Here is a 72,089-nt window from a genome sequence, read left to right as displayed (position 1 = left end):
GTATCTTGTGACTTTACCAAATTCATTGATTAGCTCTAGTAGTTTTCTGGTAGCATCTTTAGGTTTCTCTATGTATAGTATCATGTCATCTGCAAACAGTGACAGCTTTACTTCTTCTTTTCTGATTTGGATTCCTTATATTTCTTTTTCTTCTCTGATTGCTGTGGCTAACACTTCCAAAACTATGTTGAATAATAGTGGTGAGAGTGGGCAACCTTGTCTTGTTCCTGATCTTAGTGGAAATGGTTTCAGTTTTTCACCATTGAGGACAATGTTGGCTGTGGGTTTGTCATATATGGCCTTTATTATGTTGAAGAAAGTTCCCTCTTTGCCTACTTTCTGCAGGGCTTTTATCATAAATGGGTGTTGAATTTTGTCGAAAGCTTTCTCTGCATCTATTGAGGTGATCATATGGTTTTTCTCCTTCAATTTGTTAATATGATGTATCACGTTGATGGATTTGTGTATATTGAAGAATCCTTGCATTCCTGGGATAAACCCCACTTGATCATGGTGTATGATCCTTTTAGTGTGCTGTTGGATTCTGTTTGCTAGTATTTTGTTGAGGATTTTTGCATCTATGTTCCTCAGTGATATTGGCCTGTAGTTTTCTTTCTTTGTGACATCTTTGTCTGGTTTTGGTATCAGGGTGATGGTGGCCTCGTAGAATGAGTTGGGGAGTGTTCCTCCCTCTGCAATATTTTGTAAGAGTTTGAGAAGAATGGGTGTTAGCTCTCCTCTAAATGTTTGATAGAATTCGCCTGTGAAGCCATCTGGTCCTGGGCTTTTGTTTGTTGGAAGATTTTTAATCACAGTTTCAATTTCAGTGCTTGTGATTGGTCTGTTCATATTTTCTTTTCTTTTTTCTTTTTTTTTTTAAAGAAATTCACGTTCTTTTATTTATTTATTTATGACTGTGTTGAGTCGTCGTTTCTGTGCGAGGGCTTTCTCTAGTTGCGGCAAGTGGGGACCACTCTTCATCGCGGTGCGCGGGCCTCTCACCATCGCGGCCTCTCCTGTTGCAGAGCACAGGCTCCAGACGCACAGGTTCAGTAATTGTGGCTCACAGGCCCAGTTGCTCCGTGGCATGTGGGATTTTCCCAGACCAGGGCTCGAACCCGTGTCCCCTGCATTGGCAGGCAGATTCTCAACCACTGCGCCACCAGGGAAGCCCTGTTCATATTTTCTATTTCTTCCTGGTTCAGTGTCGGCAGGTTGTGCATTTCTAAGAATTTGTCCATTTCTTCCAGGTTGTCCATTTCATTGGCATAGAGTTGCTTGTAGTAATCTCTCATGATCGTTTGTATTTCTGCAGTGTCAGTGGTTACTTCTCCTTTTTCATTTCTAATTCTATTGATTTGAGTCTTCTCCCTTTTTCTCTTGATGAGTCTGGCTAATGGTTTATCAATTTTGTTTATCTTCTCAAAGAACCAGCTTTTAGTTGTATTGATCTTTGCTATTGTCTCCTTCATTTCTTTTTCATTTATTTCTGATCTGATCTTTATGATTTCTTTCCTTCTGATAGCTTTGGGATTTTTTTGTTCTTCTTTCTCTAATTGCTTTAGGTGCAAGGTTAGGTTGTTTATTCGAGATGTTTCCTGTTTCTTGAGGTAGGCTTGTATTGCTATAAACTTCCCTCTTAGAACTGCTTTTGCTGCATCCCATAGGTTTTGGGTCGTCGTGTCTCCATTGTCATTTGATTCTAGGTATTTTTTGATTTCCCCTTTGATTTCTTCAGTGATCACTTCGTTATTAAGTAGTGTATTGTGTAGCCTCCATGTGTTTGTATTTTTTACAGATCTTTTCCTGTAATTGATATCTAGTCTCATAGCGTTGTGGTCGGAAAAGATACTTGATACGATATCAATTTTCTTAAATTTACCAAGGCTTGATTTGTGACCCAAGATATGATCTATCCTGGAGAATGTTCCATGAACACTTGAGAAAAATGTGTATTCTGTTGTTTTTGGGTGAAATGTCCGATAAATATCAATTAAGTCCATCTTGTTTAATGTATCATTTAAAGCTTGTGTTTCCTTATTTATTTTCATTTTGGATGATCTGTCCATTGGTGAAAGTGGGGTATTAAAGTCCCCTACTATGATTGTGTTACTGTCAATTTCCCCTTTTATGGCTGTTAGTATTTGCCTTATGTACTGAGGTGCTCCTATGTTGGGTGCATAAATATTTACAATTGTTATACCTTCTTCTTGGATCGATCCCTTGATCATTATATAGTGTCCTTCTTTGTCTCTTGTAATAGTCTTTATTTTAAAGTCTATTTTGTCTGATACGAGAATTGCTACTCCAGCTTTCTTTTGATTTCCATTTGCATGGAATATCTTTTTCCATCTCCTCACTTTCAGTCTGTATGTGTCCCTAGGTCTGAAGTGGGTCTCTTGTGGACAGCATATATATGGGTCTTGCTTTTGTATCCATTCTGCCAGTCTATGTCTTTTGGTTGGAGCATTTAATCCATTTACATTTAAGGTAATTATCGATATGTATGTTCCTATTCCCATTTTCTTAAATGTTTTGGGTTTGCTATTGTAGGTGTCTTCCTTCTCTTGTGTTTCTTGCCTAGAGAAGTTCCTTTAGCATTTGTTGTAAAGCTGGTTTGGTGGTGCTGAACTCTCAGCTTTTGCTTGTCTGTAAAGGTTTTAATTCCTCCATCAAATCTGAATGAGATCCTTGCTGGGTAGAGTAATCTTGGTTGTAGGTTTTTCTCCTTCATCATTTTAAGTATATCCTGCCACTCCCTTCTGGCTTGCAGAGTTTCTGCTGAAAGATCAGCTGTTAACCTTATGGGGATTCCCTTGTGTGTTACTTGTTGTTTTTCCCTTGCTGCTTTTCATATGTTTTCTTTATATTTAATTTTTGATAGTTTGATTAATATGTGTCTTGGCATGTTTCTCCTTGGATTTATCCTGTATGGGACTCTCTGTGCTTCCAGGACTTGATTAACTATTTCCTTTCCCATATTAGGGAAGTTTTCAACTATAATCTCTTCAAATATTTTCTCAGTCCCTTTCTTTTTCTCTTCTTCTTCTGGGACCCCTATAATTCGAATGTTGGTGCATTTAATGTTGTCCCAGAGGTCTCTGAGACTGTCCTCAGTTCTTTTCATTCTTTTTTCTTTATTCTGCTCTGCAGTAATTTCCACTATTTTATCTTCCAGGTCAGTTGCCCGTCTTCTGCCTCAGTTATTCTGCTATTGATCCCTTCTAGAGTATTTTTAATTTCATTTATTGTGTTTTTCATCGTTGCTTGGTTCCTCTTTAGTTCTTCTACATCCTTGTTAAATGTTTCTTGCATTTTGTCTATTCTATTTCCAAGATTTTGGGTCATCTTTACTATCATTATTCTGAATTCTTTTTCAGGTAGACTGCCTATTTCCTCTTCATTTGTTAGGTCTGGTGTGTTTTGACCCTGTTCCTTCATCTGCTGTGTGTTTTTCTGTCTTCTCATTTTGCTTATCTTACTGTGTTTGGGGTCTCCTTTTCACAGGCTGCAGGTTCGTAGTTCCTGTTGTTTTTGGTATCTGTCCCCAGTGGCTAAGGTTGGTTCAGTGGGTTGTGTAGGCTTCCTGGTGGAGGGGACTGGTGCCTGTGTTCTGGTGGATGAGGCTGGATCTTGTCTTTCTGGTGGGCACGTCCACGTCTGGTGGTGTGTTTGGGGGTGTCTGTGGCCTTATTATGATTTTAGGCAGCCTCTATGCTAATGGATGGGGCTGTGCTCCTGTCTTGCTAGTTGTTTGGCATAGGGTGTCCAGCATTGTAGCTTGCTGGTCGTTGAGTGAAGCTGGGTCTTGATGCTGAGATGGAGATCTCTGAGAGATTTTTGCCATTTGGTATTACGTGGAGCTGGGAGGTCTCTTGTGGACCAGTGTCCTGAAGTTGGCTCTCCCACCTCAGAGGCACAGCCCTGATGCCTAGCTGGAGCACCAAGAGCCTTTCATCCACACGGCTCAGAGTAAAAGGGAGAAAAAATAGAAAGAAAGAAAGAGGATAAAATAAAATAAAATAAAATAAAGCTATTATAATAAAAAATAAGAAAAAAATTACTAAGAAAAAATTTATTAAGGAAATTTTTTTTAATTAAAAAAAATAAATTTATTAATTTTTTATAATAAAAAATAAGAAAAAAATTATTAAGAAAAAATTTATTAAGATAAAAATTTTTAAAAATTTTTAAAATAAAAATAAGAAAAAAATTATTAAGGAAAAATTTATTAAGAAAAAAAATTTTTTTTTAATTTTTTAAAATAAAAAATAAAAAAATTAAGAAAAAAAAATTTTTAATTCTTTAAAATAAAAAATAAAGAAAAAATTTATTAAGAAAAAAAAATTTTAAGTAAACAAAACAAAACAAAACAAAAACAGATGGACCGAACCCTAGGACTTATGGTAAAAGCAAAGCTATACAGACAAAATCTCACCCAGAAGCATACGCATATACACTCATAAAAAGGAAAAGGGGAAAAATTAATATAGCCTGCTCCCAAAGTCCACCTCCTGAATTTTGGATGATTCGTTGTCTATTCAGGTATTCAACAGATGCAGGTACATCAAGTTGTTTGTGGAGCTTTAATCCGCGGCTTCTGAGGCTGCTGGGAGAAATTTCCCTTTCTCTTCTTTGTTCGCACAGCTCCCGGGGTTCAGCTTTGAATTCGGCCCCTCCTCTGCGTGTAGGTCGCCTGAGGGCATCTGTTCTTTCGCTCAGACAGGACGGGGTTAAAGGAGCAGCTGATTCGGGGGCTCTGGCTCACTCAGGCCGGGGGAGGGAGGGGTATGGAGGAGGCGGGGCAAGCCTGCGGCGTCAGAGGCGTCGTGACGTTGCAGCAGCCCGAGGTACGCTGTGCGTTCTCCCGGGGAAGTTGTCCCCGGATCACGGGACCCTGGCAGTGGCGGGATGCACCGGCTCCTGGGAGGGGCGGTGTGGAGAGTGACCTGTGCTCGCACACAGGCTTCTTGGTGGCGGCAGCAGCAGCCTTAGCATCTCCTGCCCTTCTCTGGGGTCCGCGCTGATCGCCGCGGCTCGTGCCCGTCTCTGGAGCTCGTTTAGGCGGTGCTCTGAATCCCCTCTCCTCGCGCACCAGGAAACAAAGAGGGAAGAAAAAGTCTCTTTCTTCTTTGGCAGCTGCAGACTTTTCCCCGGACTCCCTCCCGGCTAGCTGTGGTGCACTAACCCCTTCAGGCTGTGTTTACGCCGCCAGCCCCAGTCCTCTCCCTGGGATCCGACCGAAGCCCGAGCCTCAGCTCCCAGCCCCGTCCGCCCCAGCGGGGGAGCAGACAAGCCTCTCGGGCTGGTGAGTGCTGCTCGGCGCCGAGCCTCCGTGCGGGAATCTCTCCGCTTTGCCCTCCGCACCCCTGTGGCTGCGCTCTCCTCCGTGGCTCCAAAGCTTCCCCCCTCTGCCACCCGCAGTCTCTGTCCGCGAAGGGGCTCCTAGTGCGTGGAAACCTTTCCTCCTTCACAGCTCCCTCCCACTGATGCAGGTGCCGTCCCTATTCTTTTGTCTCTGTTATTTCTTTTTTGTTTTGCCCTACCCAAGTACGGGGGGAGTTTCTTGCCTTTTTGGAGGTCGGACATTTTCTGCCAGCGTTCAGTGGGTGTTCTGTAGGAGCAGTTCCACGTGTAGATGTATTTCTAATGTATCTGTGGGAAGGAAGGTGATCTCCGCGTCTTACTCTTCTGCCATCTTGCCCAGACCCCTCCATTATACTTTTGATGGATGCTGGAGCTGTTTCTCCTTTGGGTCTATTATGAATGATGTTCCCATGATATTCTGATATCTTCTACTGCATATGCTCATGCCTTTCTTTAGGGCAGGGGTTGGTAAGTTTTATTCTGTAAGGGGCCAGATAGTAAGTATTTTAGGTTTCTCAGGTAATATGGTCTCTGTCACAACTACTGAAATCTGTGAGAAAGCACCCATAGACAGATAATACAGAAGTGAATGTGCATGACTGTGTTCCAATAAACTTGTATTTGCAAAAACAGGCTGCAGGCTGGATTTGACCTGAGGTCCTTGTTTCCTGACCCTTAATCTAGGGTATATACTAGGAATGGAATTGCTGGTTGTAAGGTAAGCATATCTTTAACTTAAATAATATCAAACTGGTTTTCAAAGTAGTTGCACCCGTTTATAGTCCCACAAGCAAAGTATGAAACTAATCATTGCTCAACACCTTCTATGTCAGTTCTTGGTATTGTCAGATGTGTTAATTTTAACCATCCTGGTGAACTTGTGCTGGCGTCTCATTGTGGCTTTCAGTCTCAATTCCCTGATCCGTTGTGAAGATTTCATGTCACTTGAATGGTTGTTTTTTTTCTTTTGAGAAGTGCCTGACCAAGTGCTATGGTCTGAATGTTACCGTCCCCCCCAAATTCATATGTTAGAATGCTAACCCCCAAAGGTGATGGTATCAAGAGGTGAGGCCTCTGGAAGGTGATTAGGTCGTAAGGGTGGGGCACTCATGAATGGGGTTAGTGTTCTTATAAAGGAAAGCCCACAGAGCTCCCTAGCTCTGGGCACAGAAAGAAGGTGTCAGCTATGAACCTGAAAGTCAGCTCTCACCAGAATAGGACCCTGCTGGCACCTTGATCTTGGACTTTCAGCCTCCAGAACTGTAATAAATTTTTGTTCTTTGTAAGCTACCCAGTCTCTGGTGTTTTGTTATAGCAGCCCAACTGGATTAAGACACCAGGGATTCCCCTTGCCCCCACTTTTCTGTTAGGTTTTCTGTTATTTTCTTATTGATTTGTAAAATTTATTTAAATATTCTGGATATGAGCCTTTTAAAGAGTTATTTGTGTATAAATACCTTCTCCAATTTCATGGTATGTTTTTATACTCTATTAATAGAATTTGAAAATGAATGTATATTCTTTATTTCCCAATTGGTGTCATGTATCAAATTTTCTTTAACACTGGTATTTTTGATATATTCTTTTTTAAATTGAAGTATAGTTGATTTACAGTATTGGGTTAGTTTCAGGTATATTGCAAAGTGACTCAGTTATATATATGTAACTTTCCTTCAGGTTATTTTCCATTATAGTTTATTGCGAGATATTGAATATAGTTCCCTGTGCTATACAGTAAAGGCTTGTTGCTTATCTATTTTATATTTAGTACTGTGTATCTGTTAATCCCAAATTCCTAATTTATCCCTCCCTTCACTTCCCCTTTGGTAACCGTAAGTTCGTTTTCTATGTCCATGAGTCTGTTTCTGTTATATGGAATCATTTGCATTATTTTTTAGATTCCACATGTAAGTGATATCATATAATATTTGTCTTTGTCTGACTTACTTCACTTAGTAGGATAATCTCTAGGTCCATCCGTGTTACTGCAAATGGCAATATTTCATTCTTTGTTATGGCTGAGTAATATTCCATTGTATATATGTACCACATCTTCTTTATCCATTCATCTGTTGATGGACACATAGGTTGCTTCCATGTCTTGGCTGTCATAAATAGTGGTGCAGTGAACATTGGGGTGCCTGTATCTTTTCAAATTAGAGTTTTTGCCTTTTCCGGATATATGCCCAGGAGTGGGATTGCTGGATCATATGGTAGCTCTGTTTTTACATTTTTGAGGAACCTCCATACTGTTTTCCATGGTGGCTGCACAAATTTACATTCCCACCAACATTAACGCTGGTATTTTTGTGTTCCATTAAAAAAAAATACTTTCCCCACCCTGAAATCTTGAAAATATTCTACATTTTGTTTTAAACACTTGTTTAGCCCTTGAAATTTATGTCTACAATCCATTTGAAATTTTGTTTAAAATATGTATTCTTAGCTATTAAGTCAGCTGTCTAGTTTTAATTGTTTTCCATAAGAATATCTAATTCAGGGCTCCCCAACGCCCTTCCCTGCCCCCCCCCCGGGCCATACAGCAGGAGGTGAGCAGCAGGCGAGTGAGGAAAGCTTCATGCCACTCCCCATCGCTCACATTACTGCCTGAACCCACCGCCTCCCCCATCCATGGAAAAAAAACTGTCTTCCATGAAACCAGTCCCTGGTGCCAAAAATGTTGGAGACTGCTGATCTAATTGACCCAGCACCATTAGTTGAAGACACCACTGTCCTTAAATGAAGACATTTCTCGGCAATTGAAGTTTATAATGAATCAACTCTTCAGTCTGTGTCTGGTTTCTGTTGTCTGTTTTATTGGTCTGTTTGATACTTCTTGTCCCAATACCACAGTGCCTCTCATGCTACTACTTTGTAAGTCTTGATATCTGGTAGAACAAGCTAACTCCCCTTGTGTTCATTCCTGCAACCCGGATAAGCTGAGGGTACTCATTTCACTGTTTGTCCCATTGTGATCTGCCCTTCTGAGAACCAAAGACCACAGCACGCTGAGAAGGGACAGGATCTTTCTCCCATCCATGTTCTTGCTGGATGTCCTGTACCAGGACCACACGTCGTCCTTGACAAATCCCCTAATTGTGATGAGTCCCTTTTTCCAGGACTTACTCACAGCCTTGCCCACAGATCTTCCCAGGAAGGTTCTTGTAAACTCTCAGATGATATAAAGACCAGCCATGACCTGGAGCTTTTTTGCGTGCCCTCTTTTGGGAATCTTGGGCTTGTGCTCGCCAGTTGATTTTTATATTCATCACCTTTCACTTAATTTTTTAATTTTTAAAATTTTTATTGAGACATAATTGACATATAACATTATATAAGTTTCAGGTGTACAACATAATGATTCAATATTTGTATATGTTGCAAAATACTCACCACAATAAGTCTAGCTGACACCTGTCACCATACATAGTTACACAATTTTTTCTTTCTTACAATGAGAACTTTTAAGACTCTTAGCAGCTTTCAAATATGCAATACAGTATTATGAACTATAGTCACCATGCTGTACACTACTTCCCCAGGATTTATTTATTTTAAAACCGGAAGTTTGTACTTTTTGACCACCTTCACCCATTTTTCCCACCTCCCATGCCCCACCTCTGGCAACAACCCATCTGGTTCTCTGTATCTATGAGCTCATTTTTTCTTTTTTTTCAAGATTTCACATATAAGTCAGATCATATAGTATTTGTCTTTTTCTGTCTGACTTATTTCACTTAGCATAATGCCCTCCAAGTCCACCCATGTTGTACAAAAGGCAGGATTTCCTTCTTTTTTATGACCAAATACTATTCCATTGTGTGTGTGTGTGTGTGTGTGTGTGTGTGTGTGTGTGTGTATATATATATATATATATATATATATATATATATATATTATATATATATATACACACACACACCACATTTTCTTTATCCATTTAACCATCAGTGGACACTTAGGTTGTTTCCATATCTTGGCTATTGTAAATGGTACTGCAATGAACATAAGGTGCAGATATCTTTCGAGTTAGTGTTTTCTGTTTCTTCAGTTAAATAAATACCCAGAAGTGGAATTACTGGATCAGATGTTAGTTCTATTTTTAATTTTTGAGGAAACTCCATACTGTTTCCTATAGTGACTACACCAATTTACATTCCCACCAACCTTTCACTTTAATTATGATATAAATATTAATCAGTACAATAATAAAATATTACATTAATAATTAATATTAATCCTCTGGCACTTTCGGCCTGCCTTGTGCATGGGCAGAGAAGCCCTTCACGGTTGGAGGAATGCCCTCAGGCATGGAGACATTGGTACCGATGGCTAGAGGTCAGTGAGCACACACAGAGGACCAAGGAATATGACAATATCTGTGACACTGTGCATGCTTTAAAGGTCATTTAATACCCTTCTTTTTAATTTATAAAATGATGCTGTTCTCCAACAATATTTTTTCCTAAGTATAGTAATGTCTTCTTGAATTATGTATTTTTTTGTATTTTTTTTCTATTTGTCTTATTCTCTATTGGTGGCACCAATTATGCATAATTCATCTTTTCTGTCTATCTTTTGTATTTACTAATTTCTCTCCATTCCTTTACAGCTATTTGTTCATTTCCATTTATTTTGCCCACTTTTTACAAAGCTCCTGTGCTTCTTGTCCTGTACCATGCTGTATGCAGTGCATATTTGTCTATTTTTGTTTCCATCATGGTTTTTATTTACATAATGGGTTTTCTCCTTCCAACTTTTCCTGAACTCTAGTTGCTCATCTTTTATTATCTTTCTGTGTCTTGTCTGAACGTGTTTTAGCTCGTGTTTTAAAGAATTATTATTATTATTATTATTATTAATTTATAGAAGTACATTCAGTCCTAATTTTTATCAGCTACATGGCAGCATTTTTCTGGTGAACTTTCTTTTTCCACCATTTGTTTGTTTGTTTTTCTGTTCCTTTCCTTCTTTTTTTTCCCCCCTTATATTATCTGTATACAGATCCTGTGCTTGTTCTATTACTACTACTACTACTACTACTACTACTACTACTACTACTACTACTACTACTACTAATCTTTTTTTTTTCATTTTTTAACAGCTTTATTGTGGTATATTTGTCATATACAAATCAAATATACAATTTGATCTTTTTACATATGTATATACTTGTGACACAATTACCACAATCAAGATAGTGAATATATTCATGTCTCTTTCTCACCTCTCCCACCACTCCTTATACCCATGCAACCATTGATCTGATTTCTATTATTTTTTATTAGTTTATATTTCCTAGTTTTATATAAATGGAATGACGCTTATGTAATTTCTTTCTGGGTTCTTTCACTCAGGTAATTATTTTGAGATTCATCCATGTTGAATTATTTTGAGTTATTTCTTTGTGGTTGCTTTGAGGATTACAATATGCATTTTTTTAAAGGAATTCCTTTCTTTTTATTTATTTATTTATTTATTTATATTTATTTATTTTTGGCTGTGTTGGGTCTTCGTTTCTGTACGAGGGCTTTCTCTAGTTGCGGCAAGCGGGGGCCACTCTTCATCGCGGTGCGCGGGCCTCTCACTATCGCGGCCACTACTACTAATCTTGAACTGAGATGAGTTCTTTCTGGACCAGCTCTTCGTAGGTTTATGGGGAACGGTCCAGGGTGGCTTCCTATGCGAACAGTACTCTCTCTGGGTCTTAGGAAGTTTCCTCATGGCACCAGTTTATGTGGTCGAGTGAGTTCTTTTAAAGTTATTTTTCCCCCTGGAAGGGGACCAGCAGTTACATGATTGCTGTCTACCCAGAGCCCCTCTCCTCATGCCTTGCCTCCTGGCAGATGACTTTCAGCAAAGACCAAGCATCTGTGTGTTCCCATGCAGCCCACGCTCTGCTCCTCCGCTTTGCCAGACGTGATCCTAGGGAGGTCCCCATCCAATTCCCCCAAATTCTCACTCAGGGAGAGGACTTGGAATCACTCCACAGCCTTGTTCACCACCTTGAGAGCCACTCTCTGTAGGCTTTCTCCAGCCACAGATGTCTTGTTCTGGTGTATCCCATGGACCTGTTAGATCCTTGCAGTCTTTTCCTCCAGTGGAAATTACATCTCACTTGCTTATTTTTGTTTTTGTTTTAGAGTGATTAGTGAGGAAAGAAGGGAGCATAAATGTCTTTTTCCAGCTCTCTTAAAGACAGAAGTTGGTAGTTTATCGGAGGATAAACTACCTGTCTTGCACCTCTGCTTCTCACAGATATTTTGTCTCTGCTCCAGGGCAGCACTGACCAGTGCAGCTGGTGTGGGGATGCTCTACATCTGTGCTGTCCAATATCACAGCCACATGTGGCCACTGGACACTTGAAATGTGGCTGGTGTGGCTTAGGAATTGAATTTTTAATTTCATTTAGGTTAATCTATTTAATATCACATTGAATCAGCCAAACTCTAGTTCTTTAGGCTTCCCTAGAAGAATGTGCTTTTAGGAGGTGTATATCTTTGCAGGTTTTATTTCTGTCTTCTGCCTGGTACCTCCCTGCCCCGAGACAAAGAACACATTTGGGAACTGCTTGAAGGTAAAAGGGAAAATGCCAGAAAAAAAAGAACAGGGGCTAATACCTCAGAAATCTTATCCTTCATCCACTGGAGTCCAATTTTCCTCCTTAGATGGAGCCAGAGACCAAGGATTCTTTGGAAACCCCTAGCAGCTGGATAGATGCCCAGCCCCTTTTAGCCTCAGCTGTCACTTCTGGTACCTAAGGCAATTGCTAGTGCAGCATTTTTCTGTGGAATGTATAATCAGCTAGGAAGAAAACCGCTCCTGGCTGGGTGCTAGGTCTAACGGGGCACGACGACAGGGGAGACAAGACGTGAGGTCGAGTGTGGTCTTACTCCCAGGGGGTGAATGACCACAAAACCTCCATGCACTGGTCTCTACTCACATCACCAGGGGCTTCTTGCAACTCCCCTTTGTCCTCTGCGGTCTGGCCTCCTCTCCGACCCCGAGGATGTGCCACGCCCCTGCTCTGCTGGCCACAGGACTTTTGCACATTTTGTTCCCCCAGGTCTAAAATCCTCACCACCCTTGGCCATCTTTCACTTTTCACATCTACCCATTCTTCAGACTGTGAATATTTTCTCCAGAAAGTCCTCTTGACTCCTTAGTCCAGGGCAGTCATATCTTGATGAGTAAAGTGGTTTAGATATCTGCCCAGGAAGCTTACCATATTTTAGAACAGGAGCCACAGATGGGAACACACCTGCATCTCCTCCAGGAACTCGTGATCCTGTTACCGAGTCCAAGCTCCTAGCACTCGCTGCATATTAGGCCAATAAATCGAGAGATGAGTTGCTGGGTCAAGGAACAGTGACTTTATTCAGAAAGCCAGCAGGCAGAGAAGACGGTAGACTAGTGTCCCAAAGAACCATCTCCTGGAGTTAGACTTCAGGCTTCTTTTATTCTAAAAGGGGGTGGGGTGGGGCTAAAGTCCTGGTTCTGGCCAGACTCAGAGGGGACGTGTTAATTTCTTTCTTCCTGCAGCCATTCACAGGTGGGCCTGGTCAGGAGGTTTCCTGTGAGCTCAACAAAGTTATTTTAGCTGAACACTCATTACCTGGGAGGTAGGGTTCCCAGAAATGGGCCATTATGCATAATTTAAGCTTATAGGAAATATCCCTTTAGTGATTGACTTGTAATGGAATACAAAGTTTCTTCCCTATTAGAATACTCTCGGGTTGTGGTGTTCCCACCCTCTGTCTCTAAGATAGATGGATGTTTGGTGTTTATCATTTTGGGGATGCTTGAAGAACAGATTCTGATTTCAGAAGGGCCTAGGATGAAACTTAAACTATTACGCTGCTGTAAACATTATACAAATCCTCCTCTCATGCCTCAGTAGAATATTCGCCAGGTGATTTGCAACTGCACTTGTAGACTCTTTAGTCATAATTTAAAAAAATAAATAAGTATTCCATTCTTGGAACTCACAAGGCAGGGACACTTTTTTAGACTTAAGTATTTTCTAGAAATGCAGGGTGGAATAATAAAGAATCCTGGTGCAATTTTATTGAAGCGGTGGGAAAGGCAGTGCTTTTACCTAATGAATAAATTTACTTCCCAGTTTGCTACAAAGTATGTTCATTGTTCTCTACCAGTGTAGTCCTTTGCTGTTCCGGAGACAGGGCTGGATTGTGGGCGAACAGAAAGAAGAGCAGAAAAATAAGAAGAAAAAAGAAAATAAGAGAGTCTGATTGGGTTATGGTAGAATGAAGTCCCTGGGACTATTTTTCTGAAAGCAAGAAAGCTTATAAAACCAATTTCTCCCTTTCAAAAATGACACTGATTATGCTGAGTCAGGCGGATGCTAGGTTAATATCTAAGCCACTTTGTTCTGTTGTCTGGGAGGCTCATAGAATGATTCACCAACAAAGGTAGCTTCCCGACCAAATAACCTGACTTCTTTGAGTTTCCCAATATATCTGGAGTGAGTTTCTCATTAGCAATTACTAGTGTGAAAGGCCACTAACAGTTACTTCCTAATTGGAGTTAACTCAGGCCAGGTCAGGAAGGGGTAGCTGGCATAGTAGACTATTTCCAAATGATGCGAGTCGAAGTAACTGTAATTTCATTTTTTAAGACTCAGTTTAACTTTAGCTTTATAAATGCACTAACATTTCTTTCTCTTTTAAACTCTCTATGTTGGAATACAGTTGATTAACAATGTTGTGTAATGCACTAAAATTTCTTAAACTTTGGTTATACGATAATTTATATTAGTTTACCAGGAACAGAACCGTAAAAAGATCCAGAAGGCCAATAACATCAACTCATAATGCTATAATTTTCAACTTCTTCATGTCGGTGGTGACACAGAAGGAAGCAGGATGAGCAAGGGGTACGTGTGGGAACTTGATCTGAGATTTCTCTGAGATGACCAATATAAGTTGGTCATGTAATTGTTCCAAAATAGCTCCAAAACAGTGAAATTCAGATGAAGTCATTATGCAGGCTTTACAGCCTTCCGAGAGTCTAGGCCTGAGGCTAAGACAATAAAAATGGACCTTATTTGTATGGAACCAACAAATGAATTAATTAGCTCCTTAAAAAGCTCTAAAAGTGTCATGTTTAAGTAGCCTTGCTCAGTTTGAGTTGGAGAGGGTGTTTTGTGAGTCAATCACAATCAGCGTCCAGTGAAGGTGGAGAGCTTGTATCATATACATGGAATTTCTTTGTATTTTTTCCCCTTCATCTGACATACATTCTTAAGTAAAGGACACATATTCCTGTAGCTAAATGTGTGTGTATTTTAAAAATAAATTTATTTATTTTTGGCTGTGTTGGGTCTTTGTTGCTGCACGCAGGCTTTCTCTAGTTGTGGCGAGCAGGGGCTACTCTTCATTGCGGTGCGCGGGCTTCTCATTGCGGTGGCTTCTCTTGTTGCGGAGCACGGGCTCTAGGTGCATGGACTTCAGTAGTTGTGGTACATGGGCTCAGTAGTTGTGGCACATGGGTATAGTTGCTCCGTGGAATGTGGGATCTTCCCAGACCAGGACTCGAACCCATGTGCCCTTTGTTGGCATGCGGATTCTTAACCACTGTGCCACCAGGGAAGTCCAAATGTGTGTGTGTTTTTTTAGTTTTTATTTTTTGGCTAATGGGTGGTCCCTCCTTGTTTGACAGCTTTGGCAGAGAGGAGATAGAAGAGGAAAGAATTTTTAAAAAATTAATTTTATCGAAGTATAGTTGATTTACAATGTTGTGTTAATTTCTCCTGTACAGCAAAGTGATTCAGTTTTACACACATATACATTCTTTTTCATATTCTTTTCTATTATAGTTTATCACAAGATATTGAATATAGTTCCCTGTGCTATACAGTAGGACCTTGTTGTTCATCCATTCTATATATACTAGCTTGCATCTGCTAACCCCAAACTCCCACTCCATCACTCCTTGAATCCCTCCACCTCAGCAACCACAAATCTGTTCTCTATGTCTGTGAGTCTGTTTCTGCTTTTTAGATAAGTTCATTTGTGTCATATTTTAGATTCCACATATAACTGATATCATATGATATTTGTCTTCCTCTTTCTGACTTACTTCACTTTGTATGATAATCTCTATTTGCATCCATGTTGCTGTAAATGGCATTATTTCATTCTTTTTTATGGCTGAGTAATATTCCATTGTATATGTGTACCACATCTTCTTTATCTATTCCTCTGTTGATGGACATTTAGGTTGTTTCCATGTCTTGGCTATTGTGAATAGTGCTGCTATGAACACAGAAGTGCATGTACCTTTTGAATTATGGTTTTGTCTGGATATATGCCCAGGGGTGGGATTGCTGGATCATATAGTAGTTCTGTTTTTAGTTTTTTGAGGAACCTCCATACTGTTCTCCATAGTGGCTGCACCAATGTACATTCCCACCAACAGTAATAGGTGGGTTCCCTTCTCTCCACACCCTCTCCAGCATTTGTTATTTGTAGACTTTTGGATGATGGTCATTCTGACCAGAGTGAGGTGATACCTCATTGTAGTTTTGATTGGCATTTCTCTAATAATTAGTGATGTTGAGCATCTTTTCATGTGCCTGTTGGCCATCTGTATTTAGAGACTTGATGTTGGTTATCTCAAAGTGTTGGGTGAAAACTCAGAAACTCACAGAAGGGGTCTCCTCCAGAAATATGAATTATTTATGGTCAGGAGCTCAACATCGTTAACATGTGTCAATAAGGCAACATTACACACAATACAGGATTCTTTTTGTTTTGATTGTGCATTTTGCTACAACAGCAGATAATGATACTCAAAGTAATGAACCTTAAACTATGAAGATTTTGTTCTTATGCTGAACTAAATGTACATTAAGTCTAATATATATTTAGTAAAATTTATAAACACCATTGTAACACCTTATAAATCAGCATAGATTGAAAGCTATGTGCGTCCTACCATAGAATTTGAGAGGCTGGCTGGATTCAGATGACCCTAGCTTTCTCTCAGGCCCAGGGAAGGTAAGCTTTTGCCTGAGAACACACAGCTAGTAAAGATTCACACCTCTTCACCTCCTCAGTTTGGAAATAAATGTTTTTAATTAGAATATAAAATTTTCCTCCTTTGGATAAGAAATGAAATGAGATAATTTCTATAATTCTTTCAAAAATCTTAATAAGATCATGAACATTTTACCCAGTCCAATTTCATTGTGTAACTTCATCTTCATAATCAAGAAATTTCTCCAAATAACCTGTTCTGTTTCATCCTAACCTCTATCATTACTATCACTCAGGTATACCCAATTTTTTTTTTTTTGGTAAAATTTTTACGCTACTCTTTCACAATGGGGGTTACTTTGACCTCAACCACTTTTTAATAATTTAAGGTATGAGTTCTTTTCTTAATCCAGCCTTAAAAGGTATGGATTCTTTCTGTCATCTTACAAATCTCCTGAGAGCCTCTGCTTTTGAGCAGATCTCATGAGCCCCTTTTCTTCTCTCCCACCTTAATCTGTAGGTTTTTCTAGGTGCTGGAGCATGGGAAGCAGAGGAAATAGCCCAGACAGCGATGGACAGAGAGGAGGGGTGAGCTAACAGGAAAGGGAGCTGGAGAATGAGGGTTGGGGGAGGAGCTAAGGCTTTTCCAGGAAAGGAGTTAGGGAGACTCACTTGTTGATTCAGCATCTCTGGTTCCTTAAAAGAAGCCAAGTGTGTAACCTTTGCTTCTATGGAGTCAGGAAAGAAAGCTTTGCTTCTCAGCAAAACTAGTCCCTGCCTCTCCCCACCCCTGTCCTTTTAAAAGAAAACAAAGCTTCCTAGTCCACAGAATTAAAAGGCTGAACACACTTGGAAAAGCTCACATCTTGGTGTAACGGGATATGGGCAGGGAGGTAAATATGGGTGTCAGAGCTTTTCTGGTTTGATGGGGGCAGGCTCTCTGGGGACAGAAAACTCCAGTTTTCCTGAAGTGCAGGGACTGGGGCAGAAGAGGTAAGACAGAGTCATTCAAGGCAAATTTCCTTGTTTTATGATTTGCTTGTGGCTGTTCCAGTTGTCTTCATCTGTGTACAGACAAAGCTGCGTGCAAAAGTTCCACAGCTTGTGCCCTTACTATATACCCACACCTACATGAGAACCACGGACCATTTTGTAACACTCCTGGCATTCTGCAGCAGTTCAAAATGTACCTTTGCATTTTTTACCTTCCTTTCTCAAAACATAATCTTCCCCAGCTCTACCAAACACATTTAAATCATGAGAGGACAGATGACCTAAAAAGTCATTTACCCTTGCTAAGGTTTCACTTGGAAGACTCCTCTTGATTCTTTATTTTTCTAGATTGACCAAGAGACATCCCACTATCGGGATAGAAATTTGCAGCATTGTTTGGGTCAAAATAGCACAGTTGTGGACCCACAGTTTAAGAGGCTGTATGTCTTCATCTAGTTAACAAACTGTCTCTTGTTCTTTATAAGATGTAACCCTACCCAAGAGTTTCTGGCCAGTGTTAGGATCAGACCATGGGTGTAACTTTTGCACCTGATGAGGGGTCCTCTCCATAGTGCAGGAGGTGTAAAACGATACCTATTTCTTCTAAAACAGTTGGGGTGGGGAGGGAGGCTCAAGTATTCCTCTCATACCACCACTCACTTATTTCCCCTGAGAAGCATGCAAAAAAACACTCAAAAACTTTTTATGCTACAAATGATGTACAAGCATTCTAGCGGTTTGATTGTTGGTTTATAGAACGTAGTTGACAGAATGGTATGAGGTTCAGAGAGTCTGACTGTGTCACCTGAAACCAGGAGACGATGAACATCCTGGTTTGTGGTATGAATCTTCTAGCCAGAAACGGCAGTGTGTACAATGAGATACCACCTCACACCGGTCAGAATGGCCATCATTAAAAAAGTCTACAAATTCTCAGGAGGGAATGAGACTGTAGACATCTAGGAAGGTGATATGATAGGACTGGTAAATGGGAGAAAATGTTGTCATCTTGCAAACAGAATTAGGATTGAAATATGTTCATTTGAACTGAAAATTTAAAAGAAATTTTGACCTCATTTAGGACATTTTGATAGTGTCATGGTGAGTGGAATTAAGATTGTTTGGGATAAAATTTTTAAAAAGTCTACAAACAACAAATGCTGGAGAGGGTGTGGAGAAAAAGAACCCTCCTACACTGTTGGTGGGAATATAAGCTGGTGAAGCCACTATGGAACACAGTAGAGAAGTTCCTCAAAAAACTAAATAGAGTTACCATATGATCCAGCAATCCCACTCCTGGGCATATATCTGGACAAAACCATAATTGAAAAGGTACATGCACTTCTGTGTTCATAGCAGCACTATTCACAATAGCCAAGACATGGAAACAACCTAAATGTCTGTGGACAGATGAATGGACAAAGAAGATGTGGTACACATATACAGTGGAATGCTACTCGGCCATAAGAAAGAATGAAATAGTGCCGTTTGCAGCAACATAGTTGGACTTAGAGATTATCATGGTAAGTGAAGTAAGTCAGACAAAGACAAATATCATATGATATCACTTATATGTGGAATCTAAAATATGATGTAAATGAACCTATCTATGAAGCAGAAACAGACCCACAGACATAGAGAACAGACTTGTGGTTGCCAAGGAGTGGGGGTGAGGGAGGGAAGGATTGGGAGTTTGGGATTAGCAGATGCAAACTAGTACATATAGAATGGATAAGCAACAAGGTGCTACTGTATAGCGCAGGGAACTATATTCGACATCCTGTGATAAACCATAATGGAAAAGAATATAAAAAAGAACGTATGTATACGTATAGCAGAAATTAACACAACATTGTAAATCAACTATACTTCAATTATAAAAAAAAAAAAAAAGAAGAAATGGCAGTGTGGTACCTAAAGAAAGCAGCAGAGAAAGAAACTGCTTCCATGTTTCTGTTATAACTCTCCTTGCTTGGTTTCTGCTGAAGAATGACATTTTGACATTCCTCAGGAAATCCACACCGCTGAGATTTTTGTGTTTTTTGTTCTTTTTTAAATTTGTAATTGCTTAGGCTGTGCACACATTAGAAAGGGCGGGCCCCTGTTTCCCAAATGCAGCGCATCCTTGGCAGCCGGTCAGCACATCGAGGCTGCTGTGGTATCACAATCACGTCCTGCTTTCAACAGCTTCCTCTTCTCCTTCGCGGAATCGGAAATGAACTCGACTGGGCTACTTCCGTCACAGCAAGCGGGAAGTAGTCAATTAAGGAAAACACCATGAGGATAATGAATTTGTTGCAGTGTGGTCAGCCTCGCCGAGGGCAACAGCTCTGGAGAGAGCTAACTTATGGAGCGCCTAATGCCACAACTCTGTGGTTAACTTGGCCTTTGTGATTTAATTGAAAACTTTTACCTTTTTATTTTGAAATAATTTTAGACTTAGAAGAATGTTGCAAAAATGGAACGAGGAGTTCCCATATGCCCTTCCCCCAGCTTCTCTCAATGTTAACGTTACCTGAGCCTGATACAATGATCAAAATCGGGGAATTCACGCGGATTTAATTCCACTCAGTCGCCTTCAGAGCTTAGTTAAATGTGCTAATTGTGATCTTTTTCAGGCCCAGGATCCAGTCCAGGATTACAGCTTACATTTAATGGCTGGAAAATAACTTTTAAAGTTTGCTGTACCACCTACATATTTAATTTTAATTTTAAATTTTAAGCAATTAGGAAGCTTAAGTATAATGATGTCATAATGACAGTAAAAATGTCCAAGCCTGTTGATTGTGAATTCAAATAACTGCCCTGATGTGCTTATTCCAGATAGAATGGAAAACAAAAAGTCATCTCCCCGAGCACATTTACTTCTCACCCATTTTAAATGGGAAGTGCTATTATAGTCTTGGGAGCATTTTGCCAGGCCAGCACTTCCCATGGTCAACTGGGTCAGAAGCCAAATTAGAATTGCCTCCTATTTTTAAATCATTTTGATGAGTTCTAATATTATTACCTGACTCCCATCTTCATCCAAAAGTAGCCTTGGGCTTATCCCTCCAAAAAGCTTTTTAACTCCTTTTGCTTTAACATATCAACTGTTGAAATTCTCAGCCTGTATCAGTGTAGTTGGAGTGTTGGGGTACCAGTTGTGTGAATAACACTGGACTAATTAATATTCTGAGAAGTAGATTGGTTCCAGCCACAAAGAGCTGAACTCTCATAGGAAAGGGAGTATATATTCAGCTAAAAATTAATTACGTTGTATGTATTAGAGTGCTTCCGAGAAACAGAACCAACAGGATGTGTATATATATATACACACACACAGTCACATATATACACATATACTCTCTCTATAAATATGTATACTCTCTCTCTACACACACACACTATATATACTCTTTATATATATGTGTGTATATATATACATATATATATAGAGAGAGAGAGGGCGAGAGAGAGAGATTTATTATAAGGTATTGGCTCACATGACTATGGAGGCTGCAAAGTCCCAAAGACCTGCAGTCAGCAGGCTGGAGACCAGGAAAGTCGATGTTTTACAGGCTAAAGGCCAAAAAAGACCTATGTCGAGCTCAATTGTCAGGCAGGAGGATTTCCCTCTTTCTCAGCCTTTCGTTCTATTCAGGATGAGAGTGTGGACTGTGTACCCGCCCACATGAAGGGGGCCACCTGCTTGGAGCCTCCCTGCTGCCTCCCACCCGGGAGCCTCCATCCTGCCTCCTCACCCGGGAGCCTCCATCCTGCCTCCCACCCGGGAGCCTCCATCCTGCCTCCTCACCCGGGAGCCTCCATCCTGCCTCCCACCCGGGAGCCTCCATCCTGCCTCCTCACCCGGGAGCCTCCATCCTGCCTCCCACCCGGGAGCCTCCATCCTGCCTCCCACCTGGGAGCCTCCCTCCTGCCTCCCACCCGGGAGCCTCCATCCTGCCTCCTCACCCGGGAGCCTCCATCCTGCCTCCCACCTGGGAGCCTCCATCCTGCCTCCTGCTCTGTCGCTGGTCGTCTTCTCTGCCATGGTAGTGGGGGAACACCCACTAGTGACATTCATATAGTGCCTTTCCTGCAGCTCCTGCTGCTGGGGGTCGGGGTAGTGATGTGACCATGGGAAAGTCACTTAGTGGCCCTTGGTTCCTATTTTTTTGAAAAATGAGGGAATTGGAGGAGGTGATATCCCAGATTTCTTCCAGTTTTCTAACTCTGTGATTCTTCCTCTCTCATTCTTCTTGCCTCTTCTGCATTTGATCCATTCTCCTACCTGCTTTGGGTTCCACTGAAAAACTGTCTTCCTAAGAATGGATCCTAGCTATTGGTGAAGCTCATCCTTCTTTCCCCAGAGTAAGTGGGCCAGTCAGGGTGTCAGAGATGGACCCCCACCAGGTCCTCCTTGATGACACCAGCTTTGCCTTTTTGCATTTTTCTAGGTGCTTTTACTTATACTAACTCAGGTAATCCTCACAAATCTTCTTTTTGGGAGGGGTTTCTGAAGTTTTTCTGGAGCTTAGGGGTTTTATGAGATTAATCTCTAGAAAGATATAGTTTTTACTATAATGACACACAAAATACTTTTCAAAGCATTTTTTTCCATGTATTTTATCCCACTTTACAAAATGAGAAGTTACTGTAGAAAAAAGAAAGGAAGGAGGAACATGCTAAATTTTGTACACAAGTGCAAGGGGGCATTCTTCTCAAGCTCCCATGGAGAAATTTTAAAGCAATGAGTGTGACCCTCTTACTCCCTGAAATGGTTAACTTGCACCACAAACTGGATGCAACTGAATTTTTAAAATGTCTGTAAAATTTAAAAAGTGACCATGTATAACATTTTAAGATCTTATTTATGATTTATGACCTGCTTTTTTCATCACGTTAGCACAATTTAAATTTTAAGACTAGCTTGATAAACGCACACAAAGAGAAATAAACTTGACTGATAAAAGTCAGAGAGTCTGTCTTCTGGGGTAAGCACATAAGAGTTGACAAAAGGATCTTGACTGTCCAGGATCATTTAAAACCAATGAATTAAAAATCAGGAGGTCGGGGAGAGCCATACAGAGATGATAAGGCTCTCTGTATTTGTCTTAACAAAGGAAGCATTAAACCAGGGTGATTTCCCCCTTCGTTCTTTCTCCCTCACTGGGGAGGAATGTGAAACTCAATTTTACCCTTGGTTGAGAAGGTGTTAATTTGTCTGACAAGTTGTTGGAATCTGAGGATGCTCAGGGTATCCTTGACGTCTCAAACCTTCATGCTGAGTGAAGCATGCTTTAAATGTGTCAGTGTTTGGGAGGTTTTCTGTATCTCATTAGGTAAGAACAATATAAACCACATGAATGCAAATGGGGCAGGAACCTGTCTCCTCACAGTGGGACAAACTTCAAAGTGTTCTAACCAAGGCAATTTTTGAATCACCCTCATTCAACTAAATATTTTATCCAAAATTAACTCTATTCTTTCATATCCTAGAGGACTTGAGTGAACTTTTTCTCCATTTGCTACCTATTTCTTGCGAGGTGTGATCTTCAAATCCTTCCCTTTATTGATTGCAGTATCAGCAAGTATTTATCAAGAAGGCTCCTAAGAGGGAAAGCCATGTAAACATGAAAACGTTAATTCCTTTTCTTTTTAATTGTGTATTTATTGATTTTTCCCCTATACTTTCTAAAGCCAAGAATTAGCTGTATGAATGACCTTTGCATATTAACTAAATCCTAGCTGGTAAACTGCTGCGTTATTAAGAGACAAGTCCTACTGTAGAAAAAGACTGTTTCCTAGCACACAATTCACCCTAAGTTACATGGTTGATAGTAATAGCTAACACTTAACTCTTACTATGAGCTCGGCATTTTTCTAGTTGCTTTTACTTATACTAACTCAGGTAATCCTCACAATAACCCTGTGAGATGGGAATTATTATTTCAGCTTTACAGAAGCTGAAAAGTGATGACAAAAATAGCGTAGCTGTAAAGCAATGGAGCCAAATTCAGCCTCAGACTTTCTGGTTTCAGAGTCCAGCCCCTAACTCCTATGCTGTGCTGCTTTTTCTCATGCATGGACCCTCATCTAGAAGTGATAAAGGATGCTGGTTAGGACTGCTGTGGTGTGGCCCAGGGAAGAATACCACTGTAGTCGATAAAACCTCCCTTGGGATCTGCTTGTGGCTGAATTTTCTAAAAGACAAAATTGTAATCAACTTTCAATATTTGCAATAACATTTAACATTTACTTGCTCTTTTTTTTGGACCAGCATTATATATTATATAAAGAGTGAACTCTTGAAGCATTCCTTCTAAAATAAGAGCTATTACTTACTGAGTCCTTACTATGTGTGAGATATTTTATATTCATTTCATTTCATCTTCATGATAACTTTGTTATGTGGGTTTTGTTATTCACATTTTGCACAGAGGAATATGAGATTCAGGGAGGTTAAATAATATGCCCAAAGTTACGTGAAATGCAGGTTGTTTCCCAATATTTACTCTTTCCAACTTCATCAGTAATAAACCCTCCTGATTACTAACTGGCTATAAGAATACCTGGAATAATGATTACTTTTCAAGCATTCCTTGCATTTAGGTGTTACCATGGGATTATGTTCTGGCCAATGAGGTGTTAACAAATGTGTGTGACTTCAGAGAAGTGTCTCAGAAGACTGTATCTCTGACACCTCCCCCCGATACTTTCTTCTTTCCTCTGGCAGGAACATAGATATGATGGCTGGTGCTCCAACAGCCTTCTTAGATTGTGAGGAGGCAACCATTACTAAGAACTGAAAAGCCCTGACAGTATAGATTCTACAGTACAGAACATGATATCAGCTCTGGACCACCTACTTCTGGAATTCTTTTGAATGAAAGAGAAATATAAACTTTTATAGTGTTTAAGCCACTATTGCTTGCATATTTCTACCTGCAATTGTACATAACCCTGATCAATATACTCTATATCCAGAATATCCTTGCTTCTCAAATTGTCATGTGCATTCAGATCACCTGGAGGTCTTATTAAAGTGTAGATTCTGACTCAGGAGGTCTGAGGTGAGATCTGAGAATTTGCATTTCTGTTAAGCTCCCAGGTGATGCTGAAACTGCTTGCTGGTCCATGAACCACACTTGGAAGAGCAAGGTAGAAAGAACTGGTATCAGAATTAGTTCCTAGGGCTTTTGGATATCAAAGTCCATGCTTTTTCATTTATGTCTAGCAATCTCCCTTAGCATTTTCACTTTTGTAATTTCTCCTTATACCCCAAATATCATCATAATAGTTTAAACATGTTAATGCTTCAATAACTTGTTTCCTTAGCAACTTTAGGATAAAATGTAGGCTCTCCATGTAAAATATAATTGTTTGATTCAGGTGAGGTTGACACGGAGTGAAACTAAAGGGATGGTGGCAGGGTTCATTTGCTACTTTCAATTTATTTCATGATTGAGTTGAATATACAGTTAACTGTCTTATGATCGATTTTTGAAGAAGACTAAATGTCATATGAGTTAACAGGAATAATACAATTACATTATGAGAATCTGATAAATAATGCAATCATATTATGTAAATCATCATTATAGGCTAAATCAGTGATACTCATCCTTGATTGTAAATTAGACTCTGCTGAGGAATATCTAGAACTTCTTTTGCCTAGGCTGGAACCAGACCCCTAGAACTGAATCTCTGGGGGCGGGTCCCAGGCATCAGTGCTTTTCAGAGCTCTCCAGGGGATTTCAATGTATAATCAAGTTTACAAACCACTGGCCTAAGTGAATGTTTTCATGCAAAACGCCATACCTATTTCAAAAACCCTTCAACCATTAAAATAAATATCAAATGTCAAATGATTTTTCTGGAGTTTCTTTTGTCTGAATCAAGAGTTACAACATAATTACTTGAATATCTTCGTAGCTGGAGTGTATATTTACTTTGGAAGTATTAGAAGTCATTTGTTAAGGGGTAGTCAGTCATTAAGTTCAAGTGATCCTATGTAATCATCTAGAAGAGTCGATATAAATCAGGACCATCTCCTCATATTTTAATGAATATTCAAACCACATATTCCTGAAAAATCGACAGTCATTCCACACACACAGAGCACGTTTTTATGTACATGTACAAGATGTGCTCCTTTTGCCCCTCCAGGCACCCCCATCACATCCTCTCACTGCTGACTTATTTGGACATCACCTGTGGTACCCATGCCCTAGGGTTCCCGGTTGGCTCAGGCCAGTGGGCAGTCCCATCTACCCACCGCCAGATCTAAAGAGTGGGAAGGAAATAAAGCATTTATTCCCTTGGTTTCCCTCAAGGTTTCCTCAGACTGGCTGTTGCCCTCCACTGAAGGTCACTGCTGCCTTCAAGGTCACCTCCTCTATGGGCTGTCTCACATTTTGGGTCCTCAGTTCTCCCTCTCGTGCCTGTAAGCTGAGCCAGGGAAAGATTCTGGGACTGTTGGTCTCAGTTTCCGGCACTGTCCCTACTGCTGACTTGACACTGTGCTCACAGCTTTATAATAGGCTCCATGAAAACAAAGCCCCTAAAACATCATCCCATTTGGACTGTGCCTTTGGTTTCCTGTTGGGACCCTGACTGATACAGTGCCTGATAAGAACAAGGTGAGAAAATCTGCCCTGAGATCACACCAGTGACAGAGATAGCAGCTGGGAGGCACTGAGCTGCCACTCCACCATAACTCACATCAGAATCCAGGTCAAATGTGGAAAACGGGTGTAATCATTTCCTAAAAACATGTTCATCTCTGTTTGTACAGGTGAATTACAAGTTGAATTCTGTAATCTGTTTAACTTTGTGTGATTTAAGAGCACCAATTCAAGGATACCACGAGGATCAAAATCTACCTAGATGGCTTTATTTTTATTTTATTTTTTATTTAAAAAAAATTCTATAGTGCTTTACAATTTTCAAAAGTTTCACACATGTGATTTCATATAAGCATGGCCTTTACTTATTATTGCTTTCTGTATGGTTCACTCTGGAGTATTTACTGTTCGCAGTATTTGCCCTGTTTTTCTACATTTATGTCTTAGCTCATCCTCTTATTTCTTCTTAGAATTCAAGGTCAAGATCAAATGCCATCTCTGCCGTGAGGTTTTCCCTGATTTTGCTCAACTGAAGGAAAACATGTTCTTTTATGGAATCGACCCCATTATCTACATGTTTTGTGGCTTTTTCCACTTTACCTTGTGTCTCACATCCACACCTTGATAGCTGGCTGTCCTTGACAAGTCAGCTATACTCTCCTGTGTTTTGTTTTTCTTACCTGTAAAATGGGGATAACAGTACTGCCTGCCTTGGTGAGTTGTGATGTTTGTGTCAGGTAAGGAAGGTAAAGCATTTCAAGCAGTGTCTGGCATGTAACAAACAATGCATGTTAGCCAGTTTATTATAATTGTACCCTTGTGATAAAACTGCATGGGCACACACTGTTGTTATTCTGGAGAATACTTCAGGGGCAATGACAGATTCACCTTTGTATTCCCAGCACCGAGCAACCAGATCAGGCACAGAGTTGGTGGGAGGGTGGTAGTTGCTTAGTTCATTCATTCATTCATTTAATGAAAAGGAGGCAATCGGGTGCAGAGACTTATTTCCTGGGTTAAAAGTCCATTTTCCGACACTTAATGTTTGTGTGATTGTGAGCAAACACTTAATCCCACTGTACCTCAGCCTTCTTATCTATGAAGTGGAGATAATAGTACAACTCTTCCTTGTAGGATTATTGAGGTGTAAATGACATAATTATGTTAATCACTTAGCACCATGCCTAGAATATTGCAAGCATTCAATAAGTAGTAGTATTATTAAAGGAATCACAAGATTAGAAAGCAAGTGGCCCAGGAAGAAGATCACACATGAAGCAGAAGTGCTGTGCTTAATGATTATTGTATGAAATGTTTAATACATTGAAAAAAGTACAGTGAAAAAGCATACTCCTGACAGATAAGGAAAGCATTTTGAGGTTGAGAGTTATGCCAGGACAGGGTATCCTTGTATAAAGCTGCTCTAGTGATGTGAAAAAGATTCATATAGTCTACCTCTCGCCAAAGGGTATGTCAAATATGAGATTTACGCTTCCTGAGTGTTCTGGAGTGTGATACATGCCATTTATTTGTGTGTCAGTAACTCCGTAATCATCGCTACGGAGGACCCATCCACTTCTCGCTGACCTCCCCTATCGGCTCTGTACATTCCTCATTACATACCAGACGTGTACTCTGATGTATGGCCAAAAATCCAGGTGAAGCAGAGTGGAGGGCTGGAAGAGACAAGGGGCTGCACCCTGCGGTGAGTCAGTCTAATTACACCCAAACCTAACTAATGGAGGGGTCAGTACGGTTGGAGAAGGGAGAGGAATGTGGCTTGTCTTTCTGCCTCTCTTTTTCCAGAGACTGACGCCAGTGAACTGTTGGGACTTGATAGCCACAATCAATAGTTTCTAAAACAATAAGGTCAGCACGGTAAAGATTCAGATTTCTTGCCTCCAAATGGAATGGAAAGAAGACTGGGGTGCTGAGCCATCGAGGTGAGTCTGACCTTCGCTGACTGACTGATGAAAGACTCTAGCAGAGGAAGAGATAAAAGAATAACACGGGGGAGCAGTGGTTGTAAATATGGTATCAGCACAATCCTGGTTTTTACTCTAGGAACATACAGAATTGTTATTTTGCTGTTATATTAAAAGGAGAACATCTCAGCTCTGGTAAAACAGTAGATTCTTTAAGAAAGTTCAGAAATGGAGAACCTGACGCATATGTGTGATTTCTAATTAAGGTGTCTTCAACCGTCTTTATACATTTGAGTTAATTCCATTAATTCACTCATATTTCCTAAGTACTGAGTTCACCCAAACTTATATTTTAAAGACCAGAGATTGGTGTTTTGTATCTCACAATTCTCACTGGAACTGGTAGTTCAGAGGTCAGATTTTTCTACATTTAAAATACTCACTGGAAAAGAATATTTTATATATCTATATATATCTATATATATATATCTGGATCACTTTGCTGGGCACCTGAAACTAACACAACACTGTCAATCAACTATACTTCGATTAAAAAAAAAAAACACACTGAAGGAGTATTGTAGGTCTGCATATGTCTAAATTGGGCTGCTCTGGAAATAGTATTTCCACCGTATCTCTGTGAAACATTTTAAAATTTGATTAGAAAATATGGAGGAAAGAAATTGCCTTGTGGGTTAAATAAATGCTTGTCTGCGAGTTTAGAGGTTGTTTCAATCACGTAGATGCAGATGAGCTGAGATTTGAAGTTTCACATTAGCTACAGTCAAAAGAAACCCAATTTCCTCTATTAAAAATGTCTTTAAAAGTTTTCTGAAAATGTATCAATGGCTTACAAAGCTTTCTTGGTGATCAAATCACTGCCACTATCAATTCTCTTGTTGATTTGAGGGTAAACAGGCATATATAAACTTCTTCAAATAAATGTGGATTTAAAAATTAGAAGGAAAAGGTCTCCTTAGCGTGCGTTATGTATTTGTTGAAGACCAATCATTGGAGAAAGGGTTCAAGGTGCTTGCTGAAGCTAAGGGGATCCGGGGGGGGGGGTGCATTTTGAGATGGTAAGACCACTGAGGTTGCCACACCCCAGGGAACAGAGGCTCTAACTTAGATGAAAAACAAAAATGTGGAAAATGAAACAAAGTTGACTTGTGGGTTGAATACAATTAGAGTTGAATTTATGGGAAAGTCCTGCCCAGTATGACATGATGGGAGTTTATTTTCTGAACATAAGTAAATGCCAATCCTCATCTGCATCTACAAAGCCAGACTTTCTCCCTTTTGCTGGATAGCTTCTGGGTTTGAATTTAGGTAAATATTCCAGGAGACATGACAGCATGGGGTATGACCTACCTTGACAAAGTTAGTGACTACTGTTTCCTCTAAGATTCTCATTGTCTCAAGAATCGTTACACATGTTGGAAACAATGATGTTGTTAGTGAATTGTTCCTCTGAGTTGCTACCTTGTAGACTTGAAGATTTTAAGATGTGATTAGTCCTGATGTGTTTTTCATCTAAACAAGCACAATTATCTCATGTTTGTTCCTCAAAATCTACATTTCTCTATCCCGGTAGGTATTCTGGCATTAAGAATGGCATCCTGATCAAAGGAAATCTGAAGAAAATGGAAAGTATAAATTCTTTAATAAAAATGTAACCAACTATTGAATAAAATCTCTGCTCTGAAACTGTTGATACTCTGTGCTTAAAATGCTTGGGTTGTGTGTGGTTATAGTGATTCTGGTTAATCTTGTTTTCTAGATTAATTTGTAGATCTTCAGATCTTCTCTCCAAAGGAGATAAAACAGTAATCACTGAAAAGAAGTACTTTGTGATACTTACTCATGTGGAACCCTCAAAGCTAGGGCATTAAAATATTTAAGATATAATTGAAATTAAAATTCCATAATTATAATATTTTATAAATTTATAATTATAAATAGTGTCAGCATCACCTCTCATTGCAAATGTCTCATAATCACTACTAAGAGCCTTATGAGAATACTGCTACTTATAAGGCATAGGCATTTCTAATTTTGTAGATTTTTAAAAAAATGCTACTTTGCCTGATCATTAAAATGTGAATGTGAAATTGGTATTTTCCAAGCTCATCTTTTCCCTGAAACAAATACAAAATTTTGAAGAGTCAGAGAGAGATTTGGTTAGGGACCCTCACCAATACCTGGGAGAGTAATTAAGGGAGTAACTTAATAGAAACACGGTCATTTTTTTTTAAAATATTTTTTTAATTTTAATTTACTCATTTTTTGGCTGTGTTGGGTCTTTGTTGCTGCGCGCGGGCTTTCTCTAGTTGCGGCGAGCGGGGGCTCCTCTTTGCTGCGGTGCGCAGGCTTCTCGTTGCGGTGGCTTCTCGTGTAGCGGAGCACAGGCTCTAGGCGTGTGGGCTCAGTAGTTGTGCCTCTCGGGCTCTAGAACACAGGCTTAGTAGTTGTGGCACACGGGCTTAGTTGCTCCGTGGCATGTGGGATCTTCCTGCACCAGGGCTCGAACCCGTGTCCCCTGCACTGACAGGCGGATTCTTATCCACTGTGCCACCAGGGAAGCCCCTGGTCATTTCATACATTACACTGCATGGTGTAACAGGGACAGCTCAATACCAGAAAACCATGCTCCAGAATACCTGCAGACCAGCTCAGAGATGCCAATTCTTGTGCGGGTTTTGTAGAGTTACAATAGCAACTGATTTAAATGTTTACGACAGTGAGCTAAAGGTTCTATAAGAATAAAGACCAAAAGACCACCCAGAGAGACTGTGCTCTGCAAAGTCATTAGCATAATTTTTATTAACTGTCTGTCATAGTGTTTCATTCACATCATCGCTGCTAGATGATCTTGAACATTCATAGGAAATTGAAGCCTGGGAATTACAGAATATGCTGAGGATTTCACTAAAGGTGCCCAGGATGCCAAAATATTTGCAATAGCACTCATACATGCCCATAAGTACAAGATAGACATTGTAATATGTTAATAATTCCATTATATTGTCTTGTAAGGACCTTTATCAAGCATATTGGGACTTCCATGCATTTATCAAAATTATAAAATCTCACCAATGATGTTGTTGAAAGCTATATTGTAAAGGTACAGTGTAACTTCTCAAAAAAAAAAAAAAAAAAAAAAAGCTTGTCCTCAATTCCCTAATGTAATAAACAAAAACCCTTTGAGAAGAAACACAAATAATCCATATCCAAAACATGTATGCCATTCAAAAAGTCTAATTTTAGGAAACTCTTGAAAGATTTCCCAAGGTTTTATCTGCTCTTCTGAGGTGCTGGAGGTTTCTAGGAGAGAATCTGTATCATTCTCTCTGAATCTGGCCATTTTACCAATTCCCTTGAAATGGAAATATTTCCTTTACATTTCAGGAAGAATATATAGAAAAATGCTGTTACCAAATCAAACAAGCTTTCCTCAGAACAACTGTATGTATCACTATGACAATTGTGCTGGTACAGAAATCCAATGAATATTAAGGTAAAACTAAGTGCAGATTCTAAGTGTATTTTTTAACTTTTTAATTTCAAAAACAGTTGATTATATCTGTGTGGATCTATTTCTGGACTTCTGTTCTACTGATTGTTGAGTCTATCTTTTCACTGTTACCATATTGTCTTTATTACTGTCACTTTTGTTAAAAAAATTCAACTGAGTAAATTTGAAGATCTAATTGGCTTTATGCAAAGATTCATGAATCATGCAGCATCCCACCCAGCAAATAGAAAGAAGCCCTGAGGAGCTGTACAAAATGGAAGACTTTTCTAGGCAGTACAAGGTGGGGCAAGGAAGTTATTCTAGCAAAGAGTGTTTCAGGCAAGGTCACCTTCCTTTGGGGTAAGATAGGGTCTATCAGGCAGATTACCTCACTAGTGCTGAACAGCTAATTCCAGACTGATTGGTTAAAGGTCACATCCCCAAGAGAGGCTGAGACTGCAGTTAGGTTAGGTGTTAAGTCTTGGTTTGCTGATGTGGGGCTGAGCACAAGAGACTCCATTTGGGGCCTGTTGTTTCTTTTTTGACACTTTATAAGTCTTGAAATTGAGCAGTGTGAGTCCTCAACTTTGTTCTTTCTCCAAATTGTTTTGACTGGAACTCTTCTGGTTCCTTTCTCTTTCCATAAACATTTTAAAATCAACTTGCCAATCTCTACACCCCACTGCCCCAGAAAAAAAAAAAAAGAAAAAGAAAAAGAAAAACCAAAAACAAACCCATCTTGCATGGATTTTGATTGAGACTGTAATGAATTGATAGATTAATTTTGCATCTCCACAATAGTGTCTTTACAATACAGTCCAACATTATGAAACAATATTGTACAATATTATAATATTTTGTAATTATAATAAAATTACAACTCACTTGCAATATAATGCAATGCATTATAATATAATTACATTACTGCATAATATTACAGCATTATATAATATTTCAATACAATATTATAATACTGAGTATTTCAGTCCATGAACAGATTTTTTGGACTCCATATTTTTAGGTCTACTTTGATTTATTTTATCAGTATTTTATAGTATTCAGCATATAGATTCCGTACATATTTTATTAGATTTATATCTTAGTATTGTTTTTCCTTTTTGCTTTTTGGTGATGTTATATATGACACTTTAAAAAATAAATTTGAATTCTAATTATTCATTGCCATTATATAGAAATGCAAATTCTTTTTGTATAGTGACCTTATGATTTAGATAAACTCTCATTAATTCTAATAGGTTTTGTAGGTTATTTGGAAATTTTTTTTTTTTTTATAGACAGTCATGTCTGCTAATAGAAACAGTCTTATTTTATCCTTTAGCATCTCAATGTTTTATTCCTTTTTTTTTTTTTTTTCCCTTATTGCACTGACTAGCACTTCTAGTACTAGATTCAACAGGAGTTGTGAGGAAGGACACTCTTGTCTTGTTCTCTATCTTGGGGGGATATTCAGTATTTTGTGACTAAGTATAATGTTAACTGTAGATTTTTGTAGATTCCGTTTATCAAGTTTTGAAAATTCTCTTCTATTCCCAGTTTGCTGAGAGTTTTTATAATGAATGTATATTGATTTCAAATGCTTTTTTCCACATCTACTGAGATAATCATATGCCTTTTTTCTTGACTAATATGAATTACATGGATATTAATTTTTAATGTTGAAGCAGCCTTGTATTCCTGGGAAAAACTTGCTTAGTTGATATTTATCATTCTTTTTACATATTGCTTGTTTTGACTGATAACATTCTGTTGACTATTTTGCCTGTATGTTCATGAGGGACATTAATCTATACTTTTTAAAAATAATTCTTTGGTCTGGTTTTGGTATCAGGGTAATGATGGCTTTATAAACTGAGTTGGGAAGTCTTCCTTTTACTGGAAGACGTTATGCAGAGTTGTTACTATTATCTCATTAAATGTTTGGTACAATTCACCAATGAAATTATCTGGACTTAGAAATTTCTTTTTTTGGAAAGCTTTAAACTACAAATTGAAGTTCTTAAATAGATATAAGAATATTCAGATGATCTATTTCTTCTTGAGTGATTTTGGTGGTTTTTGACTTTCAAAGAATTGATCCTTTTCATTTAAGTTGTTGAATTTATGGGCATAAAGTTTTTGGTAGTATTCCCTTATTAACCTTTGAATGTCTCAAGGTCTGTAGTGATGTCCTCTCTTTCATTCCTGGTTTGGTAATTTGGGTCTTCTCTGGTTTTTCTTTGTCAGTCTGTCTAGAGGTTTATCAATTTTATTAATCTTTTCAAATAATCAACTTCTGGTTTCCTTGACCTGTATTGTTTTCCTTTTTTCAATTTTATTGATTTCTATCTGTTTCTTTATTATTTTCTTCCTTCTGATTTCCTTGTTCTTAATTTGCTTTCTCTCTAGCTTCTTAAGGGAGAAGATTAGTTACTGATTTGAGACCTTTTTTTAAAAACATATGTATTCGATGTTATAAAATTCTCTCTAATCTCTGCTTTAGCTGCAAAACTACATATTTTCATGTATTGCATTTTAATTTTCATTCAGTTTAAAATATTTTTATTTCTCTTGAGATATTCTTTTTGACATATGGGTTATTTAGAAGTGTGTTCTTTATTTTGCAAAAATTTGGATATTTTCCAGATATCTTTCTGTTATTGATTTCTAGTTTAATGAATATTATGTATATGAATATAACCATAATACATATATCTTACTCAGACACACATACATGTATTTTTAACACAAGGGCATGGGTCATAATACACTTCCCTTATTGCCTACTTCACTTTATATAGACCATGTTGTCATGTAGATGCGTGTAGATCTATAACAGTCTTTTAAGTAACTACATTGTATTCCATTGTATAGATGAAACCTTATTTAAATAATGACTTCACCACTGATGGAAATTTACATTGCTAATTTTTAACTGTTAAAAACAATTCTGATATGGGAATAGAATCTAAAAAAGAGTGGATATATGTATATGTATATCTAATTCACTTTGCTGTACAGCAGAAACTAACACAACATTGTAAGTCAACTATATTCCAATAAAAATTAATTAAAAATTTTCTTTTACATAAAAAAACCATTCCACAACAATCATGAATTGTAATATATATTTGTATTCTTAAGCAAGTTTTCCATAAGATAAATCTTTAAAGTAAACTTGCTAAGGAATAGGGTATTCATATTTTGAATGTTGATGGATATTTCCAAATTTCTCCCAGAAAGGTCATACCCATCTCCATTACCACCAGAAGCATATGGGAGTGCCTCTCCCTATTTCCAAACACTGCTCTTCCTTGGAGCCTATTCTCAGGGCAATAGGATTCTGCTGAAACCTTTTGTATAGTTATGGATATGACAAATGCGGTGTTTGAGGCATATTAGTTTGGCATTACCATTAAGAGGATGGATGGAGATGAGTGAATTTTGATGCATGGAGACATGTTGAGATCCAGGCTTGAGGATCTGAGAGCCAGCACCAATGTAGTTGCATAGCAGTAGGAGTCTACGGGAGAGATCGGCGTTTCAAAGAGAATGAAATAGCCTTATTAGTGCTTGCACGTGAGACTTGAGTTTGGAGTCAGAAGGCAAGTTTTGAACCTCAGATATGCCATTGTTACTAACTTAGTGATATTGATCAATTTTTCCAATTTTCATTTTCCTTATTTCTAACAGGTTTACTGTAAGTATTAAATGAGGCAATTTATATGCCAGTTAAAAAAACTCTAATGCCTCATGCAAATGCAAGATAAACATGATAGTGTGTGAGACTAGTGTGAAGGAGAAGAGAAAATTAACAGTGATCCCAGTATCTGAGCCAGGTGGTCTAAGAAGTGGAGGTTATTGGTAGAAGGAGATGATTAAATGAGACAATGATGGGCTTGAATTTGGAACAGCTGTGTTTGAAGTAACTACAGAGCTTCCACATGGAAATACCCAATAGTTAGTGGATACAACGGAATTAGAATTAAGGAGATAAAGATTTGAAATGAATTTCCTCTCGGAAAAGCTAGGGGCTCGCTCTCTGACCACACAGAGTCCCTCCTCCAGTCTTTTAAGTGTAAGTAACTGACAAGTTGAACATTCTTTGCTTTACTGCTGTTCTTCCAGAAAGGGCTGAAGAGGCCCAGGGTGACCTCCTGTAGCTGGAATCTGGCTTTTTAGCAGCATATTTCCAGATGTATTGTGCTTGGGATCATTTGGAGGTTAAAGCTCAGTTTGTTGGCTTGAAAAGAAGGCATCGTGTGTTTTAGCTTGAATTCTCTATTGATCAGAGAATTATCTAAAAGATACCAGTTGATTTCATGAGAATTAAGACTGAATATAACTGAATCGCTTGTCTTTTAGTTGATAGATCTTGCTAAGTATGTCATAATGAGAATGACACCATTCCTGCCTTCAGGGAGCTTTCCATCTGGTAGGCAGAGAATTGACATCTGAGTTTAGTAAAATATAACTGGCGTTTTGTTAAGACTGTGTACTGGCACAGCAGAGGGGGTGGTCAGTTCTACATTTCGGGGGAGGGAGGAAAATGATCCAAGAATTCTAGGGGGTTGTTGATTGAGCTGTATCTTGAGAGATAGTGTTTGTGAGTGCACAACAGGGCAGGTCATTTAGGGAAGAAAAAGCAGGAAAACTAACTAAACGAATGTGAGAGACATTTTGAAATCCTCAGGTGCAACAACACCTGCAGTGGGTCATTCTGACTAAAGGCGAGTGGAGAAGCCTGCATCGGCCAGACCATGTTGGTGTCACACTCTTGTGCGATGGTGGTCTCTATTCTTCCCTCCCCCCAATTCTGCCATCTCCAGTCTTGATTTTTCCTTCATTCCAGTAATGTCCTCTCTTTTCATTCTGTGCTGCAACCTTCCCCCATCCCCCAACTCCATCCTAAACCTGAGATTATTTGGAGCAAAACATGACTGGAGGGATTACACCATTGGTTCATATTGACCTCACTGTGATAGAGTGATAGTTATGCCCAAGGTTTATGTTGATATATTGGATAAAGTGAAGTCATCTGAGCTTTGATATTTACATATTTAAAAGAAATGGGGAGAAACCCATATTTTAACTCCTAGAAAAGGAACAAATATGAGCCACTTCTCCCAAGCACAGCATTATATGACTTATGTGATACTGTAACCTAATGAAGCCTGAAATGATTGAAAATACTGCATGCTGCATAATAATTCAGATGCATCACTTGCTTGTGGTGGCTCCTGAGACTGGTAGACACCCAGAGGAAAGGGAACTGTTCCGTCTTTAGCATCTGCAGTCATGACCGGCTGCCTGGCTGCTGGCAGCTGCCCTAGTACCTCAATTTCAGGCTCGCCCCTCCACTCTCATCTAAATGATTCACTCTTTCTCATTATTTGCTTTCCTTTACTGTATTATCTCCCCCTCTTCTCTGCTCTCAGTAATTTGCTTATTAACCCATGAAGACTCAAGTTTGCCATCCGTTATTTTTTCATCCAAAGGAAATGTTACTTGCTGCTTATGCAAATTATTTTGACTTCATAACATCATAAAAACGTATTTTAGGTTGAATTATAGTCTGATCTACAAATAGAGGCAGGCTTTCTTTTAATGCATCTTTATTTAAACAAAGCAGAGCACAAAATATATTTTATCTTTAGATCATTAGCAGCATGAAACATTCTCAGCTACCCATTCATACAAGGTCTTTCAAGATGGTGTCTTCTGCTGACCTTGGTTCTGGACCACTTCTATCTTTTAACTGAACGTTGACATTTCCCCCAGGATATTGCTTCTCTGATGGGCAGGCTTGAGTGGTGGCAGCCCTTTTTCTCATGTCCTGCATAGTTTTGGACTGGGACACGGATTCTGTATGATCTGTAGGGGGTTGTGACCTGGTGCCCAGCACTGAGTACCCAAAGCCCTTCCTTCTGCCATGTGTCTCTCTGCCTCTTCTTGTCCTTGATGTCAGCACTCCAGGTCACTGTGTTACATCCACTCCATCTAGCTGCCTGTTTTGACTTCACACAGTAGACACACAGTGGGTTTTTGCTGAATACTTGCCAAAGGCAAAGGAGATGGCTGTCCTACTGCAAGGTGTTTGCGAATGTACTTTAGACTTTAAATGATGAAGCTGGCCGTCTCAGCTGGTTGAGTTCAGAATACCTCCAAAGTGCCAAATTATCACCCCTTAAGGCATTCACTGCTTCGTTCTCAGGTCTCTTCTGAAACATCTTGTTCTCAGCGAGTGGTCTTCCTGACCACTCTATTCGAAATTTTCCTACACCTTTCTAGAGCTTCTTATTTCTGTTTGATTTTTCTTTTTCTTTTTAGCATTTATCTGACATATCATATTCTTTCCTTCTTCCTTCCTTTCTTCCTTCCCTTCCTCCTTCCCTCCATCCATCCTTTCTTTCCTTCCTCCCCTTCCCTCCCTCCATCCCTTCTTTCTTTCCTTCCTTCCTTCCCTCCTTCCCTCCCTCCATCCTTTCTTTCCTTCCTTCCTTCCTCCTTCCCTCCCTCCCTTCCTTCTTTCCTTTCTTCCTCTCTTCCTTCCTCCTTCCCTCCCTCCATCCCTCCATCCCTTCCTTCCTTCATTCCTTCTATCTATTTATTGTTAGCCTTGGGCGGCAGGTGTCTCATCACTGCTCTGTTCCTAGAGTCTAGAGCTGTGTCTGACCTGTGGCAGGCACTTAACAAATGTATCTTGAATGGATGGATGAGTAAAAAAAAAAAATAGCCACCCTCTCTTCTTTCTGTCTGCTTCCACCTTTTGTCTGTAACTGACGTTTTCTGTGTTTCTAGCACACTGAGGGCATGAATTCCTTCCCCAGCACTCTAGTTTCCACATCCTAGCTCTGACCACATTCAGAGGCTGAGTTGCTGTTTCTCAGTTTCAACCCCCAAATTTCCAGGTGTGGAGATCAGATTGATGCCACTTACATCAGGAGTGCACCCATCCAACTAGTCATGGCCAAGCTGCTGGGGACACAAAGAAGCCACTTAAGATGGTTTCCAGGACCTGCTTTTCTGGAAGGGGGAGGAAATTCCAAGAAAAGGATAACTGTGCATTGAATGGGCATCAGGACCAACAAGAGGACTGATGGATACTTTCCAAATCATTTTAAATTTCCTACATATTTTAAAGAGGTTCACAAAAGGATATTGCATTAGGTAGCTCAGGTGGCCACAACAAAATACTACCGACTGGGTGGATTAAATAACAGAAGTGTGTTTGCTCACAGGTCTGGAGGCTGGAGGTCTGGGTTCTGGTGAGGGCTCTCTTTCTGGTTTGTAGACAGCTGCCTTCTTGCTCGGCTCAGTAGCAAGAGAGATGGAGAGTCAGAGCAAGCTCTCTGGTGTCTTTTCTAAAAAGGGTGCTAATCCCATCATGAAGATTTACCTCATTTGGAATTACCTGCATCTAATTATCTCCCAAATACCAAATCCAATCACATTGGAGGTTAGGGCTTCAACATATGAATGAGGAGGGGGGCTATTCAGTCCCTGGCAGGTGTTTTATTCATCTGTATATCCTCAGCACTCAACCCAGTTCCTGAGAGCAGATCTCCTGGTTGGAACTGACTTTATGCGTTATCTGATGGTTTTAGGTGTTTTAACATCTTTGCTTTATTGCTGCTGATGAGGAAAATGATAAAAATTGGAAACTTTGGTCATTTGATAATGATGTGGTGAAAGAGGAAAATAAGTCAGGGCATCTATGGGTAAAAAAAGAAAAAGTAGTAACAGTTGGGGGCGGTTAGGATTTGACTTAGGGAAGAGCGAGTCTGTATTAAAATGCACAAATTTACTTAGCGAGCTAACATTCCTGATGCACCTCTAAGCAAGGGCTTGACTGGAGGATAATAGGTCACAAGTTGTCTCTGCTGGTTGACAATGTTAACGGACAGGAAGCGAGTGATGATTTATAAACCTGTGTTGGAGCTGAAGTTAACATGTCTCCTGACCACATGGGACGTGCAGAAGGAAGGAGCAGCCCTCAGAGGGGGAAGGGGCTTCCCTCCATCCCCTGTTTTTATCTCACATGTTGTCTTCTGACAATACAGAGCCTAATGAGGAAGCCTTTATGGCAGGTTGCAGATAAAATACAGGATGCTCAGCTAAACTTGAATTTCAGATAAAGAAGAATTTTCCAGTATGACTGTCTTCCACATACTGCATGGAGGTAAACACATACTTAGAAATTATTTGTGATTCATCTGAAATCCAAATTTAACTGGGTGTCTTGTATTTTTACTTGCTAAATCTGACAACTCCACTTACAACCCACATAATTTCCTTAGAGGTCATTAACTAACCTAGAGGCAAAAAGTTCCTTTGGTTCAGTCTCAGCAACCTGAGGGAAGGATAGAGGCTTAAGACCAAGCACAGGTGGGAAAAATTCTGTTGTTATTAAACACTCTGAGTTGATGTTTGATAGTTTAAAAGGGTGACACTCTTTATGTTGCTGTGTTGGAAATGTATGAACTTTTAAAAAATTTTTACTGTAAATTTGGAAGAGGAAAGCTGGTAAATCACAGAATGAACCGGCCAGAAAGAAGCAGAGTCAGAGTTCAGTCCCCCTCATCTTACAGAAAAGCTACTGAAATGGCAAAGTGGAAATAAAACCTTAGGAGTCAAACCTGAAAAAACCAGGTTATATCACTTAATAATGGGGGGAATGGGAAGGTGACTTATGCTGTCTGAGCTTTAATTTCTATTCCATTTTATTTATTTATTTTTATTTAAAAAATTTTAATTGGAGTATAGTTGATGTACAATGTTGTGGTAGTTTCTGCTGTACAGCAAAGTGAATCAGTTATACATATACTTATATCCACTCTTTTTTAGATTCTTTTCCCATATAGGTTATTACAGAGTACTGAGTAGAGTTCCCTGTGCTATACAGTAGGTCCTTGTTGATTATCTATTTTATATATAGTAGTGTGTGTATGTCATTCCTAATCTCCCAATTTATCCCTCCCCCCTTCCCCCCAGTAACCATGTTTGTTTTCTATATCTGTGACTCTACTTCCGTTTTGTAGATAAGTTCATTTGTATCATTTTTTTAGATCCCACATATAAGTGATATCATATCACTTATAAGTCTTTGTCTGACTTACTTCACTTCGTATGACAATCTCTAGGTCCATCCATGTTGCTGCAAATGGCATTATTTCATTCTTTTTTTATGGCTAACATTCCACTGTCTATATGTACCACATCTTCTTTATCCATTCCTCTGTCGATGGACGTTTAGCTTACTTCCACGTCTTGGCTATCTACTGTAAATAGTGCTGCTATAAACACTGGGGTGCATGCATCTTTTTGTTCCATTCCATTTTTAAAGTGGAAATGGTCGCACTTGTCTCACAGAATCCCAGATTAAATTGAGAGTCCGTAGAAGCCCCAAAGCTGCTGTCCCGGGGATCCCACCCGCTGCTTCCCTGCTGTCTCCCAGCAGCTGGGTAGCTGGGAGGCCTGCCTGGGGTCCCACCACCATCACTGCTACACTAGGTTGTCGGAGGTGATGGTCGTCAGCCTCTGTTTATGATCAAAGTAGAGTATAGAGCACTTTGCAGGATTAATGGTAAGCTTTAACCTTGGCCCTAATGGCCAAAATATGCAGGGAAGAGGAAATAAACAATGCTCATCTGAAAAACAACACCCCGCCCACCAACCACCAGCACCGCCCCCCCCCCCCCAAAAAAAAAAGAAAAACGAAAAACTAGTGTCTCTCTGCTGGGGCTGGGAGAGTGTGTTTCACTCGGGGAGCTCTGCCTCGGTAATCCAGGCACTGTTGTGAAGCAGGGGATCTCCTTTGGCAAGGCTTCCTCGAATCTCCAAAACGTTGATTCTTTCCAACATGAGATATTTGTTTATCCCATCACGTCAGTTATTTCCCCCAAACTGCTTATTGTCACATCCTGTAAAGCGATGGGTCTCAAAATACGGTCCCTAAGCCAGCAGCAGCAACACAGGGAACTTCTTGTAAATGCAGATTCTCAAAGGCCTGCCCAGGCCTTCTGAATCCGAGGGTCCAGAGCAGGGGCCCGGTGGCCCGTGTTTTCATAGCTCTCCTGGTGATTGCAATGCTGGCTGAAGCCTGCGGACCCCCGGTCCCAGAGCTTTGACCCCCAGAACCCTCAGGTCTGTCTGCTTCTTGTTGTTTTGAGAGTGATGGAGTCAGATCTGTCTGCATCTTTGCCTGCTCTATCTAATCACAATTTGAGGACACCCAGTAATTAAGTCACAATATGGGAAGGAGGGCTGTCACATCCTTTAAGTGCAGCGTATGGGCCAGGTATTATGTCAGACACCTTATATCCATCCATTATCCCATTTAATGCTCACAGCAACCCCATGTCGTGGACGTTATCCCCCCACTTTATAAATAATGAACCTGAAATTCAGAAATGCCAAGCAATTTGTCTAAGCTCACATAGCTCCAAAGTGGTAGAGCAGAAACTGAAGGCCAGTTTGACCTCCAACCTTATAAAAATACATAACCGAGTTGAGGTTTTCTACTAGGAACACCGTGAAATTGCAAGGTCCCGAGACGCGCAGTGTTTTGGAGAAGTGAGCTGAGAAGTTTCTCAAGCTTGTTGGAGGCAAGGGAACCGCGGGCCGGGAGGGGCGGCTGTCAGGGGGGCAGCAGCTGCCGGGGATTCTGCATCCACAGTCTAGCTGGGGGAGGAGTAGGGTGCCCAAGCACACATTTCTCACAGCCAAGTTTAAAACAGTTTACATGAAGCAAAGTATTCAATTAGAAATGCTTGAGGGAAGCAGGCACGTATCATCTGTGTCCGCAGCGAAAAGAGAAGAAAATATTTAGCCTTTGCAAGCTGTGACCACTCGGGCACTGTGTGATGACGTGGCCTCACGGAAGAGCAAAAGAATACATCGAATACCTTAGAGAGATTAATTTCCCCAGGAAAAAAAAAATAAAACAAAGGGAGATCCTCTGATTACATTTAAATATTTCCTTGCCAATGCTTGGGGGAATTCTAGCCTTCCTCGTTTGCAGAGGAAAGCTTTTGTGCCTGGGAAAAAGGTGATTAGGGCACGGGTGCCTGGGAGGATAGAGACGGGGAGGGAGGAAGGGGGTGTTTCCATAGAATCACAGGTGCAACAGTTTGGAGTGAGTGATGGCCTTACAAATGACCCTGGCACGGAGCAGAGGAAACCCAAGGAGAAGATTAATTGAATTACAGCCACAGTATGTGTGCATTTTATTTCTGCCGTGGAGTCTAAATGGATTGTGGGGCTAGCTCACCAGCTGGGGTAAGGTCACAGTATTGAGGAAATGGGAGGGGATGTGAATGAACAATTTTCCGGATGGGGAATAAGCTTCAGGTTGTTTGCTCTTGGGTAGAGTGTTTTTGGGGTCTGTAGGGGCTCAGTTTATAATTTCCTTTTTCTAAGGGCAAATTGTTTTTCATGCCAGGATGTGACTGGCATCTGAAGAGTTCACTTAAAGACAATGGAAGGTAAATTGGGATAAGGAGTAAACTATTTACTTCATAACACAGTTTCTCACTTTCTAAGATAATTGACAATAGGATTTTTTTCCTACAGGGCACTGAAAATATAATTTAAGTTTTAAGAAAAATGAATATTCAGATACCTTTGATATAGCAGTGTATATTGCCAAAAACATTTCCTTGTGGATAGATTTTATGATAAATGCAAATTTTTCTAATATTATCAATATGATTTCATATTTCCTAGAAATGTTAATCAACTTAGTTAAGTGATGTGAACAAGCTGATGCCAAAATAATTGCCTAATCTCTTAAAAGCATGCATTTGTTTAGGTAACTAAAAGTTTAGATTATCCAAGTTGCTCAATCTCTGATTTAGGTATTTATTCAATTACCTATTTAATTCTATTATGTAATATCTTGTGTCCACGCATTCATTTGCTTTTTGAATTATGTATTTTAATGTTTTCTTCAATGTCCGTTTGGATAACTTGGCAGGAAGCAGCCTCAAGTATCTCAAGGTCTAGCAAACATGGTTCTAGCTCTGAAAATGTATATTACACTTCTTAAGGTGGAGAGAGGTACTATGGGATAAACACAAAAAATAAACATAGTAGGATGGGCAACAACATCGTTTTAAGGAATCACAAACTTTTTATTATTTTTAATTTTTTATACAATTTTTAAAGGTTATACTCCATTTACAGTTGTTACAAAATATTGGCTCTATTCCCCGTGTTGTACATACATCCTTGAGCCTGTTTTACACCCATAATTTGTATCTCCCACTGCCCCACCCTTATGCTGCCCCTCCCTCCTCCCCCACTGGTAACCACTAGTTTGTTCTCTATTATCTGTGAATCTGCTTCCTTTTGTTATATTTACTAGTTTGTTTTATTTTTTAGATTCCACGTATAAGTGATCTCATGCACTATTTGTTTTTTTCAGTCTGACTTATTTCACTTAGCATAATACCCTCCAAGTCCATCTATGTTGCTGTAAATGGCAAAATTTCATTCTTTTTTTTATGACTGAGCAATATTCCATTGTATATATGTACCACATCTTCTTTATCCATTCATCTGTCAATGGACACTTAGGTTGCTTCCATATCTTGGCCATTGTAGATAATGCTGTTATGAACATTGGGGTGCATGTATCTTTTCAAATTAGTGTTTTTGTTTTTTGTGTTTTTTGGATATACAACCGGGAGTGGAATTGCTGGGTCATGTAGTAGTTCTATTTTTAGTTTTTTTTGAGAAACCTCCATATTGTTTTCCACAGTGGCTGCACCAATTTACATTCCCACAAAAATCACAAACTTTCAAAGACAGAACTGTACTCAGATCTAGGCTTCATATCTTCCTGAGCCAAATAACCTAGGGTAAGTTACTTAAATTCTGAGACTCAGTTTCTTTGTCTGTAAAATTGAGTCCATAATAGTGTCTTACGGGGTTGTGATGGGAATGAAATGAGGTCAGGGATGCCCAGCACCTAGAATGCTCTTTGCACATAGTAGGACTTCAACAAAGGCCAACGCCCTCACCCCTTTCCTTGCTTTAAGACCTGTTAAAGAGAAAATATTGTATATTGGAAAGACTAAGGGCTGTGTCTAATTCTTTTAATTGAAATATAGTTGATTTACAATGTCATGCTAGTTTCAGGTGTACACCAAAGTGATTCAGTTATACAGATATATATATATATATATATATATATATATATATATATATATATATATATATATATACATATTTTTTCAGATTCTTTTCCCTTATAGATTATTACAAAGCATGGGGCATAATTCCCTATGCTATACAGTAGGTCCCTGTTGTTTATCTATTTTATGTATAGTAGTGTGTATCTGTTAATCCCAAACTCCTGATTTGTCCCTCCCCCTCCCCCTTTCCCCTTTGGTAACCCTAAGTTTGTTTTCTATGTCTGTAGGCCGGGTCCAGTCTTAACCAAGTCATTTTAACCTGCCTGAGACATGGCTCACGTACGGCTAATACATCCTGAATCTGCCTCCTGAGGGTCACACTCGCCCAGAAGTCTGCCCCTTCCCGTTTCTCGCCGACATCCTTCAGGTTGCTGAGCCTTGTAAGGTAACTGGTTGGGTCTCCATCAGTGCCCGCCCCCCTCGTTGTGTGTTTATATAAACTCATGGAGTGTGTGTTTCACTGTGACCTTCAGGGATCACAGAAAGACATGTATCCTCCCTGCTGTTTAACAGGGCGACTGTGAGAAGGTAATAAAATAAGTGAAAGCCACTTACTAAGTGGAAAGTGCTAGACAGACGTTCATTAAATCTTTGAGCCTTTATTCCTACAGCCCTGAATGCTCCGTCCTTCCTTTCAAAAAGCTTAAATCACCTTGTGTGCTTGACTTCATTGAGTCTCACCACATCCCTTTAAAGGGCTAATTGCTTGGTTTAATAAACCTCTCTCTTCTGACAGTCTGTTAGCTACTTTTCTCCCCTATAAGTTGTGCAAAGTGACAGCAGTATTGGTTTTGAGGTCTTCCAGGGTTTCTCCTTAGAGTCTTTTCTAGGGAGTCTAACATCAAAAGTATAAAGGAAAGAGGGATGGCTTTTCATCTCAGTTCTCTCTCTCTCTCTCTGGCAGTTGGTAACATTCTTTGATAAGATTTTTGAGGAAATACAAATTAAATTAATAATGAAAACAGTGGGCTAGAATCTGTCCCCTGAGCAGTTTTTTTCCTTAGGTTCATCCAGGCCCCCAGAATTCACAAGGAGTGACTGAAACGATGGAATGCTCTAGAAGTGCCAGGTCCATGCACCCTAGACTCACCAGAACTATAGTTCTGGAATCTATATTAGAATCATCCTGCAATTTAGGGCACATTACTTGGGAGCGTCTACATTTCTGTTCTGTGCAGGATTATGTTACATTTATACTGGTAACCATAGAATTTGCAGTATTGTAACTGTAGTAACTCTTCCAACGACTGTATTTCTCATTAGAACCTTATGTGATTTAATTCATCACTATCCTCTACTAGACTTTAAATTCTTTGAGAACAGACTGCACCTGCCCGTTTCACAGCTCCCTCTTCAATGCTTAGCACAACGCCTGGCATAGAGCGGGCCGACATATTTGTTGAAAAACTGAATGAATACACGATCTCATTAACGGTGTGCCCAGAAATGGGGTGATACCCAGACCGAGGGCGTGTGTTGGATCTACTCATCTTAGAATTCCAAGTTCCACTTCTTGTTCCTTCCAGCATATGTGACACTCAGATGGCGTGCTTATCTCATTCTCAGTTATGAAATCAGGTGTTGGCGATGTCATCGTGAAAGCAGTGCTATACCGAAGGCATCCGATGCTGCTTCCAACACGTAGAAAACATACTACAATACAGTAGGTCCTCACTGGGAATTTACCCGCAGCACAATTTAGATGGGGTAGGATCTCCCTAAATCTGCAAACTAATATTTCTTCAGAGAGGATCCTGTGTGGTGTGGGGTGTGTAAGAAGGGTGGTTAGGGGGTGAGAAATGGGAGTCGAGGCAACATGAAGAGAATTCTGGGGAAGAAATCCTTGACTTGCATTGGATGTGGGGTTGGGGGGAAGAACCATAAACTTTGCGATCACAAAAGCCAGGGATCTCACTGAGTTAACGTAATTGACAACATATATTTATATTTTTCTATCTTCAGGAACAATTAACATGTTACAGCTAGTCCTCAGAAAAGATGATTATTTTGAGGAAAAGAACATGTTTGCATCATAGAAGCACAAAATGGTAGAGCTAGAAGAAAATGCGAGACTACCTAATTCAGTCTCTTAATTTTACTGTGGATGATATCAGGACTTTCCCAAAGACTTTTATGGGTCTTCTTTTAATGTCCCCTCCCACATTTATTTAGGGGATGGTGTGGAATGTTTGGTATTATGGTGAGATTGCAAAGTCCACGGTGACGATTAATGTGTTGAACTGGCCTGGGATGATCCGAGAATTGGGTAAACAGTCATTTTACTGCCTTCCCAGAGACAGTAAGTGCCTTATATGGTTCTTTTCTGTGAGAATGCTAAAGAATTTTTCTTACAAACCTCACTCACACTATTTTACTGGGAAGAGGAATTCAGGTATCTTTAAGAACAGAACTAATTTGTGATTTTGGTGGCAACAATCAAGGATGTTTTATCTTCTTAAATCAGTTTCCCAGGGAACGTTTTATTTTCAATACAGTCAGCATTTTTGAGGGGGAAGGAAGGCTGTTCTATGAAATATTGTAAATATTCTGAATTTCTTACATATATAAAAAATGATCAGCTTTTTGCGTCCCTGTTTCCACACGCTAAGTCTTTGAAAACATTTCTCTCTGAAATTATTAGCACATCACTCTTTTCTTGTAAACTGATTACTGTCACAAGTGCCCCCAACCCAACTGTCCTCAACTAACAATGGCAATTAGCAAAAGCCTGTATCTCATTGATGGCAGAACCGTAGTTTTTCTAGGCACAAGGCTTAGTTTACATCGTGTCAAATCCTAGGTGCCTCTGTGGTATGTTCATACTGAATCAGGGATAGATTTAATAGAATTTCTGTCTGTGTCGTTCAGGATTAAGAATGTAAATTGATGTTAGCAGCATGACTGACATCTAGTGGATATAAGCCAGTGGTGCTGTTTACAGCTATGTTTTCTTTTTCCCCCTTCAGAATATTATTTATATGGAAAAAAAAAAATCACATTTGAGAAACCATTGTCCTAAGTACAGAGTTTTAACACTAGATAGTAGTAAAATGATAGGAATGGGAAGCTTCTGGAAATGAAGGATTCTCCCTTTATAGAGCTTTGAAAGAATGTACAGTAGCTGGAAGTGAAAAAAAGACCACATATCAAAATTTAGTTTTATTTAGTTTGTTGGAAAGGATTGAAATACACTGACATGATAGTAAAAGCTTGAAAATATATAAATATCTGTACAGAATTGTAATGCTTGTTATTATTTTTTTTACCTGTAATTTCTTTTTGGATATTCACTTATCTGCTTGAGAGATACTCTGGGAAAGTTCTCATCTGCTTATTCTGATATGAACTATTACATGTGATGGTGTAAAAGTGTTGAAACTGTGGTATTGTTGTAAGACTCAAGTATTGATAATTGACAAGTAGAATGAATTTAAAATTTTTTGTTTTTATTTTGACTCCCAGCAAAATTTCATTTATTACAATAAAATTATGCGAAAGAATTGACTGCGCCAGTAGGAAATTTTAAGCACAAAATGTTTTGTTATAAAGGTGACTGTTTTGTTATAATTAAGGTAGTGGAGTCCAGATGATTTAGGAAATACAATGCAGGTTATAAAGTTGAAATCATCTTTAGGGAAGAGTCCTGGACTTTTTTATTTAAGGAGTTATTGCACATAGAGAACAACAGACTGGACAATGTGATAAAGGTAGTCGTTTGTTTTGCAGAATGCCATTCCTGGGCAAAGTAGTTTTTAACTGCCAGTAGTAAGAGATAATTCGACATGCGATCTGCTAGATTTTTAACATGCGAGTTTCCTTGCAGAAGTTTTTTTCAGAAGAAATGACTTTCCTCTTCATTCCCTCCGCTCTCTTAGGGTATGTGAAACTTCCAGCAGAGATAGATCATTGTTTTAAAAGGCATTTTGTCAGTGAGAGCAACCCGGCTGTGTAAATTGCATTGTATGGGACTTGCATATACCACATAATAGTATTCACACTAAGAAAAAGAAATGTGGCTTAAGACTCAAGGTAGATGGCTCATGTTTCTCTTTACAGCTAACAGCAGGTCAGACGGACCTTATTCCTGTTCCTTTAGATCATCATTTACTCTAGAATGGCGAGGGAGGAGCTGGCCATGGTGGAAATTTTTAGCAGGTGTAAAGAAGTTGCGAAAGTCAAAAGAATATTTACAAGCAATATCACACTGAGGAGGAAAAGACTGCAAGTTTGCTAACTGTGTCTTTTATATACATTCAGGGGCTGAGACTGAGGAGAGCTTCCTCGGTGATGATGTGAAAAAGCTGATTATTATTACATTGCAATTATAAAGCCAGGCCATTATCTGTCCTCTTATTTTTAAAAATTGAGGTATAATTTACACACTGTTGAAATATGGTGTTACAGTTGAAGGAATTTTAACAACTGTAGGCACCTGTGTAATCCACATCCTGTATCAAGATTCAATATATTTTCATCTCCCCAGAAAGTTTCCTCCAACCTCTTCCCAGGCAAACTCTGCAAACCCCCCCACTCCGCTCCCATCCCCCTTTTTCCAGGCAGCCACTCTTCTGATTTCTTTCATCTCTATTACCTGTTCTAGGATTTAATATAAACGCAATCTTAGGAATTATTTTCTTAAGTGTGATTAGCTGACTCAATTTAAATGCAGTTCAGTTAAATTTAATTGTTTCTGTTTCCATTTAGTTTTAGTTTTTTTCCCCTTTCAATACTTGTTTTGAATATGTAGAATTTTATTAAGCATCCATTCTTATGTATCTAGAAGCTCCACTCCCTTTCCTATATTCCCACCTGTTTCCCACCACCCACTATGTCTTCTAAGTAACTACCTCATTGTTTTCTCATTTATCCTTCCCGTGTTCCTGTTTCACCATTTTTCCTATCAGATGTTTTTCCAGATGGAGAACTTTATTTTTATTTTTTTAGTTTAATTTTTATTTTATATTGGAGTACAGTTGATTTACAATGTTGTGTTAGTTTCAGGTATACAGCAAAGTGATTCAATTATATATATACATATATCCATATTCTTTTTCAGATTATTTTCCCATATAGGTTATTACAGAATATTGAGTAGAGTTCCCTGTGCTATATAGGAGGGCCTTGTTGGTTACCTATTTTATATATATTAGTGTGTATATGTTAATCCCAAACTCCTAATTTCTCCCTCCCCCCACCTTTCCCCTTGGGTAACCATAAGTTTGAAGTCTGAGAGTCTGTTTCTGTTTTGTAAACAAGTTCATTTGTATCATTTTTTTTAGATTCCACATATATAACATTATATGATACTTGTCTTTCTCTGTCTGATTTACTTCACTTAGTATGATAATCTCTAGATCCATCCATGTTGCTGCAAATGGCATTATTTTAGTCCTTCTTGTGGCTAATATTCCATTGTATATATGTACCACATCTTCTTTATCCATTCCTCTATTGCTGGACATTTAGGTTGCTTCCATGTCTTGGCTATTGTAAATAGTGCTGCAATGAACATTGGGGTGCGTGTATCTTTCTGAATTATGGTTTTCTCCGGGTATATGCCCAGGAGTAGGATTGCTGGATTATGATCTATTTTTAGTTTTTTAAGGAACCTCCATACTGTTCTCCATAGTGGCTGCACCAATTTAGATTCCCACCAACAGTATAGGAGGGCTCCCTTTTCTCAGTACACTCTCCAGCATTTATTGTTTGTAGACTTTTTATGATGGCCTTTCTGACTGGTGTGAGGTGATACCTCATTGTAGTTTTGATTTTCATTTCTCTAATAATTAACTATGCTGAGCATATTTTCATGTCCTTTTTGTCCATCTGTATGTCTTCTTTGGAGAAATGTCTATTTAGATCTTATGCCCATTTTTTGATTGGGTTTTTTGTGTTTTTTTGGATAATGAGCTGAATGAGCTCTTTGTATATTTTGGAGATTAATCTCTTGTCGGGTGCTTTGTTTGCAAATATTTTTTCCCATTCTGTGCGTTGTCTTTTTGTTTCATTTATGATTTCCTTTGCTGGGCAAAAGCTTTTAAGTTTAATAAGTACCGTTAGTTTATTTTGTTTTTATTTCCATTACTCTAAGAGATAGAACCAAAAAAATATTGCTGCGATTTATGTCAAAGAATGTTCTGCCTATGTTTTCCTCTAGGAGTTTTATAGTATCCAGTCTTACATTTAGGTCTTTAATTCATTTTGAGTTTATTTTTGTGTATGGTGTTAAAGAATGTTCTAATTTCATTCTTTTACATGTAACTGTTCATTTTTCCCAGTACAACTTATAGAAGAGATGGCCTTTTCTCCATTGTATATTCTTGCCTCCTTTGTTATAGATTAATTGACCATAGGTACGTGGGTTTATTTCTGGGATTTCTATCCTGTTCCATTGACCTATATTTCTGTCCTTGTGCCAGTACCATAATGTTTTGATTACTGTAGCTTTGTAGTATAGTTTGAAGTCAGGGAACCTGATTCCTCCAGCTCCATTTTTCTTTCTCAGGATTGCTTTATCTATTTGGGGTCTTTTGTGTTTTCATACAAATTAAAATTTTTTTGTTCTAGTTCTGTGAAAAATGGCATTGGTAATTTGAAAGGGATTGTGGTGAATCTGTAGATTGCCTTACATAGTATAGTCATTTTGACAATGTTGATTCTCCCAATCCAAGAACATGGTATATCTTTCCATTTGTTTGTGTCATTTTCAATTTCTTTCATCAGCGTCTTATAGTTTTTGGAGTGCAAGTCTTTTGTTTCCTTAGGTAGGTTTATTCCTAGATATTTTAGTCTTTTTTATGTTATGGTAAATGGGCTTGTTTCCTTAATTTCCCTTCCTGATCTTTCATTGTTAGTGTATAGAAATGCAAAAATTTTTGTATATTAATTTTGTATCCTGCAACTTTACCAAATTCATTGATGAGGTCTAGTAGTTTTCTGGTAGCATCTTTAGGATTTTCTATGTATTGTATCATGTCATCTGCAAACAGTGACAGTTTTACTTCTTTTCCAATTTGGATTCTTTTATTTCTTCTTCTTCTTTGATTGCAGTGGCTAGGACTTTCAAAACTGTGTTGAATAAAAGCGGCAAGAGTGGATATCCTTCTTTTGTTCCTTATCTTAGAAAGAATGCCTTCTGCTTTTCACTGTTAAGTATGGTGTTGGCTTGTGTTTGTCATGTATGGCCTTTTTTATGTTGAGGTATATTCCCTCTAAGCCCACTTTCTGGAGAGTTTTTATCATAAATGGGTGTTGGATTTGTCAAAAGCTTTTTCTGCATCTATTGAGATGATCTTACGGTTTTTATTCTTCAATTTGTTAATGTGGTGTATCACACTGATTGATTTGCAGATATTGAAAAATCCTTGCATCCCTGGGATAAATCCCACTTGATCATGGTGTATGATCCTTTTAAGATATTTTTGGATTTAGTTTGCTAGTATTTTGTTGAGGATTTTTGTGTCTTTGTTCATCAGTTATAGTGGCCTGTAATTTTCTTTTTTTGTGATATCTTTGTCTGGTTTTGGTATGAGGTTGATGGTGGCCTCATAGAATGAGTTTGAGAGTATTCCTTCCTCTGCAATTTTTTAAAATAGTTTCAGAAGGCTAGATATTAACTCTTCTCAAAATGTTTTATAGAATTTGCCTGTGAAGCCATCTGGTCCTGGACTTTTGTTTGTTGGGAGTTTTTTAATCACAGTTTCAGTTTTGGTACTTATGATTGATCTGTTCTTATTTGTTATTTCTTCCTGGTTCAGTCTTGAAAGATTGTACCTTTCTAAGAATTTATCCATTTCTTCTAGGTTGTCCATTAAAAAAAATTTTTTTATTGGGCTATAGTTGCTTTACAATGTTGTGTTCATTTCTGCTATACAACAAAGTGAATCAACTATATGTATATATGTATTGCCTCCCTCTTGGACCTCCCTCCCACTGCCCACCCACCCCCCCCACCAATCACACCTATCTAGGTCATCACAGAGCACTGAGCTGAGCTCCCTGTGCTCTACAGCAGGTTGTCCATTTTATTGGCATAAAGTTGCTTGTAGTTTTCTCTTATGATCCTTTGTATTTCTGTGGTGTCCGTTGTAACTTCTCCTTTTTCATTTCTAATTTTATTGATTTGAGCCCTTTCCCTTTTTTTCTTGGTGAGTCTGGCTAAAGGTTTATCAATTTTGTTTACCTTTTAGTTTCATTGATCTTTGCTATTGTTTTCTTCATCTCTATTTCATTTATTTCTGTTCTGATCTTTATGACTCTTTCCTTCTACCAACTTTGGGTTTTGTTTGTTCTTCTTCCTCCAGTTGCTTTAGGTGTAAGGTTAGGTTGTATTTGAGATTTTTCTTGTTTTATGAGGTAAGACTGTATTGCTATAAACTTCCTTCTTAGAACTGCTTTTGCTGCATCCCGTAAGTTTTGGACTGTTGTGTTTTCATTTTCATTTGTCTCTAGGTGTTTTCTCATTTCCTCTTTGATTTCTTCAGTGATCCATTTGTTGTTTAGTAACATATCGTTTAGCCTCCATGTGTTTATGTTTTTTACAGTTTTTTCTTGTAGTTGACTTCTAATCTCATAGCTTTGTGGTTGGAAAAGATGCTTGATATGATTTCAGTTTTCTTAAATTTACTGAGGCTTGCTCTGTGGCCCAGCATGTTATTTATACTGGAGAATGTTCCATGTGTACCTGAGAAGAATGTATATTCTGCTGCTTTCAGATGGAATGTTGTATAAATAACAACTAACTCTATCTGGTCTAATTTGTCATTTAAGGCCTGTGTTTCCTTATTGATGTTCTGTTTGGATGATCTGTCCATTGATGTAAGTGGTGTGTTCAAGTCCCCACTTTTACTGTGTTACTGTCAATTTCTCCTTTTATGGCTGTTAGCATTTGCCTTATATATTGAGGTGCTCCTTTGTTGGGTGCATATATATTTACAATTGTTATATCTTCTTCTTGGATTGATCCCTTGGTCATTACATAGAGTCCTTCTCTGTCTCTTGTAACAGTCCTTATTTTAAAGTCTATTTTATCTGATATGAGTATTGTTACTCCAGCTTTCTTTTGATTTCCATTTGCATGGAATACCTTTTTCCATCCCTTCACTTTCAGTCTGTATGTGTCTCTACATCTGAAGTGGGCCTCTTGTTAACAGCATATATAAAGGTCTTGTTTTTATATCCATTCAGTCATTCTAAGTCTTTTGGTTAGAGCATTTAATCCATTTACATTTAAGGTATTTATCGATATATATTTTCTTATTGCCATTTTGTTAATTGTTTTGGATTTGTTTTTGTAGGTCTTTTTTCTTCTCATCCTCTTTTGTTCTCTTCTCTTGTGATTTGATGGCTATCTTTAGTGTTGTGTTTGGATTGTTTTTTTGTGTGTGTGTGTGTGTATCTATTGTAGATTTTTGCTTTGCAGTTGCCATGAGATTTTGATGTAGCAGTCTATATATAAACAAGATTGTTTTAAGTTGCTGGTCTCTTAATTTCAAATGCATTTCCAGTATCCTTCATTTGTACTCTCCTCTTTTCATGATTTCTGGTTTTGATATCATATTTGTGTGGATGATTTCCTACCTTTACTGTATGTTTGCCTTTACTGGTGAGCTTTCCCATTTGTAATTTTGTTGTTTCTAGTTGTAGCCTTTTATTTTCTGCCTAGAGATGTTCCTTTAGCATTCGTTTCAAAGCTGGTTTGGTGGTGCTGAATTCTCTTAGCTTTTACTTGTCTATAAAGATTTTGATTTCTCCATTGAATCTGAATGAGAGCCTTGCTGGGTAGAGTATTCTCGGTTGTAGTTTTCTCCCTTTCATCCTTTTAAATATATCATCCCACTCCCTTCTGGCCTGCAGAATTTCTGCTGAAAAGTCAGCTGATAACCTTATAGGGATTCCCTTGTCTGTTATTTGTTGCTTTTCCCTTGTTGCTTTTTAATATTTTCTCTCTGTCTTTAATTTTTGTCAATTTGATTACTATGTGTCTTGGTGTGTTAGTTCTTGGGTTTATCCTGCCTGGGACTCTCTGTGCTTCCTGGACTTGAGTGAGGGTTTCCTTTCCCAGATTAGGGAAGTTTTCCACTGTGATCTCTTCAAATATTTTCTCAGGTCCTTTCTCTCTCTCTCCTCCTTCTGGGACCCCTATAATGCATTTAATGTTGCATTTAATGTTGGTGCATTTAGTGTTATCCCGGAGGTCTCTTAGGCTGTACTCATTTCTTTTCATTCTTTTTTTTTTTAAAGTTCTGTTCCATGGCAGTGACTTCCACCAATCTGTCTTCCAGTTCACTTATTTGTTTTTCTGCCTCATTTATTCTGCTATTGATTCCTTCCAGTGTATTTTTTAAAAATAATTGTCCTTATTTTTAAAATTAATTAATTAATTTATTTTTGGCTGTGTTGGGTCTTCATTGCTGTGCATGGGCTTTGTCTAGTTGCAGCGAGCAGGGGCTACTCTTCATTGCGGTGCATGGGTTTCTCATTGTGGTGGCTTCTCTTGTTGCGGAGCACGGGCTCTAGGTGCATGGGCTTCGGTAGTTGCAGCATGCAGGCTCAGTAGTTGTGGTGCATGGGCTTAGTTGCTCCATGGCATGTGGGATCTTCCTGGACCAGGGCTCAAACACGTGTCCCCTGCATTGACAGGCAAATTCTTAACCACTGCGCCACCAGGGAAGTCAACCTTCTAGTGTAGTTTTCATTTCAATTATTGTATTGTTCATTTCTCTTTGTTCTTTAAGTCTTCTAGGTCTTTGTTAAATATTTCTTGTATCTTCTGTCTGTGCCTCCATTCTTTTTCTGAGATCTTGGATCATCTTTACTATCACTACTCTGAATTCTTTTTCAGGTAGGTTGCCTATCTCTACTTCACTTAGTTGTTCTTCTGGGGTTTTATCTTGTTCCTTCTTCTGTGACATAATCCTTTGCTGTTTCATTTTGCCTAACATTGTGTATTTGTGGTCTCCGTTCTGCAGTCTGCAGGGTCATAGTTTCTCTTGCTTCTGGTGTCTGCCCCCTGGTAGGTGAGGTTGGTCCAGAGACTTGTGCAGACTTCCTGGTGGGAGGAACTGGTGCCTTCCCACTGGTAGGTGGAGTTGTATCTTGTCTCTCTGGTGGGCAGGGCCATGTCAAGAGGTGTGTTTAGAGGAGTCTGTGAGATCAGAATGACTTTGGCAGCATTTCTGCTGACGGTGGGGCTGTGTTCTCACCCTGCTGATTGGCCTGAGGTGCCCCAGCACTGGAGCCTGCAGGCTGTTGTGTGGGGTCAGGTCTTGGTGCCAAAATGGTGATCTCTGGGAGATCACACCAGTGAATATTTCCTGGGGTCTCTGTCTCCAGTGTCCTTGCCCCCACTGTGAGCCACAGCCACCCTGCCTCCCCAGGAGACCCTCCAAGACCAGCAGGTAGGTCTGGCCCAGGCACCTATGGAAGCACTGCTTCACCCTGGGTCCCAGTGCATGTGAAACCTTTTGTGTGCCCTCCAAGAGTGGAGTCTCTGTTTTCCCCAGTCCTGTCAAGCTTTTGCAATCAAGCTCTGCTGGCCTTCAAAGCCAAATGTTGTGGCGTCTCCAGCTCAAAAGCCAGATCCCCAGGCTGAGGGGCCTGATGTGGGGCTGAGAACTTTCACTCCTGTGGGAGAACCTCTGTGCTATAATTATTTTCCAGTTTGTAGGTCACCTACCTGGCAGGTATGGGATTAGATTCATTGTGAAAGTACCCCTCCTACCATCTTGTTGTGACTTCTCCTTTGTCTTTGGATGTAGAGTATCCTTTTTGGTAAGTTCCAGTCTTTTTTGTGGATGGTTGTTCAGCAGTTAGTTGTGATTTTGGTGTTTCCATGAGATTAGGTGAGCTCAAGTCCTTCTACTCCACCATCTTGTCTCCTCCCGCTCCCTGCCAGCAACACCACCTCATGGGAAGACATGCCTGCAGTGGGAGAAGGTGGAGGTTCAGCATATCCCAGGATTTACCCTACCCATTAAGGGTTCACGGTAAAACAGTCCAGATGTTGATGTCTCAAAGACCCAACAGCTGAAACCACCTTAACAAGGTATTAACACTGCAGTGGGCTCATAAACTGTTACCAGCTGGAACAGGGGGAGAGCCAGGTGAGGCCCTGGAGAAGGAGACACTCTGTGTTCTTTAGGAGACTTAATTTTATGCTGCATTTAGCACCCAATTACTGGCTTGTCTCTTTTGCCTTAAAATAGGGAGAGTTGCCTGAATTATACAGGTGAGTCCAGTGTAATCACAAGGGTTCTTTAGAACAGCCCTGGTAAAAAAAAAAAAAAAGAATCCTTCAAACAAACATCCTGTAGAAGTCAGTTTCTGTTCTATTCAGAGAAATGAGTTGCTAAAAGCCTCCACGGTGCATTTTCCTTTAAGTAACAGTTCACATTGCCTCCAAATTCACACACTAATAACCACAGAAATTTAAGGCCTGGTCTCTCTTTATCAATGCTGTTAAAATACATCAGATGTAGAATTTTAATTTGTATCTTAAAAATAATAATTTCCATTTCTCTACTGAGAAACTACTTGACTTCACTTGATGTGTCTGTATTTCACCTGAAGTACTTAAATATATTCACAGTGCCTTTTTAAATGTTCTTCTCTGCCATTTCCAACAGCTCTGTCATCTATGGGTCAGTTTCTATTGAATTTTTTCTTTTTCCTTTCCTGGTATCGGTTATTTTTTCTGCTTCTTTATCCATCCAGTCATTTTTTAGTGGTGGTGGAAAGCATGGCTACTACACTGTTGAAGGTCTGTGTTTTATAGTTTACCCTTAAGGAGTGCTGAGCTCTGCTCTGGCAAGAAGTTGATTTAAGGGTAGATCAACATGTTTCTCTTGAGACTTGTTTTTTTTTTTTTTTTTTTAACATCCTTATTGGAGTATAATTGCTTTACAATGGTGTGTTAGTTTCTGCTGTATGACAAAGTGAATCAGCTATATGTATACATATATCCCCATATCCCTTCCCTCTTGCGTCTCCCTCCCACCCTCCCTATCCCACCCCTCTAGGTGGTCGCAAAGCACCGAGCTGATCTCCCTGGGCTATGCAGTTGCTTCCCACTAGCTATCTGTTTTACCTTTGGTAGTGTATATATGTCCATGCCACTCTCTCACTTTGTCCCAGCTTACCCTTCCCCCTCCCCATGTCCTCAAGTCCATTCTCTATGTCTGCGTCTTTATTCCTGTCCTGCCCCTAGGTTCTTCATAACCTTTTGTTTTTGTTTTTTAGATTCCGTATATATGTGTTAGCATACGGTATTTGTTTTTCTCTTTCTGACTTACTTCACTCTGTATGACAGACTCTAGGTCCATTCACCTCACTACAGATAACTCCATTTCTTTTTATGGCTGAGTAATATTCCATTGTATATATGTGCCACATCTTCTTTATCCATTCATCTGTCGATGGACACTTACGTTGCTTCCATGTGAGACTTGTTCTAACTTTTGTTAGGGTGAATCCGGAGTAGTCTTTACTCTAGGGTCAATGTGGCCCTACTCCTAATATCTGGGAGCTTTTGGCATTTCATTTGAATGCCTGGGGTGAGATCTCTCCTGTCTGGTTAGTCAGAAATCCTATGTCTCTCAATACTGTTTAGCCTTCAGAAATACCATTGAGATCCCAGCTCCCACTGTGTTTTTTCTCCCTGATCTTGGCGATTTCTGGAATCCCTTCTTCCTACGGAGCCTTCCTCTCTGGTAGTGTGCTCTGTGAATGACGCCTGCTTCCCCAGCCCTGACTCTGGTTCCTGCCTTCTCAGTTTAGCAAGACCACCGTGTCCTGGTTGGTCTCCACCACTCTGTGCCACAGTCTGGAAAGTTCCTTTAGGCAGAAAATACGGTGGGTTTTACCTTGTACATATGTTTTCCTTCTTTCAGAGATAACAGTCCTGTGCTGCTTGCTGCCCAACATCTGAAAAGTGTTGCTTCATAGATTTTGTCCAGTGTCCTAGTTCATGGCAGGAAAGCTGGTCTGTTTCTAGTTAACTCCACCATGGCTAAAAGCAGAAATTCCCAGCCACTATTTTTTTTTTTTTGACAGTTTCTTTTTATTTTATTTATTTATTTATGTTTTCTCTCTCTCTCTCTCTCTCACACACACACACACACACACACACACACACACTGTATTTTATTTTTACAAGAGATAAATAAACTGATACCAAGCATTGTAAATGGATGACCACAACAAAAGCAACAATGATTGCAATTACCAAACATGAAACACACTCATACTATGTCATAATATTGACATTCAGTCCAGTAATCCTCCACTGTCACAGCTCCTTTACTTTGCAGTGAAAATTGATTTTTTGCCTCTGAGTCCTTGTGGGATTTTTTTTTTTTTCCAAACAGAAAGTCACAAAAATTATAATCATCCTCGTCAGTTCACTCAGTCACATGTAATTAATTTTTTTTTTCATCTTGATCTTTTGTTAGCACTTTTATGAGTTCATCAGTTTTCCATTAGAGTTCTGAAAATGCTTATTCATTCAGTTCAGCAGTATAGTCGGTTACCAGAAACCTGTACTTGTCAGAGTCTTTTCCATGAATTCCTTGAAGATGAAACCCTTTTATAGGAACATTTTTGCAAAAGCATCAGAGTACACCCAGAACTGTCTGTAAATGACAAAAGACTTAAAAATGACCATGGTTAAAGATTTGATGAAAGTTCATAATAATGCAATTGACAAGGAAATTTAGTTATTTCTGAGATATACATTTTAAAGTAATAACTAGAATTATGACTTATAACATTATACCAGAACATATAAGATTTTTAGAAATTTCATGTAAAGTCTGAAACATTTATATTAACATATTTCCATACAAATAACCCAAAAAAGTTTAGTATTAGTTGTTTTTTTGTTTGTTTGTTTGTTTTTTTATACTGAAGTTTCTTAGTAGTCATCAATTTTATACACATCAGTGTATACATGTCAATCCCAATCGCCCAATTCAGCACACCACCATCCCCACCCCACCGTGGTTTTCCCCCCTTGGTGTCCATACCGTTGTTCTCTACATCTATGTCTCAACTTCTGCCTTGCAAACTGGTTCATCTGTACCATTTTTCTAGGTTCCACATACATGCATTAATATACGATATTTGTTTTTCTCTTTCTGATTTACTTCACTCTGTATGAGAGTCTCTAGATCCATCCATGTCTCAACAAATGACTCAATTTTGTTCCTTTTAATGGCTGAGTAATATTCCATTGTATATATGTACCACAACTTCTTTATCCATTCATCTGTCAATGGACACTTAGGTTGCTTCCATGACCTGGCTATTGTAAATAGTGCTGCAATGAACATTGGGGTGCATGTGTCTTTTTGAATTATGGTTTTCTCTGGGTATATGCCCAGTAGTGGGATTGCTGGACCATATGGTAATTCTAGTTTTAGATTTTTAAGGAACCTCCATACTGTTCTGCATAGTGGCTGTATCAGTTTACATTCCCACCAACAGTGCAAGAGGGTTCCCTTTTCTCCACACCCTTTCCAGCATTTGTTGTTTGTAGATTTTCTGATGATGCCCATTCTAACTGGTGTGAGGTGATACCTCCTTGTAGTTTTGATTTGCATTTCTCTAATAATTAGTGATGTTGAGCAGCTTTTCATGTGCTTCTTGGCCATCTGTACGTCTTCTTTGGAGAAATGTCTATTTAGGTCTTCTGCCCATTTTTGGATTGGGGTGTTTGTTTCTTTAATATTGAGCTGCATGACCAGTCACTATTTTTAATTAAGAATTTTCCATGGCATTGGGAATTTTAGTAACAATATAACTCCATTTGGATATTGCCTAATACAGCCTAGTTTTATTTGATAACAGAAGTAAGTCAACACTAGGGGTACAAAGCTTTTCAAATTTCCAACATCTAAACACTTGACATGTATGTGTATAACCCCAGAAAGTGACAAAAATGGAACTTAAAACTCTTATTAAAGAAAATGACACAAAGATATTTCATGATGAAACATTGTGAACTTAGGACTTCCTTTTCACACATTTCTTGCATTTTATAATTGTAAGATTTTTTAGATTTAATATATTAGAAAGCCTTTAAAATACTCACATTTTAAAGATAAGAAAATAAAGGTAGGATGGTTTAATGATACAAACATTGTAAGTAGAATTATAATTTGATGTTTCATAATCATGTGCTTGTGTCAGTAGGATTACGGTATCATGAATGCTTTTTCTTCTTGAAAAGGTGCAGCTGACTAATAATGTTTCATCATATTTACTTTTGTAAAAGCAAACAAGAGTGTTTTTCTGGAAATATGCTTTGAACAATCAAGGAATAGTTTTGTCACTTATGTCATGAGTATTAATACACAATATACTTATACATATGTATATATGTACTTTCTGCTTTGGATCATTATATGGTTGTATGGTGGTACTATGCTTAGATTGGAGTATGAATGTGCAGAGGTGAAGTCGAGAGTTGGGGGTAAGTAGAAATGACAGTCCAGGTGGACATAGCAGCAGAAGCAGAAAGAATGATAAGACCCTAGAGAATATAAGATTCAGGAAGGAGACCCATGTAAGCTTACCACAGGGTAGGACTAGGGAACTGTCCTTTTGTGAACATTTACCAGGTATCAGTTTTATCAGGCAATGTGGCATTTTCTGGTTTCAGCTCTGGTCTCCAAGGAACTTACAGTCTATTGAGGAGACAGACACATAATAAAACTTCATAATACAATTATCAGAATAAGTTTTATTGTGTCAGAGGTTAGCTTTTGTATCAGAGAGAACTATTTGCAGTTATTTTAAATTTATATTACAATTAAAATGGATTTCCTTTAAAGTTTATGTTTAACTCACAAAGCTTGAGCAAATCTATTTTACATTCCCTTCCACTTTTCTTTGTGTCTATCTGATTATCTTAGTTAAACAGATTAAATCCCCTTAACAATTTGATCTCTTTTAGGAATTTAGTTAATGGAATTCCCTTAAATATTTTAAAATAATTTGTAAAGTTAATATATTTTCTTTTTAAGCATTTAAAATGTATAATTGGGAAACTATAGAATTCTAGTAATAAAAATTCCCAAGTACTTTAAACAACTCTTGAAAATCTAATCAATTACACTTAGAAAGAAAATCAAGTTAAAAAAATGGTTTGACACTCTTAGCAAACTTAACCAGTTTCTGCATACCTTTTAGCTTAAAAATTGTTACTTCAAACTCAATCATTTATTTAAATTAGAATCACAAGATAAATCTGTCAGATTCTCTAATAGATCTATCTTTTAAATATGGCAAATACTTAAAAACACAGATTATCATCAATTTGACCAAACATAATTAATAATATGGGATTTCTTTATGTCATAATTGTTGTGTTTATTTCCAAAACTTCCCAGACACTTACCTTCTAAAAGAGACAAGTGTCGTAATAGGTGAGCTGGGGTTGCTAGTTCAACATTTCATGACTATCACATGGTTATCACCTTGGGCAGTTTCTGGCCATGGGATTTGAGTTTGAGAAGGAAAACCTGGCTATTGATTTATCCTGAACACAAATGGACAAAGGAACAATTTTGTAGTCACTGTGACAAAGGAAAACTCCAAGTCTATATAGCCTTCAGGATGAGATTCCTTTTGCAACCTATATGCCCTGGGTTTTATCCTCTTACTCAACATTTCCCAACCTATTACAACTTTAATCACTTGCATGGATGAAATTCTGCTGCCCATACTCAGTTTCTGTAACCACTTGATTAGACTCTCCTAGTCTATTTATCGCCTGATTTTTGTTACTTATGATTATTGGATGCAGCTCCAAGCTCTTCTAACAATGACCTTGCTAAACAAACTAAAATAGAGATATGTGAGAAGTGTTGGGAACATAAGAAAGAAAACCTACTTCCTGTGTAGGTCAAATGCCCTCTCTCTCTGACCCTCCTGAAATCTGTGTTTACTTCTATTTTAATACTTCCTAAAAGATATTCTCTTATTATTATATTTTTTTCTAGTAGAACCTGTGAGCTTTTTGAGAGATTGGATTATGCCTTCTTTTAGGTTTTATCCTTAGGACCCAGTGCACTGCTGCCATGTAATAGGTGCTTAACAAATATTTGTTGGATACAATCTTTAATATTTTAATAAATGTCATAGTGTCAAAATAGCTTGATTGGAATGAAGTGAGATTGAAAGCAGGAACACCACTTAAAAGAAAATTTAAATAGTTTCAATGAGAAATGATGTAGTCAGTGGGAATAAACAGAATAAGATACATTCAGGAGGTATCTATCCAGGAAGAAGGTTTGATAGGATTGATGCCTGGAGGATGTGAGGTCAAGAACGAATCAGATTAGTTTTTTAGAAGACTGGATAGCTGATCATAATGCCATTAAATGAAATTGGGACTCAAGAAGCACAGATGTATTTAGTGGAAGATACTGAGTTCAATTTTGAAAATGTTGAGTTTGCGGTAATTATGACTTATCAGGTGGAAACTTCCAGTAGGTTGTTGGAAAGAAAGTTCTAAAACTCATCAATCTAGGCTAGAGGTAGTATTCATAATAATGAGCCCACAGATGATAATTGAAATAGCGGAATGGTTCAGACTCTCAACAAGGAGTATGTTGGGTGAGAAGAGAAGAATGTGGTTAATTTAACTTTAGGAAAAATTAAAAATTGTTAACTTCCGGCCTGACAGACGTAGAGAGGTCAGGGAGGTCAACAGATTGAGGAGAAAGATGGGGAAAAGAGGGAGGAAAACACTCAGCCTGGTTTTTGCAGTAGCCAACAAGGAGGGATTAACAAAAAGTAACACATGCCTCAAATAAGGACCAAAAAGAGGCCTTTGGATATGGGAGCTGTGATGCCCAGAGACCAGGTGAGGAAAGGCCATTGTTCATCCATTAGTGTATGGAAGTCCTACTCGGTTCCTGTGATTTGGTTGGGAGTCAGACCAACGGGAACTTGAGTCCCTGCTCTACCAGCTCTGATGGTTTTGTCTCAGGCAAGCTTCTCAAGTTTTCCGACCCATAGTTTACTCAAGTGTAAGATGGAAGTAAATCCTCACTGCTGCTGCAAGGATGAAGGGAAGTAACCTGTGCTTTCTGGTTAAAGTGAATGACACTGAGAGGATGTACCTTTTGACTGAGAGAGAGGATAGATGGGTGATTCTGGAACTTAGGAAGGAGGAAGCAAGTCTCCCCTTCCTTTTTCTCATATAGCCCTTGGCATCACTGTATACTAACCAAGTCCGCACTAGCATGCTAATGTCTAATAATGAAGCACAGGTCTCAATTATTTTGTTGTTGTTGTTGACAGGCCTGAAATTATGACCACTCTTTATAAGCTATTTCTAGAGGAAAATATTTTTCAAGTTATAATTACATCACACATGGACCTTGAAGCAAAAACTAGTTTGTAAGTTGAGGATTGCCTACATTGGCTTGTCAGGTTGCAATTATATTTCGCCCTAGTATATAGAAGTAATTCTCATTTTGGTAATTTTGGTAGACTCGTGTGTGTGTGTGTGTGTGTGTGTGTGTGTGTGTGTAAGTATGGAAGTAAAATGGAACAGAGGACAGAAATTCCCAGTGAAGAAGGTGGCATTTGAGAATCACAATTCATATGTAATATGAGGAAGAAACATATGAATTTCAGGAGCCAGGAATATTTCCCTAAGTTTTTCTGAAGGTAAAACATGAATTACATGCAAATTAAACATGATGTTGAAGCCTTTGTAAACGTTATAGTGATACAGTTCAAAGCTCTTTTAGAAACACTAAAGTTTTGAAGTTTCTTCAAAACTTTCAAGCGTCTCTTCCTATTTATGAAGGTGCGTTTCATTGCCACTAAGCTGAACTAAAAGAAAGTTTATTTTCTCTGTTATATCTCTAACCTCTATTTCGACTATCAGTTGTCTGGGAAATGAATAAAGAGTTCTAAGCAAATGGCAACTATTTCAAAGTCAGATACTCTAGAAGCCAGGAATTTTAGTTTTTGCAGACATTAACAATTTTAAACATCTGATTTTTTTTTTTCTGTAAATTCTGTTTTGTTTTTCTGAACTCAAATGTAGCATCCGACCTTGACTCACAAGGATCTGCTGCTTTTTTGGGAGAAACCAGCCCTACTTATGTACCAGCTAAGGGAAGGGTATAATGAGAATTCAGCGCAAACGAATCGGTTAAAAACCTAGTTTTTTATAAATGGCATCAGAGTTTCAACAATGCTTTATTAAATTAACTTTATGATATTGATTAAAAATAGCACTTTCAGGAATGGGAAAAATGGAAGAAAAAAGGACTCTCTCAAAATACTTTATTTTGGGTTTGGCATCCATATTTCCCTAAAGTAGGGGGACCACAAGAGTGGATGTAGTGTCCCCTCTCCTCTCCCACTCCAACTTCTGGTTCTTCACGCCAGACCATCTTGTGGAGTGTTGGCTACAACAGTGTTCCTCACTGGCAGGCTTTCTTACTGATTAATTTAGTACTACGGAGTGATCAGGTCAGTATTGATTGTGGGAAACAGCTGTAGATGCTAGTAAGGTGAGTTAGGTCTTAATTCTCCTGAAATATGTTGTATAATAGAAATGTTTAAATGGCTCTCTCTTTACCTGAACCCACAGAATCCCCTCTGGAATTGATATCTGAAATTCCTACCCAACTTAACTTGAAGAGTTCCTTCCTCGGTTCTCATCCCTGGTTACCTATTTTAATCTTTTGGGGGAGCTTTTAATGATCTCCATGCCCAGGCTGCCACCCAAACCAGTTAAATCAGATCTCCAGGTACGAGATGCAGTACCACACTTCTTGTTGTTATTTTAAACTTCCCAAGTCTCTCCAAAGTGCATTCATTATTCTAAACTCTCTTTATGGAGCTGGTATTGTAGATTTGTGCCCAGTCAAAGGTAGGAGTGGCTCTGTGGCTGCAGGCTTTTAAACAAGTTGATTGTAGGAGGATACAGGACAGAGATAGGTATCTGCTAAATTGTGTCCCTGCAAAACCCATGTGTTGAATCCTTTTCACTCAGGACCTCAGAATGTGACTGTATTTAGAGGTGAGTCTTTAGAGAGGTAATTAAGTTAAAATGAGGTCATTAGGTTGGGTCCTAATCCCAAATGACCTGTGTCTTTTTACAAAGAGGAGGTTAGGGTACAGACATTCACACAAAAGGAAGACCGTGTGAAGGCATGGAGGACAGGACCAGCTACAAGGCAAAGAGAGAGACATCAGAAGAAATGAACCCTGCTGACACCCTGACCTGAGACTTGCAGCCTCCAGAACTGTTGGAAAATAAACACCCGATCTGTGGTACTTTCCTATGGCAACCCTAGCAAACAAATACAAGAATCAAAATGATTGTAGGGATGGGGAAGGAAGAAAAGGAAGAAAAGGAAGGAAGGATGGAAGGAAAAGAAAAGAGAAGAAAAGAAAAGAAAAGGAAAATCCTTTTGAAGCACCCTGTGAAAATAAAATTTGTTGATAGCAGCTCTGCCTTGCTGTGTGGACAAGTCTCCTGGGAAGTTCCCTGCTTTAACTGAGAGCAAATGGCTCTGGACTTAGACCTCTGCCTGATGAGTATCGTGAAGATGGGAGGAGGAGTGAAGGTGCTTCATTGATTTCTTGGCTGTGTGCTCTCCAGATACACACCTGACCCAGTGGTTTATAAACATTTAGCCATCAGACTACTCTTCTGGTTTTGTGCTACGATGTTTTCTACAAATGCTTCATATGAAATTATAGTACAATAAACTATTCAAGGAAGAAAACCATACCCTATTCATTTTTATGAGTTACTATTAAATGACATATAGCAGGTACTCAAAAATGCTTATTGAATGAATGAATACATTGATTAATGAGTGAGCAATAACCTACTGTAAATCTGAGTAATAACCTACTGTAGATCTGGGATTCAGAGCTAGGTTCTCTGACCCTTTAATCTAGGCTCATTTCCTTATACCATGTTTTCTTCTGTCAGACATATGAGCAGCTTGGGAGAGGTGAGATTATGGGATTGACTACCTGGAAGTGAAGGGGATTCCACATGTCTAAAATTTAGGGAGTGATGTCACCTGACACGATGCTCCAGAAGACCGAATTCTAAGGAGGTACAGTAAGAATAGGTCATCGTTCTTATTGGAACATTATGGACATTGTGAACATATGGACGTTATGGACATATGGATGTTATGGAAGTACATAATTGTCAGTGCCTCTCACATGTCCCTCAGTTTAAGATGTTTTGGTAATAGACCACATATTCACGGTCTGCAGTGTCTGACCAAGCACATGATGAAAAGAAGAGAGGAATGAAGGTTCTAGGGTCAGATTTGGGTTCAAATCCTGGTTCCACTCTTGGCAGTTGGGTAAGTATCTTAAGCGTGTGGTGCCTCAGCTTCCTTGACCTGTAAAATAATAATAATAGTAATAATAATAATAATAATAATAATAATAATAATAATAATAATAATAAACAGACCTTTCTCGTAGGGTTGTTGTGAAGATCGATGAATCAAGACATATGAAGGGCTTAGAACACTTCCTGGCAAACAATTACTAAAAATACCAGCAATTATTACTATTATTATTATTATTTCTTCTCCCATCCTAAATCAGTGGAAGAAAAGGGACAAATCCCATGTGCTCTGACAGTCTTGTTCCAATATCAGTTGACATTGCTCAGTGTCAAATACCACATCACCCTCTAAACCTATAAGGATGTTCCACCCTGGAGAGCTTTACGATACTTCTAGGTTTGGTAGAGATACATCATAATCTTATAGAACATTTGAATTTGACTTTTGTAGGCAAGTCTCCAGTTAGAATAATTTTCTACTAAATGTAAAGTTTTGAAACTGTGTCTAAGGTACAATTATTGAATAGCACTACTTCTAATATTTAGAATCAATTTTTGCTGAAGGAAATCTTGAGAGACTGAATAGAAGAAATTTGAAGCAGGTAACACTATGTAAAAGTATATATTAGGGTGTAATTTTTGTAGATGAATATTATGTGATGGTAGAAATGAGTTTAATTTTACACACTTTTTCTATTGGACTATGTGATAAATTTATCCCTTGAAACAGCAAATGTCTTCTTAAAAAATGTCATCTTTATAAATTGATGCCCCCCAAAATCTTTCATTAAAAGCACAATCAGTACTTTTTTGCAATGCCAGTCTTGTCATCTGGGAAACACGTGATGTTTATACCGTTTTCAATGCTCCGTGTGATTTAGTTAGGTGCCCAGAGACCTGCATGAATTGTTAATTTCATATTGCCCACCATGGCCATCCTGTGAAGGTTTGCTGAGTTTAGAGGAGATCAGTTACAAACGTGATTATACCAGCCATTCCTCAGACCTGACACCAGTTTCAGATTAAAAACTGACAGGCCTCACCCACTCCTGGGTTCACTCACAGGTCACCTTCTTGTCACTTCAGCTCTCCCCCCATTAAAATGACATCTGTGTTCATAAAGGGGCTGAGAGGGGTCTATGAGTTGTTAGAATTGTTGAGGAATAAGAATCAGGTGTCGTCTGCCCAGATAATGTAGGGCTCAGCCCTGGCCTTTAAGGGGATAGGAGGCCAGCAACACCCGACTGTGTTTCTGGTACAAGAACAGAGGCCCAAGAGGTCACCCACTGTAGCCCACAGAACAGAACAAACGTGCCATTATAAAGAATTGGTGTTCACTTCAACAGGAGGAAAGAGGCAAATAGAAATAGCAATTTAAAATATATTCTTCCCAGACATTTAAAATAATGCACTGCTCACAGAAAACATTATATCACCTCCTTTCAAAGAAATATAAAATGCTTGATAGATCTGATTTTAATTCACCAGTTAATTAAGGCAAAAAGATAACTTTTTTTTCATTTTAAGATGGCATTTATTTTTCTAGATATAGCATAAAAGAGAAAACTAGATAATAAGCCACTTGAAATAATATCTTATGTCTGTATCGCTGGTAACTTGGATAGTGCAAAGCACAGAGCAGGTATTTCATAAACGTGTTGATGATAATACTAAAAAAAGCTAATGTACAGAGGAGATACCTGGTAATTGGAAATGCTACAGATCTGAAAAATTATCATCACTAAATACTGAACATGAAAGCAGATTATTCTTCCTGTCATCTAAGTGTCCTAGATTTTTGAAAACGAAGAAGTATTTGTTAAAGTCTTTTTAAACAAGCACGTAAATGCTTTTTAGATCTACCTTCTTCCAGGGCACGAGGACCCCAAGGTGTCTGCTCTGTGTGCTGTGCATGGGACCGGCTCACTAGTACGCCGGGCCCACCTGGGCAGGAGACAGGTGAAGGTGAGGTTAAGGCAGGAAAGACACACCCGGCCCCTCCCCCCAACAAACACTTAAAATCTCTCTTTCACACACTGAATTATACACCTTTTTAATTGATGGTTGTTCAGCAGTCAGCTGTGATTTTGGTGTGCTCGTGAGAAGAGGTGAGCTCAGGTCCTTCTACTCCGCCATCCCGTCTCCTCCCCTGAAGTATACAACTAAGCGTTAGTTACTCATCTTCAATCAATTTCTTCACCTATTTGTTGGCCCCTTACCACACGCAGGGAGCAGCCCATGACAGATTGGGCGTGGTGGTTAGGTGTATTGCCACCAGAGCTCACTTTCCTGGAGGTGAACCCCAGGGGTGCAATGTATTGATACTACCTGGGTGTCTTAGTCCATTTTGGTTGCTATTACAAAAATATCCTGGACCGGGGGGTGCTTAAACGACCAGCGTTTACTTCTCACAGCTCTGCTGGCTGGAAAGTCTAAGATCCAGGTGCTGGCAGTTGCGGCATCTGGTGAGAACCCCCTTTCTGGTTCACAGACGGCCGTCCATGAAGACCCAGGTTCTTGGATGGCTCTCTGGGTCCTCAGATGGTGAAAGGGTGAGAAAACCCTGTGGGGTGTTTTTTATTTTCTTATTTTCTTATTTTTTAAAATATTTATTTTTTTGGCTGTGCCGGGTCTTAGTTGAGACAAGCATGCGAGATCTAGTTCCCTGACCAGGGATCGAACCCGGGCCCCCTGCATTGGCAGCGTGGAGTCTTAACCACTGGACCACCAGGGAAGTCCCTGTGGGGTGTCTTTTAAAAGGTGCCATTCATGAGCGCTCCACCCTCATGACTTAATCACTCCCCAGAGGACTACCTCCTAATACCATCACATTGGGGGGGTTAGCATTTCAACATATGAATTTGTGGGGGACATAGACAACTGCCTGGGCATACTTGGTGCTATGTAAGTGTTTCCCAAATCAAATAATTGTAAACTGAGAATAATTATAATACTTAACTGGCATATTTGGGAGGGTTGCTATCAGAATTAAATAAAGCAAAATGTAAACTCATATACACTTATTTGATAGTATATTTATTACTATATTATTGCTACTATGTGTAAAATATAATGCTGGGCTGGCTGCAAGGGATTTGGAAACAGATTCTGTGCTCAAGGTGACCATCCTGTAGCAGGTGCAATATGGTCACTTGTAAACCTCTCTGTCTGAGACAGACAGTGGAAGTTCTGGGCTTTTGGAATCCACAGGACAGAGAGGTTACCTGTGATCAGAGGATTAAGAAAAGTGTTACAGAGGGAGGTGGTATTTGAGATGAGTCTTAAAATATAGTTAGATTTTTGGGCGGAAACCAGATGGACGGTATTTCATTTTAGGAGAGCTATACAAACAAATATATATGTGTTGTGAACTAGATTTTAGAAATAATGAAGAGTTTCTGATATTTGTTTAAGATTAAGAATTGTCTTGATTACATTTGAAATTAGAGAGTGAATCAGGTTATGTACATATGGAGGTTTATATAGTTTATATAAGCCAAGTTACACAGAGTCCAGGGTAGGGACTCTGATATTTCTTGACTGCCTATATTTATGCCAGACTAGTAGAAAGTCAAATAATAATAAAAATTGTTATTTGTAGTTTTCTTACTAAACAACAGGCGAGTATTAACTACTTTACATGCGGTCTTTCATTTACTCCCCATGAAAGCCTGGCAAAGGTAGATACTATGATGGTCTACATCTCGTTGAGGAAGTGACTGAATCTTAGAGAGTTATGGGACTTGTGCATGGTCACAAAATTAATAAGAGACAGAGCCACATCTTTCTTACTGGAGGCCAAGCTACTAATAGTTCAATATGCTGTGTTACAAGATGTGTCAGTGACATGGTGGTGGGTGAGTAGATTTAAATAACATTAAAAAGGACCAAGCACTGATATCAGTGGTGCTTGTTTGGTGGAGAGGATGGATGAGGTAGTGATTGGGAGGGACCAGAGGGCATGTTTTAGGATGCTGATGATGCTGTGTATCTTGTTAGGGGATGTTTCATGGGTGTGTTCACTGTTATTCATTAAGCTTACACTGAAGATCAATATCTTTTCTGGACGGAGGTTATATTTCAGTTAAGAAGTTTATAAAAATTACATGTTTGCATCCAGGTCTGTCAAAGAGGTCCACTAAAACAAGTTAAGGAACAAAGTAAGTTAAAAAACCCACTCAAATATACCCACACAACCTCCGGCCATTAAGAGTGATTTCTCCATCTCTATGCTACCTTCTCCATGCCTGCCCCGCCCTGCTGGAAAGGACTTCTAGAGACTACATCGTGAGGTCCTGGGATAAAAAAGCAGAAGTGAGAGATAATATAAAAAAGGCATATGTAGTCCAGGTGAAGAAGATGAATCAGAAATGGAAAACATCTGTATCAATGTTATGCTAAATATCTGGGTAAATAGTCTAGAATTCTATCAAATGTACAGCTAATTGGTTACTATTAGGTTGTTTGAAGAAATTTAATTGATTACTGGATCTCTAATTTTTAAGCAGACGTATGGCAAGTTATATAAAAGCAATTGATTCACAGAAGTCTGGGTATACAATAGAAGAAAATGATTCTTTTTTGTGAATTACATCACCGGGGAACAAAATATTGTCATGGAAACATTGTGTATAGGTACCACTGGATTCTGTAGAGAAAGTGACAATAAGATAAACAAAACAGCACCCTACATTTAGTAGAATTAAACCAAACTGAATAATTTTATCTAGTTATTATGAAGTTATAAATACCCATAAATTATTAATAAATGCTGTAACCTTTCTGGAGGAATGCAATGGGACTAATTAGAGGAGGAATGGAACATCTGGAAACTCCTTTATTCCCGAGTTAAAAGTTTCTCATTATTTTGACTTTTGACTTCCTCACGTATCATAATGTTATTAATCAATTAGAAATTTGAAGAGAATCTACTTTTTCCCTTAAAAGAACTTTATTGAAGTATTCTGAAAATCAAAAGGACCGAAACACTTAAAGTCCTATAATCTCAAGAAATGGCTCCTACTGGCTTGGTTTACTGGCCTCTAGGATAGATTCTGTAACTCCATATCCCTTTAACATTGTTGGAAAGTAGAGATTATGCTTTTTCATTAACATGTACAATATTATTTTTTAA

Source organism: Balaenoptera acutorostrata, chromosome 1 (genome assembly GCF_949987535.1).
Source record: "Balaenoptera acutorostrata chromosome 1, mBalAcu1.1, whole genome shotgun sequence".
Lineage (NCBI taxonomy): Eukaryota > Metazoa > Chordata > Mammalia > Artiodactyla > Balaenopteridae > Balaenoptera > Balaenoptera acutorostrata.
This window is presented reverse-complemented; position numbering follows the sequence as displayed.